Source organism: Sinohyriopsis cumingii, chromosome 10 (genome assembly GCF_028554795.1).
Source record: "Sinohyriopsis cumingii isolate HCF-2022 chromosome 10, ASM2855479v2, whole genome shotgun sequence".
Lineage (NCBI taxonomy): Eukaryota > Metazoa > Mollusca > Bivalvia > Unionida > Unionidae > Sinohyriopsis > Sinohyriopsis cumingii.
Genome location: NC_142970.1, coordinates 81,410,716 through 81,471,663, shown reverse-complemented (window position 1 = coordinate 81,471,663; position 60,948 = coordinate 81,410,716). Strand labels below are relative to the sequence as shown.

Here is a 60,948-nt window from a genome sequence, read left to right as displayed (position 1 = left end):
GTCTAACACAAGTATTTACTGGAAAGAAATATGACCAAGTTTTATCCTCCCACCTTACAGAGAATGACTGGCAAAAACTGGAACAATCACACAATAGGCGGGACATATATGCAGGGATACCTTTACTCAAAAGTTTAAGAAAGAATTATTGAACAGAATGGCAGTATCCTTGAATAGATATCCTATTTTGTTGTCATATTTATTTATTTCCATTTTTCCTTCTTTTCTTCTCGGAGATTTGAAAACATGATGTCTTTCTTTTCTATCATGGTTGAACTTTGCCCAAAGATATTGTGGCAATGCAAAATGAAATCAAATATAAACCAATGCATGCAATGCAGTTTAAGATTTTCTCTCCGCACAAATCGTCGTACAATAAAGGATTTTTAAGCCTTTCCTCTTGTACTCCCAAGATTTTTGGTGAAATGAATTTCACTTTTTCATTTTTGTTGAAGGTTCAGACTTGAAAGATTACATTCTCAACATCCGTCGGAAAAGGATTTTTTGACTTGTATATTATTTAGGAATTTTAAAAAAAATGCCAGTCTCTTTCATAAAACGACAGATGCATCATTATGAGATATATATCATTTAGTTGCGTGCAACACACACACACACATATATATCTTTATATATGTGCAAATACACACACAAATATATATCTTTATACATGTGCAAACACACACACACATATATCTTTATATATGTGCAAACACACACATATATGTCTTTATATATGTGCAAACACACACACACACACACACACACACACATATATATATATATATATATATATATATATATATATATATATATACACACATATGCAAACACACACACACATATTTTTATATATGTGCAAACACACACACATATATAGATATATCTTTATATATGTGCAAACACACACACACACACATAGATATATATATCTTTATATATGTGAACACACAAACACACGCATATATATCTTTATATATGTGCAAACACACACACACACACACACACACACACACACATATATATATATATATATATATCTTTATATGTGTGCACACACAAACACACGCATATATATCTTTATATATGTGCAAACACACACACATATATATCTTTATATATGTGCAAACACACACATATATCTTTATATATGTGCAAACACGCGCAAACACACACACACACACACATATATATATATATGTGCAAACACACACACATATATATATCTTTATATATGTAAAAACACACACACATAGATATATATATCTTTATATATGTGCAAACACACACACATATATATATATATATCATAGATATGCAAACACACACACATATATATATCTTTATATATGTGCAAACACACACACATACATATATATATCTTTATGTATGTGCACACACAAACACACACATATATATATATCTGTATATATGTGCAAACACACATATATATCTTTATATATGTGCAAACACACACACACATATATCTGTATATGTGTGCAAACACACACACATATATCTTTATATATGTGCAAACACACACACACATATATCTTTATATATGTGCAAACGCGCACACACACACACACACATATATATATATATCTTTATATATGTGCAAACACACATATATATATATATATATCTTTATATATGTGCAAACACACACATATATATATATATATATATCTTTATATATGTGCAAACACACACATATATATCTTTATATATGTGCAAACACACACGCACATAAATATATATCTTTATATGTGCACACACACACACACACACACACACACACACACACACATATATATATATATATATATATATATATATATATATATATATATATATATATATATCTTTATATATGTGCAAGCACACACATAATATATCTTTATCTATGTACAAACACACACACATATATATATATCTTTATATATGTGCAAACACACACATATATATCTTTATATTTGTGCAAACACACACATATATATCTTTATATATGTGCAAACGCACACACACACACACACATATATATATATGTGTGTGTGCAAATACACACACATATATATATCTTTATATATGTGCACACAGAAACACACATATATATCTTTATATATGTGCAAACAGACAGACAGACAGACAGACAGACACACACACACATATATATATATATATATATATATATATATATATATATATATATATATATATATATATACATATATATGTATATATAAGTGTGTGTGTGTGTGTGCAAACACACACATCTATAATCTTTATATATATGCAAACACACATAATACATCTTTATCTATGTACAAACACACGCATATATATATATATATATATATATATATATATATATATATATATATATATATATATATATATATATATGCATATATATATATATGCATATATATATATATATATATATATATATATATATATATATATATATATATATATATATATATATATATATGCATATATATATATATATATATATATATATATATATATATATATATATATATATATATATATATATATATATATATATATATCTTTATATATGTGCAAACACACACATATATATCTTTAAATATGTGCAAACACACACCCATATATATATATATATCTTTATATATGTGCAAACACACACACACACACACATATATATATATTTATTTATATATGTGCAAACACACCCCCACACCCATATATATCTTTATATATGTGCAAACACACACACACACATATCTTTATATATATGCAAACACACACACACATATCTTTATCACACATATCTTTATATATAGTTAAAGACTTGACATGCTTGTATACTATACTTACCTTGAAATGAATGCGGGCAATTTATATCAGCTCATCAATTTGTGTGTCCTCGGGAAGAGCCCCATCGACTAACCATCCTGATCTATTTTATAATGCTTGACATCTATGCGTCTACTGTCTATAGATATCATCTCAAAGAAAATGAAGGGAACATCAGCAATAATTTTGTGTGTTGCTATCGGAGGTAAGTGTTCGATTTGTGTACAAGAAACAAACTTGGACATTCCTGCATACAAAAGGCACCATGCAAGAACTCTCCCTCTTAAATGCAGTTCCATATGTAACCTTGAATTAAGCCTCCAAATGGATAAAATTTTAGCGGTCGTTTGAAGTCTTTTTAAGGATGATCACTGCATAGATAAAGTATCCAAGCAATCACAGATCAAACATAATGCCCTTAAAGGTTAGTGTGCATTTTGTTACACAACGTTTAGTGGAATATCTCCCAAACCAAGGTGATTTTAATGATAAATAATGATGAAATGTACTGTCAACAGTTATCTATAACATAACAACTAAATGAGTAATTTAAAATTCATTAAATGTGCACATGTTGTAAATCCTAGACTTCACTTTTTAAAATCACCAAGAAAATGTATGATGATGTGTGAATTTTTCAATCTGAAACAACTTCTGAGGTCAAATCAGTTTTGCCAACAAAGAGCCTGAGATTACAATTGTCGGCAGGTCGTAAACTGCCATTGATTTATCAAGTTTCGTACAATTCTTGTTCACTCCTTATATTTCCCTTGACGTCTTTTGCGATTGCGTAAGTACATTCTTTTGTCATAATTCCTGGAGAAACACCGCGTCATTTCACAAAGAAGCTCCACCAGAGTTCACAGCGTTTAGATACATGTATTTAACCAGGTAATTCATACCGATCAAGCTATGGTGATCACATTTTCGAGCTGAATAGAAAACAGTTAGTGTACAACAGCAGGAGTTTTTAAAGACATGTTTCTCTGTATCTGGAGTGTTATAACCGCTTTTGTTTCAATGATTACCTGTCTCCCCGCCGGCTAGAGTGTGCAGAATGAACCCCATACGTCCTCCTGCATGTAGTGAGTTGCAAATTGATGGAGGAAAATGGTTCATCCTGGAGTACATCTTATGATGACGTTCCTATGCTTCGGAGTTGCTAATATCCGCTTTTGTTTGCATTAATTTTGTTCAAACTGTAATGTTTGAATAATAAACAAGACATACCTTTTAGATAGGTTACCAATCTCTATTTGCTAAGTACCAACATGTAGACGTTAAGACTCATGAGCTCCAAGCACGTTTTGAACTTTGAACTTAATGAGACATAAAGAACCAGTGTTTGCTGCAGGAAAAAAAAAAATAGCAGTTACCAATGTAACCTCGCTGAGACTATCCAATGCTATTCTATCAACACTGAACTTAACATAATAAAGTTAAAGATGGATGCCTGCGTATAAAACAAACATTACCATATTTACAAAACTTGTACCAGTAATAGCTATTCTTGAGAGAACTAATTACTTTTTTTAAAAAGTGGAGAATTTTTAAATATAAGAAATTCAACCCTTTTAACATTAACTTTGTATATGCCTTTATTTTGGATGACTGAAATTACTCTGCGCTATAGTCATGATTTCGCTGATGTACCGTTTAACCTTATACATAGACATACTGTCTAATCATATCAAACCTTCCCATTAATAGCATTTAATAATGCAAGAGTTATTTATCCTCCACTGCAAATTGGATTTATACCCAAAGTGCAGGATATTAATCAATTTCTTACGATATTGATATCAAACCAGCTACGTTAAGGTGCGCACGTTCTATATATACGATGTACCTCTACTGCGATAGCTATCGCAATCGTGAGAGATGGTGGTGGTTAGCTGACAGCTGCGATTTAAAGGTTTTACAAAAAAAAATATAACTCTATGTAGCGTTTGTTTGAACTCATGAATAGAGTATACAAATTGTGGCTACTAAATTAGTTTCATGTCATCTATCGGTGGTTCATCTGTCTATATATTTTGACGGAAACATGTCAATAAAGTAATGCGAACGAAATATAAATTTTCTTGATAACAAAATCTGCTCTTTTGCACTCTCCGTCCAAATATCCGCAAAGGAATATGATAGTATGGACAGATCACTGCATGTGGTCGTTCGATCGATCGAGCGATCGAGAGAGATAGAGAAAGAGAGAGAGAGAGAGAGAGAGAGAGGAATTCCAATAACAATGAATTGGAACATTTCCACAAAACTTTCGAGGACAGAGTAAGTTTATCCAGAAAGACGAAAGAAAAAAAAAAAAACTTTTAAAGACACATAAATGATGTCTTGATTTTCTAGATCATGCAACTTCGTCGTGATTTCCTCCTTCTACATGTGAACAGAGAAACCGATCATATATCCAGGCCCAGCCCTAGGATGTGCGGGGCCCAAGGCAGCAAAAGCGATGAGCGGGGCCCCAAGCAAAAAAATGCATTGCCTGAAAGCGCGGGGCCCAAGGCGGTTGCCTTGTTCGCCTTGCCCTAAGGCCGGGACTGCATATATCAAGCCATTCTTTGAACAAAGTTCTAACCTCATCCTCCACGTCGTCGTCTTTTACTTCTGACACTCCCATGTTTGGCAATGAAATTTCGACACACAATCTAGTGTTGATGTAGAATTCACAGAATGTGTTCGTAACGTTTTGCTTCCAAGATAGAAAGCCACCACTAACTTAAATAATCCTGATTGGATTATTGAATAGAAACGCTGGGGATCATACGTGAAAATGACATGCATTGTAGAGTAAGTATAAGTTAAAAAATCGTCAATACATTTTTTATTTGCATTATGTATTAATATGTTTATGCACTTGGTTAAGAAGGAAAACAGAAACACCAAGTGTCCTTTGTGGAAAGTAAACACAAGTTTTAAAACCAATATGTTCTTTCGTAGCACCCCCTTCCTGTGGTCAAATATATTTTGATCTTACTGTAACTGGTGTTTTCTGTCATATTAGTACTGATAGACAGGGCCGACAAGAGGGTGGGGCAAGCGGGGATATATCCTCGGGGCCTAGGCCCGTAAGGGGGCCCAGTCCGAACAACAAGTCCGAGAGGACCGGGTGTTTCTTACCCCATGGCCCATGATCGCTCTCTCTCTCTCTCTCTCTCTATATATATATATATGTGTGTGTGTGTGTGTGTGTGTGTGTGTGTGTGTGTAAATCGTATGCAGTCATACGTTTCAGCCACTTGCGGCTTCTTCCTGCCCACCACCGTCAGAACGTGTCTGCTTCGTCATTTGTTGACTCTGTCGGATCTGGAATGTAATACACCATTGTCTTTATTTACGCCTCAATGCGCAGAAAGAAGTTGCCCTCAACACCCGGATGCAGTCTGCGTGGTTCATCGGTATCGTATAGCTATATGTACGCGCGTGCGTCCTTTCTTTCTTTCTGTAGCTACCATATACATATAGCTGACCATGCATACTTTCTTTTTCTGTTTAAATAACTTCTAGATGTATCTACTATTTGTGGAAAATCAGTTCGGTAAATGATATCATACAACTTAACACTTTTTATACAATATATTCTTCTGTAATGTTTTCAATCCTGATTCTTTATTTTGTTGTTTGGTCTAAGGCACTTGCCTTTACTATCAATGACACATCTCACCTCTGTCCGCCTGCGTTAGAGTCTCAGGCTCGACTAACGTGTGCATGTGATGTGAGAGAGCTTGCTAGTAACTTTCCGTAGATCAGTGGTTCTTCCAGCGGTTTTTCCGCGATCTTCTTCCATAGATTTATTGACCGCCAAATACATCCTGCAAATGCGCTGAAAAATGGCCTTAAATCAACAAAAACAAACAAATTCTATATAATATAGAGTTTATAGCATATTTAAGCAATCAATATTTATTCGACTTTAATAATACTACTAATAATAATAATAGTAATAATAATAATAAATTCTCAATAACGGTGTTGATAACGGTGAATATATTTATAATTTTATTATTATTATTATTATTATTAAGAGAGAATCATTGCCTACGATGCGTTTATGAGTACTTTGACGATAAAGGAAATCGTCTGAACGATTGCAGCAGTCCACTGCCCTTGTTATGAACATAGTTCAAGGTTCAACCCAACAGCACTATGCACTCGGTAAATATTTCCATTTCTTTTTTTTTTGTATCATCAGAAACATCGAACCAACTTACTGTATGTATTGTGACACTGTATCTCTTGTAAAGTTTGAATTTTTTTTGCTTTAAAAGTCTAAAGATGACCTTCTTACCTTTTACATGTCAACAAGCGTGCTCACCTTTACGGGAACGCACCTCCAACAATTTCTACCTCTTTCTACCGTTGCATAGTTGTACAAATTTGTGGCATTCATTTTCCGAGAAACGCCTGATGATCATGACATGCCAATATCTCAATTGAAATGTTTTTCCAAGATACTTTTGCTCGGCGTTTTAAAGCGGTATATTAGGAAACAAATGCATTAGTCATTAATAGCATAAGTAGGACACAATTTGTGGAAAAGATTTATAAGTTATCAACCATCTAACCATTTATAGGCAATCTTATAAGATACATTTTGGTAGAGGAACGGTGTGTAGATCACTGGGACTGAACTTTTTATTGGCAATCATTGTAGCAGTAATAACGGGAGGATCAGTAATTCAACTGATAATTATTCACTTTTAGTCTTTCTATCAGTAGCAATTATCTCATCATTATAGTAGTAGAACGATGATAGTGGTATTGGTGGTGATAGTAGCAGTAGAAACATTAGTATTCCCACAAGTTAAAGTGTGGTTGTGATAGAAGATTAATAGTAGTAATATTAGTGGCAATTTTCGTTTTTGTTTATATTGCAAATTTATCAAAGTTTATATGGTAATCTTTTAACTTTCTTTTCAGATGCCACTAAAAATTCGGCGATATTTTCACGATGGTGATGTGATGAAACTTGTTAAAACATAATTTTATTTTGAATAAAATAAAGGACAAAATCAAGCACACGCACATATATTTCATTTTTAATATTGTACATAGCTAACATATTAACAAAATGAATCCTCTATTTTATCTGACCCTTCAGTCAAGTTTGCGAAACTGACTTAAACTCTATGTTTAACAAATGTCGATAAGGCCGATAAACTGAACCAAACGCAATCCTTTACCGAAGTCACTGAAGGTTTATATATAGGTCATAGTAGCCGTCTCTCATTCAGCTTGTATTGTGTTAAAAATCCATATTTCTCAATAAAACAATGTGACTAACAATGTTAAAGAAATTAAAAATAAACAAAAGTCAACAAAGCATGAAATACAGGGCACAGTGACACACTTTCTGCTTCAAATTTATTTTAAGGGTACTTAAACGCGTCATATGCTACAACTTGTCGATGAATTCGGAGGTTTATAGCTTGGGCTGGCGTTGGCGGATATGGAACCCGTGACCTTTGCATTACGAGTTCGCCGCTTTAGCAGATGAGCTATGTAGGCTTTATTTCATCTCTCTATTAAAAATACCTAACAACAGCGAAGGCCCTGATATGCAAGCTAGTATGTATGTATGTATGTATGTATGTACGTACCTACGGGGCCCCGAGTGGATGAGTGGTCTAAAGTGCTCACCGTTACGGATCACTGCCATCTCACCTCTGTCTGCGTGAGTTCGAGTCTCAGGCTCGGCTAACGTGGGTACGTGAGAAAGTCTGCCAGTAGCTTCTCGTGGGTCGGTGGTTCTTCCCGGGGTTTTCCAGGTTTCTTCCTCCACCAATTATACTGGCCGCCATGTATAGCCTATCTTGTGCTGTATGTATGTATGTATGTATGTATGTATGTATGTATGTATGTATGTATGTATGTATGTAATGTATGTATGTATGACAAGGTGACGGGGGACTCAAGCGCTCGCTTTTACAGATCACTGCTATCTCACCTCATCGCGTGGGTTCGGTCAATATGAGTATGTGACAGAGTTGTCAATAGATTTCCGTGGGTCTATGGTTCTTACCGGGGTTTTCCGACTTTCTTTCTCCATTAGTTATACTGGCTGCCATGCACAGCCACCGTATCATGCGCTGAGAAACGGTGTTAAACCCAAAACAAAAAGCAACAACATGCATGAGTATGGGATATGAACGGCGTTTGGGGGTGGCAAGTTGGGCGACTGCCCCAGGCCCCGCTCTTGAGGGGGCCCTGCGCTTCATGCCTAAGGTCATCCTTATGAGTTTGTCAAGCTATATTCTCCGGTAAATTGGAAACTCTGATACAAGTCGCACGTAATGCACGCAGAATACACTTTCAATTAAGCAAATTATCGTTTTTAATTCGTGTCTTCATGTCATGTGAAAAATGACAATAATAATCAGCTTATTAGGCCAAAGGCATTGTTGTCATGATATTATTTCGATTAAAAAACCCCGTTGTTCACAAACAGGGATTTTTTTAAAATGAAAAATGAAAAAACTAAATTTGTGCGCCAAATCACGAAAGTTGATCTAGTCTAGACACAATCAGTGTTTACAGTAGCATACCAATCGAGATACCGATACTCTGGCCCCGCGCGGTCATGGTCGGCCCTAGGCCCCGCGTACTTCTAACGCCGCCTCTGGTATGGGATATTTGTGATAACTATGTTAATAGATGCAGAAAACATTGGTTGATATCAACCATACAATGTACTGCAATGTTTCACAAAAGATGCAGTAATTCACATTACATGTAATAGTGATGTACTGAAACGATCAATATTCAATTTTGATAGTAAGATGGTTGTAAGAATGCGGTCTCAAGCAAGAATACATTACTACTGTGTGTTTGTGAATGTCAGCATTAGTGTTCACCTAAATTTGATTTACAGCTGGAGGATCTCACAATATTTTCAAAGTTATATTACAATCAATTAATAAGGCCAATGTATAATATATGGAAAATGAAAATTATATTTACCGCATCCCATGGTGATTCAGTGTATGCAGTAGCTCGATCAGAATCAACCATAGAAACAAATTGCATTTGTCATAAATCTGTCATCATTAATGGTTTCGAAAGGATGTACGTACAGTTGCAAATAGCTGTAAAAGATAATGTCTGCTTTTGAAGCTTGTTAGAAGACTGCAAAGTTTTATCGGATATGAATAATTCTCGAGATGGTTGGATGTTGTTTTGTATAAACGAAAAAGAATAGTATTTGAAACATCTCCAATATGTAAGTACTATTCCTACACATATATGAATTAGCTGTGAGAACAAATAAAGATGGTCAGTAAAAGTACAAAGAATGGAAAAATGGTTCTTTGAATACTCTATGTAAATATTACACAAATAAGCGAAAAAAATTTATTTTCTTCATAAGGAGCTATGTAAATCATGTGGGTTGCTAGTGGCAACCAAATGTGGTGTCATACAAGGATTTAACAGGCAGAACTATGTATATAACTATATTGCGATATAGCAATCTTTGAGACTATTTTCATCATGCTCAATTGAACTGACCAATGCCAGGTTTCAAAATGTACAAGGCAGTGTCCCTTGTCATCTTTATCCAATTCAGATTGATGCATCGTAACCATTTCATCGCATAATAACTTTGTGTATGTCTAGATGAAAATATCAAAGATGTCATGCATGATGGAGTATGTTACTGGCAAAAAGGAACCGAAACGACGATGAACTAAATCTTCTCACTGATAAACAAGATCGATGTGATGTGATGTGATTTGGATTTTTAACGTAGCTTTAACAATTGTTCAGTCATATCTACGATGTCTGCAATGTGGCAGTTTATAGTGACATCTAGCACTGGGGCATCATACCGCAGACATGTAGCATGATGTCCCACCAAGTCACATTATCCTGACACCAGGCCGACCAGTCCTAACACTAACCTCTTAATGCTGAGCGCCAAGCGAGACTGATGTTAGTACCATTTTTGTAAGTCTTTGGTATGACTCAGTCGGGGGTAGAACCCACGACCTCCCGCATCCGAGGCGGATGCTCTAACCACTAGGCCACCGGAGCGGTCAAACAAGATCGAATTCAATCGTTGGGTATTTTTACGATCAAATTGTCTTCTGACAGTTGTTGCTGTTGTTTGAGGTTTAATGCCATTTCTCAGTTCAAGATAGGGTCCATATGGCGGCCAGTATTACTGGTAAGAAATACCGATGCACGTGAAGCTGCTGGCAAGCTTTCCGCAACTCACATTGACCGAGTCCGAGACTAGAACCTACGCGAACAGAGGTCACTTGATGAAGATCGGTAAGGGTGAACGCTTTAGACCACTCAGACATGTGTTGCCACATATTTTGATAGGTTTAATACTCTAGATGATGAAGATGAGCCAACTGACTTGATTGCAAAATAGCGACAACCTAACAAACATTGCATAAATAAAATGTGGCTTGGGTGCACATATTGGAAAGAAAAAAACAGTCGTCTGTTTGCACTGCCAAGAAGTTAATACGAGTCGGATGAAGATATTATGAAAAAGTTCCAGTACTGTATATCAAAATCGAAATAAAATCAGTCTACCGTACTCCCGGTCAGTGTCAGTTTCTTATAGACTGATATGGTTATGAATGAGGGCAAAGTGGTTGAATATAGCAACAATTTAAAGAGGTTCAATTACCTGTTTACGCTGGGATTAACACACCTGACATCTTTTCGATTATCATAAAGACTGATTAATAACCTGAGATAAGAAATTGAAGAACGACAAAGTCAGCAAAAAGTATGTTAAAGGCACGGGAGATGATGATAATGTTGATGATGATCTTCTGCGATGCTCGACTTACATCGTTGATATAACTACTGTCAGGATGGAGGTACCTGTTCATATCACTTGTTTTAAAGCGATGTGATAACGGGACTGTCAGATGAGTGACGATGATTTTCTTTATGGAGTAGCGCCTGACAAATAAGTCCATCATATTTTGTACGTTTCTCATTGTACATTGTACACAGCTCTGCGTTGTTTACAATGTTGTTGAGATGCTAATGGCTAACCCACAAACCCGGAAACGTAAATTCAAAAATATATAGCACGAAACGAACAGAAAATTGACCAGCTCTCTTAGCGAAAACCTAATGACACGGCCAACATTTCCAGGCAATGCTGCTGTTCATTTTTGTAACTGACTAAAATACTTATTGGTAGTACTTCCGTTATAGATTTTCCTTTTTGCAAACGAACGAGTCATGATGGCCTATCCAAAAAGTACCGCATCAACGGATCATCTTCCACCGCTCATTAATAACCTGACGTAATCATAATTATTCATGTGGCTTTAAGAGCTAGTTTTACTTCTTTCTTTTGAAACAGTTGTTTCAGCTTTCGGCCTGAAGTTAATTTGTCTTTAACCTGAGAATTAATTTTGTCCGTATTTTTCTAAAATGTATCTTTATATACAGAATCTAATTTTTCATTCATGACTTCATATTATTTCATTTATGAAATTTTCTATAATTTGTCATTTGCACAACCTTTTAATTAACAATCATCTTTTTTTTAACTGAACAATCTTTTTAATGACGGTGGAAGTTCGATCCCACTGTCTTGGTAATCATTTAGTAGCTTTTCTTTTTCAGTATCTTTGTTGTATGTCTATATCAGAACGTAACAGAATATAATTTTATTGAATATTGACGTTTGCAAAATTCACATAGTATAATATATGATTCATATATAATACACTCTTACATAAATTACTGATTAAATGAATGAACAATGGGAATAAAAAGTTGTGTGCACATAAATCCTGAGAGAGAGAGAGAGAGAGAGAGAGAGAGGGTGGGGGTGGGGTGGGGGTGAGAACTACACATAGGGAGTACTATATATTGGTGTCCTTTATACAACAGTAGATTCAAGTCGAGACATAGACTTGGGTAAGGGTTTATTTATGTTTATTTATTCATTGTCTTTGTTTTGCCCAACCTAATCGTCCCGACCACCTTTACCTGCTATCATGCTGATTTCATTGAGAATTTAAATGTATTGCAATGTTAATTTACTTAACACAACTTTATGTTCTAGAATCAGTTTTTGTTGTAATTCGTTAATTCAAAAATTATATATATATATATATATATATATATATATATATATATATATATATATATATATATATATATATATATATATATGTATATTGAGAGAGAGAATGAGACAGCGTATGCAATGTCTCAAGGGAAGTTTATATCAAAGTTCACATTGTGGCAAAACTATGTTGATTTCATTACAATTTGCACATTCATTTTATCCACACAAGATAACCTTGCTAAATGTGTACCGATCGTTGGTCGTTATTCAGGTCAATGTCATCCAGAACAAGATCATATAACAGTGGCAAAACAAGTCGTGTCTTATCGGGGTTGCCACTGTTTTGAACGTCCAAGATAACTCGTAGGTCAGCTAGAGTTGTGAGGTTCAGTGCCAACGTACCCTCCCCACTAACTCTGTGAGTGCCTCGTCTAGATATTTAATTCAATGTCACGTATCATGGGTTAGAATAGGCGTTGTTCCCAATTTTTCATTACTTAAGATTCCTCTCTGTGTGTATATGTGCGTTTTTGAAAAGTTTTTAGAAATCATATATTAGGATCAGACAACAGATATATCATTACATTACGCATGTACTCCCACACAAAGACACTTAAACCGTCTGCATCTAGCCCTGTTATTCACAAAAGCTTATCAACAATACAGGTTGAACATATCTAATATACTTTTATAATCTCTACTAAAGTAAAAGGAACAACAGCGATAATGTTTGTGTTGTCAGAGGAGGTAAGTGTGAGAGTTGCATTTGTGTACATTAAATGGTAGGCGGATATCTCCGTATAAATATTACTACTTATAACAGAGATTAACAAATCAGTTTTCTTAACAACAGTCCCATAATTAATCTCTGCACAAATGGAACTTGTCCAAAATGGACAAAAGTGCATGCTTCCCTTAGTGTCCTTAAGGGATGATTGCTTCTGAAATCTTAGAGAACTATTGAGAAACTGGTATTTGTACATAGATTAGTGAAATATATCCATTATCACGGGCAAGATTTTTAACTTTTGTGCATTTTCTTGTGCAACTCTGAATGCATTATCCAGCCAGAAGTTAACGTCACAAAAATAGAAAAGTAAGCAAAAATAATACCCTGTAACCAACTGTGAAAAAAAACCCAGCTACGATTTAGGAATCAAATCCAAGAATAATCAAAGAATTACAGATTAGAAGTCCTAGCAATACAATGTTCTAATGAATCTAAGTTCGTGTCCGGGAGGCGATAACGTATACTGTAGTCAAAATTTAACTCCATCTGTTCATAACAGAAAAAAACACCACTTTGACGTCGAAGTGTTTAAAGGCCCAACTGACAAAAGTCTCTATAGAAAAGGGTTATACACTACTTAAAGACGCAAAACAGATTTCCTTTTGAGGGTCACGTGATCACTTCCTATAAGCTATTCACATGTCTGATGTCACGTACTACCAGTACAACATCGATTTCCCCCTATAAATCCCACAGGAATAAAAGAAAAGCAAAAAACAAAAAGAAGAAAAAAAGAAGTTGTTCACTGATTCTGAATCAACGCCAGGAAGTAGGTCAGTTTTAAGATACAAAGTTCTAATATTAGGTGTGTACGAAAAAAACAGTAAGGTCAAACTAATTTCTGCAAAATGTCAAATTCTAGTAGACAAAATTACATTACAATAACATGTAATGGAATTAAAAAAGTATACCTAACAAACAAACAATTAAATTAAATCAAATATAAATTAAATCAAATATGCATAACACATGTTATAGTGATTAATAAAATGTGTACGCATCTGTATTATGCATTTAATGATGAGAGAGTGAAATATATCAGGGTGAGAAAATTGATGCTGCCACAGGCATGATATCACTTTTATTCGCCCGCTTTTGGAATTACCTTCCCGGTATATGTTCATGTGTATTTGAATCAGGCAAGTATTTTCCATGTTCGTGCAATTGACAGTTTTCCATATTTAGGCTTATTGCAGTTCTCTCTCTCTCTCTCTCTCTCTCTCTCTCTCTCTCTCTCTCTTATCTCTATACAATTGACAGTTTTCCATATTTAGGCTTATTGCAGTTCTCTCTCTCTTTCTCTCTCTCTTCCTCTCTCTCTCTCTCTCTCTCTCTCTCTCTCTCTCTCTCTCTCTCTGCATCAGTGTGAGGTGCTATTACAATATTTCAAGACTGTATGTTTATGTGAACACTTTTACAGTGTGATCCAAAATGAGCTTAAAAATGAACTCCAAAATAAGACAAAATGTATGTTTCAAGTACTAACTAGTTTAAAATAGTTTTCTAGATGAATCCTGCAGCCTGTTACTGACTATTTTTACATGACATATTTCTATCGGCTATTCTGTTACGCATACCTACTACCTTGAGGAAAGACGTCCTGGTTAAATATAATAGTAAAATCTTTTCTTTTTTTAAAGCTATTTTAACTTGTATCACACTCATAATCATGTCTGAAAGCGAAGGAGAAATCTGAAATATATTAGTGTTCTAAACGAAACTAAACGACAATTGAAATCTGCTAGCTGCGTCTCTTGCCGAACAGGACTTCGAGCTTGCAAAGTTCAGACAGTCCACGTTTAAATGCAGTAATAAACAAATGAAAAATATCCGTATGAGAATCTAACTATCACTGCAACCTTTCCTTTAAAAATGTTACTCTCGAATGTCTGTATCATACGGCCTATATGGTATGACTATACAGTACTCCCACCCCAACTGTATGCTCTGTGATAATACTTGCAAGGAATTTATTAATGAACTGAATAATCTTTCGTTTCCGTTTGAAAACAGTAATTAATTTGAAGAAAACAAAATTTACAATTTGAACCAATTTATGTAAGAGCTATATTTTCAAACTCTCCCTTTAGCACGTTGTAACATTTATCAACTTAAATTTTCAGGATATTAATGCAGTTATTAATCGCATTGGTACAAAATGGTGAAGGGCATCCATGCAAAGCGACTACTTTTGCCTGCAAAAGTTGATAATATTAAAAACAACTACCCGTTTATTAGTCGATAGAAGGACATATATACATATATCATATGTGTAGTAGAAATATTTGGCACTGCCACTTGTGACAGTACCGCTCGTTGGCAATACCATGCTTCCACTATTCGCATTAAATATTTGATTATATCTCTTCAAAAAACATAGATGTCTTCTATTTATTTTTTCCTCAGTTCTTGGAAGAAAGAGGTAGCAATCATGTTCATTTACATTGTTTCCTGCATATTTCGAGGCGGTCTGTTTGTGCGATTGTGATTATTAACAAAGCGTTAAAAAATTCCAGTCATATCGCTACGATGTCTGTCTGCAACGTGACAGTTTATAGTAATGTCCAGAACCGGGGCAGCATGCCGCAGGCATGTACCATCTTGTCCCACCCAGCTACATTATGCTGACACTAGGCTGACCAGCTGTTTGTACCATTTGTTTTTAAAATTTGGTATGACTCAGCCTGGTTCGAACCCTCGATCTTGCGCACCCAAGGCGGAAGCTCTAACCACTTAGACCACCTAAGCGGTCTGAGGCGTTATGCTACACGCAGTTAACTATTAACGTCGTATATATGACTTCATGGTGTAATGATCACGTCGTTCCAAGCTGCGTATTAAGTTTAATTGTCCAGCAATGGGACTTTCTCTAAAACAGGTTTTACTATATTTGAAGAGTTCTGAACGTTTTATTTCTAAACCCACGCACCCACCCACCTCATAATGCCGGCTATCGAATTTAGCAGAGATGCACAGTTAAGATTTCATTGTTTAAGTTTATCTTTATTTCATGAACTATTTCGTGACTATAATGGTACAATTATTTCCACATGAGCAAGCACTGCTTAATAGAAAAAGAGGTGAATTGAACTGAGTGTTCATGGCTATGGTGTTCGTACAACTAGTGACGGATTAAGACCTTCCAGGGCTCTAAGCACTGAAAATATTATGGTGCCCCCTCCCGCTCCTACAAAATGTGAAAATAAAAAAATAAAAACAACAACCTCATATTAATAGCTAAAGACGTGGGAAAATACCTGTGTTGCCATCATTAAAAATCAAAATACTCGTACATGCAGATCTAAATGTTCATGTGTAATGTATTCAATGCCATCGTCTGCAGTTAATTATTTTTCCCCTGGTGCCCCCGTTGGGCTGGTGCCCTAAGCACGTGCTTAGTGTACTTAATGGGTAGTAAGGCACTGCTTACAACTGCATATAGATCAATAGCTCAGTGTTTAGGAGCACTGTTTACCAATGACCACTTGCGATCATCCCCATTCTCGAATTTTGTCCAAAAAATAAACTTTACTTTTTCCCGATCACTAAGTTTCTAAGTTTTGTATGACTTGGTCAAAATATGACACGCCTCTTTATGCTGACGCATAGTCTTGAAAAGCAGCAGGGAGGGCGAATCCTACAACTTTTATAGGGTTCCAAATGCCGAAATAATCCCTTTAAAAAACCGCGAGGAAGCTTCGTTGTAAACACAATTGTCGCCGTCGTTGCTGCGTTTTGTTGTCGTTGCCCTCCCTGCTGCTTTCTGTGTCCTTTTTCGAAAACCAATTTATCCAAAAATCGTATCTAACCCGACTCGATACCGTGTTCGAGGATCATGTAAATTGATTGTTACAAATCCGTGCGTTCTTGACTGAGCCTGACTAAATAAATTTCTAAACTTAATTATGTCCATATCACCGCTGCACCAAGTCTGATGTATATTTCGTAACGTGTGTGTATCAACTCCGTTAAACACAGCAAGAATATTACAGTTATCCCTGATCACTTTAGGAATTTGGGTATATCGTTGGGTTACATAAATCACATCAGTGTTTTTGTGCCTGCCTCTGGAAAATATTCTGGCAGGATTTGATTGTTTATCCAACATCACATCATCATACACGACTAAATTGTTAATAAATCCATCAATATCATCAATACTTGGCGCTTCATTAATGTCAGTTATAAATTCAACAACATTATCGCCGTTTTCATTTAATGATTTTGCACTTTCATTAAAATCTTTTAACACTTCGTAGCATCGTTGATCGTCTACACTTGGTGCTACTAAATACAACTTGTCCCACTTCATCCACTTCATTATTAAATTAAGTAACAACTGTGTCTTACCACTCCCAGATGGGCCAATTATAATCATACAAACAGAATTTGGTAGCGCTGCGTGATGCTTAACTGGTTCTCGTTTCCTTGTGGCAGAAAAGTCAGTGATGTCCATTAGAATAATATAATATAAATATGGATTTATATTGTGTGAATTGTAGAGCACGTACCCCAACAAGTGATCTAACAACCATTACAACAAAAAATAACAGATCTGCGGTTTCCGGCAAGTGTGAGCGATGCGGTACAAAAAAGTTTAAATTTATTCCCGGCGACAAGTCAAAACCAATGCCAGCGCCAAAACCAAAGCCAAAACCAAAGCCAGTGCCAAAACCAAAGCCAAAACCAAAGCCAAAACCAAAGTCGGCGCCAAAACCATAGTCGGCGCCAAAACCAAAGTAGGCGCCAAGTTAAAAAAAGGAGGTGATATTGCCGCCAAGTTAGGAAAATTACCATGGGCTCCGTAGGCAAAATACCCAGGAGAAAAACATCTCTCAGGATATAATTACTGTGGTCCTGGAACCCGACTTGATATCAGACTTGATGACCAAGATCGACCAAAACCCGGAGAAGAACCAATAAATGCTATCGATAAAGCGTGTCCTGCGCATGATGTGGCTTATAAAAGTAAAAATCTACAAGATAGGCATCTCGCGGATGTGAAATTAATTCACGCGCTAAATTCTATTGCTGATAAATCTCTCAAAGAAAGGTTAGCCAGTTGGTTAATAAAGTCCGCGATGAAAGGTAAATTAGCGCTAGGTGCTGGTAATTAATTATAATGGAGTCGATTTATTATTCCCCAAGAGGATATTGGAAAGGTAGCGCAGCAATTAGTAAACTTGCCAGTGCAGCAAAAGTCACACGTGATACTGCTAAGAATTGGTTATCCAAACAGGCAATATGGCAAATTTATCTTTCGCGTCCTAGAAAAATTAATTTTGCACATTTTAATGTTAGTGTGTCAAATGAAGTTCACCAGCCTGATATATTATTTCTACCACATGATACCGTTCGTCGCAAAACATACAAGTACGCGCTAACTGTAGTTGATGTTGCAAGTAAATACAAAGATGCAGAACCGTTAACGACTAAAACAGCATCTTAGGTTGCTTCTGCTTTTGAACGAATGTATCAACGAGGTGGTCTGCGATGGCCAAATCTGTTACAAGTTGATCCTGGCAGAGAATTTCAGGGTGAAGTATCATCGCTGATGAAGCAACATAATGTCACCATTAGACGAGGGCATACTGAGATTCACCGTGATCAGGCAATTGTTGAGCGATTTAATCGAACACTTGCTGAGCGGTTATTTGGATATCAGTACGCGAAGGAATTTATCCAAGACAAGAGATCTTGTGAATGGGTTGCAAGATTACCAAGCGTGATAACTGCATTAAATAATGAAATAACTTGAACAACCAACATGAAACCTATTAACGCAATTACCAAACAAACGTACCCGTACGACGTGATTTTCCAGCGCAACCAATACTGGGTAATGTCACTGTGAGATATTTATATGAACCAGGTGAACTTGAAGGTGGTAAAAAAAAGAGCGACTTATCCTATCTGGAGCATCACCACACACAAGATATCTAACATAACTAGATCTACTGGTAGACCAGCAATCTACAGGCTGGATTCAACTGCTCCTCAACGTGGATTCACACGTGAACAATTACAAGTAATTCCCGAGGACACACAATTACCGCCCAGATCACTTAACTAGCTAGCACCCCTACGTCGATTACACTCAAGACATGTCAGCATCACATTTTGTCGTGTATGACCGCGACTGTTATCTTTTCTATCTACGGTGAATTGTCTTGGACTCGAATACTACCACAACATTATACAATTACAGCTCGCACAGTGATTATTCTGTTGTTGTTTCAGTGTCATGATAAATTCAACATCGAGGTCGAAATCGCGATTATTTTTTTTTGTCACTCTGTTTGTAACCGGCTAATTTTTTTCTTATTATATCACTGTTGTTTTCATTATTAATTTCATCAGCCATTGACTCTTCCAAGACAATTCTTCGCAATTGAGATATTCTTCTGACTCAAGACACCGACAAGTAAACTAAGTCTGACCACTCGATTCGATCATCAACAATCCAAACAACTGTATCAGAAATAGTTAGTCCTTGCGTCCACGGGGATTTGTTCATTTTTAGTGCATCTTCAACAACATTGACATCAAATGTGACAATATCATTTGATACTAAATTCTGACTCTCTGTTTTCCCAGGAATATCAGCATCTATATTCTGTAACCGCGTATCAGCTGGTCTATAACACAATGGCACTGGCAACGTTGGAAATTTTTCTCGTTGCAGTAAAAACAATTTCATCTGAAGTGTGTCTCTGACTATCTTTCTACTTGCCACTATCAAATCGTTTGGTCTCCACGTTTTCCAAAAGTCGCTCATTGAAGTCTCTGAAATTATTTCGCGCATAATTTCACATTGAATTTTATTCGGTTGTAATCTGATTAATGTTTTAAATTCCTTCAACGTTGCATCAAGATATCTATAATCATCAGACACTTCTTCATAATAATCTACAAAATCTTTTAACCACAAATGCGGAGACGGACCAACAAATGGAGGTGGCTGACCGTGATCGCCGCACATTATTACAGTTGTATTTTTTGTTAGCAGCCAATCTAGAAATGTTTTTAATATATCTAACGACACTGTTTCTATTTCATCCCAAATAATATTCCACGGAATATATTTTGTTCCCATTCGATCTGGAGTCCATACACCACCGCTGTATTTGAAAAAGCTGTGATAAGTACAAGAATTAACTCCTCGTTGTTTCATCTCCCTGGCAAGTCTGTGTGTAGGTGTTAGCACAATCATATCTGAATCGAAAATCTTGGATTTTCCACGAGATAATTCAATCGCTCGAGTTGTCTTACCAGAGCCCCGGGTCCGTTCAAATAAACGGTTTTGTGTCTGGTGATTGGATCATTCACAGACGGTGCAGAAGAAATTTTCAGTAATTCTGATTTGCAATAATTATCCTTAATTTCAACATCAGCGGATTCACAATAACAATGTAACATTTCTTTTTTTATTCTCCACGAACTCCATGAGTCATCGTTGCTTACAGCCAGTGATTCTGAATATCTTTTATCGATATAAAATGAATCCGTTGCAACTCTAACTGCAGTGTCGGGAATTCGATTTATCATCGATAGCAAGTTTATAGAAACATAAGCCAGCATCGAAGATCTTAAATGTGTGTATTGAGGTGATTCTTTATTAATATAACTTACAACTGTGCCCAACCGTGTTCCTCGGACAAGAAAGCGTACTCCCGATTACAAAATATGTTTCTCGCAGCGGCATCAGCAATTATAAAACTTAATTCAGCATCATCCACAATCAATTGTGAGTGATGTCGTTTATGATCATATGCACCACCTTCAGTAAATTTACCAATTATTCTTCTCCCCAGATCGTTTGCTGTTTTTTTTACTATTATCAAGTTTAATCTTAAGAATATTAGGAGCTTCACCGACGATAACATCCATGGTCTAATGGGGACACTCTCGTGCATATTCTTCAATGACTTCATCGAGACTGATACGCTCCGGTGTTGGTAACCAAACCGAAGTCTGCGGTCGATATGATATAATTGCTTCACTGACCGTCAACGATACCAGTATTCGAATGTCAAGCATATATCGCAACAACACTATTGGTGTCCAACGTTTCTCTGAGAAATGTCTGCCAAACCAAACATAACAAATTGGATGAAGCTTTTCAGCTAGCGCAAACGATGTTACACAAGCAAATCCTGTCAAGTCAAAATCGGGTAAAGGACCGTTTATAGCAACTCGCGTCATCTAGTTCGTGGGATGTCCAAATCTTCTAAAATATCCACTACACTCACCCATCCCAAGAAAGCTTCCCGGATAACACGCAACCATGTCCACGGAAATGATATCCTTGTGGTCATACTTGGTATTCTACAAACCGCCGTGTCCATACTCGACACAACTCAATTGTATATCTTCAAGAAACTCACTTCGGGTTGGCTTCCATGAATTTCTTTCTCTGGCGGCGTGAGCGGCAACACTCGGAACTGTAAAACAATTAGTTAATAACTGCTCAGTGTTTTCTGAATATCTCTCTGCGAGTTTTTACATTTGTTGTTGCAGAGATTCCGTCCGGTATAATTCACCGTTAGATCTTACAAATTGATCATACTCGCCATCTTCGAAACTTTAAAACAACCACACCGACACAGGGTCGTTTTTGCTTATTTGATAAATAAAATCAAATATATTTCCCGAATAATATTTCGCAACACGATCCCGCGGAAATATCGTAACTGCGTTAGTCCAAGCGTCAGCGTTATGATCAATGATATTTATTGGAGCTCAGTTCCGATTATATTTCGATTTGTATAATACTTCCTCTGTTATAGTTGTTACGTTTATGGGAAATCTTAATGCTTTTTCTAGCTCGGCAACATCGTTTATTGACGCTCCTGTATCCTTGACTTTTTCAGCCCACGCTGCTATCTTGGAACGTCTTAGATCTGTTAGACCGTTTCCGCGCATCGCATTTTTGAAATGTTCCATTACTCGCTCGGCTACACAATTCAGCTTTGAGAATCTCATTGGGGCAAGTTTATTGATTTTTGGTGTTTTTATCGGATACATTCCATAAATTACCGCGGTCACAGGATACGCTCGAGTGTAATATGGTTTATCAATTCCAGTCAACATTCCTGGTTTGGAATCTTTACTTAACAGAACGGCTTTTTCATTAGCAAGGACAGGGTCATTTTTATCACGGATAATCCACGTATCGGAACATCTTGCACAATAAACTTTATTCCGAAAAAATATTTCTGATTATCAAGGAGATAATCGATAATTGTTTTCGCTCGTGCATCATTGATTGTAACATCAATGACAGAGTCAACATTGACTTCGTCAATGTCGCGTATAATTTTAAATGTAGACCATACGTGAGATGCACCGTCGTTACGAAATTCTTTTTGGCATTCCTGATAATATCAAACAGATCAGTCAGGGCTCGTCTCCGCGAGTCAGGAGTTAGTCTGTCAAGATCGAATCTAGAAGCTTTCCAGGGCTTGATTGCAGATAATCTTTCAAGCTCCTCCATATTATATTTAAGACAAACATTTAAATCAGAAATATTATATATAATGAATCAGTGCAAGTGGCTTAAAGTTGGATCTGTTACTCCTTGTAATAAATCCTGCAAAAAAGAATTCTACGGGGAACATTCCCAAAGCGTCCGAAGGGGGAGTTTAGGACCAATACCCTGCCTGCGATGTGGTGTTGGGGTCAGGGGTAAAACACAGTTATGTGCAAGTTTCGGGGGAAAGAGATACCGTGAACTTAAAAGATATTATAACAAAAGAAATAACAATGTTGCGCTAAAATGTGAGCGCGATTATTTAACTAAGTTTTCAGACAAATTATAAATTAGACAAATACATTATTATATAAATGAGCCAAGAATTTGTCCCACATCCTATCATTCAGAATTACGAAGCGAATCGTGTGGGAATAGTCAGACACTGTACGTTAAAATAACCAGTTGGTGTTGTTAGTAATACTGGTTATTTAAGATTCAACACTGGGAATAAAACCTATCAAAATCATCGCTTCGTGTTTGAGGTATTTAACGGAGTGATGAAAGAGGTCTTGTAATTAATCACATTGATGTACAAAAACTTAATAATAAATTATCTAATCTACAATCTATCACGCAGAGTGAGAATTCTGCACGAGGAGTACCGACAAATTTATGAGCGTTACAAGGAGAGCTGTCAGATCTCTCAACATAAATACCGGTGAAGAGAGAATTTTTCGGTCAATGGCCGCGGCTGGCAAGTATTTCAGTATTCAGCCGATGTCAGTCCAACCTGTTGCAGAAAATATAATCACACAAGATTGATAGCTGGATCATATTTTCTTATGTAGATGCAGATAACTCTACAGCGACTGTGTAAAAGTCAATGATACAATTATTTCCCCCTGAGCAACAGGTAAACAATTTTCCGTGTACAGGTAACACGGAAGTAAAACATCTCCAATTACTTCCCGTTGGTTTTATCAAGGATTTTATCAAAGACTATCACACGGGCCGGTGTACAATAAATAATATTATTTTTTCACAGATAAAATCCTTGTTTTACTGAATTCGTTTGGTTTTCTGGTTCATCTGTATTTTTTCTGGGATTATATTTAAGAAAACAGGTACAAAAAACCGAGTAAGCTATTTTTGAACTTCCAAGTATCAGTCAGTTTATGTACTATAGCGTCCGAATGATGTACGTGGTTTCGAAACCCAACAAAGTTGCACAACTTTCCGCGTTATCACCCTGACGGGGTGACATTTTACACCTCGCAGGATTGATTTTGGGGGAGGGTGTGCAACTTTCTTGAGCGTAGAATATAACCCCGTATCTGTCTGTGCTGTCCTTAGTTAAAAAATACATGTTGTACTGTCCTTAGTTAAAAAATAGATGTTGTGCCGTCCTTAGTTAAAAAATACATGTTGTGCTGTCCTTAGTATAAGTTATAGTTAAAAGATACATGTTGTGCCGTCCCTGTAAACTTGCTAAAATGCGATGGCACCTTAGAAGCTTACAGAACTATATGTTGTGCTGTCCCTGTAAACTTGCTAAGATGCGAAGGCACTTTAGAAGCTTACAAAACTATACGTTGTACTGTCCTACTGTAAACTTGCTAAGATGCGATTGCACCTTAGAAGCTTACAAATGTGTATATATCTGTATTCCTCTGAACCCGCTAGCATATCATTTGGGTAAGCTAGAGGTTCAACATGGGGAATGTTTCGTCTTTCGCAAACACGCCCTCTTGGCTTTCTAGACTGTTATTTGACAGGTTAGGGGCACACACTGGGGTTGTGTTTCCGCTCCTGAGTTTGGTAGGATGTCATAAGACACCCTAGAGACTCAAGGAGATGTGGTGTGCATTTTTTTCTTTTAAATATATATATATATATATATATATATATATATATATATATATATATATATATATATATATATATATATATATATATATATATATATATATATATATATATGAATTACGAAAATATCAATGATGTGATTGTTGCTAATAAAAAATTAGAAGAGCGCGGATTTAATATATCCGATAAACTAAATCCTGAAACAATCATGTCTGATTTTGAATCACTACATGAAGCTAAATTCGCAGGGCGCTATATTCTGCCTGCTCAGTACCGATTTATAAATAGGATCCAGACAAATTTATATAAATCGCTGGATACAGTAGAAGAAGCACAAATAAATGAATTTGTTTCGTTGTCTCGTGCAATTGAAAAATTAGGTTGGAATTAGCTCAAGAATATGAAACAAGGAAGGTGATAAATACTCGTGTAAGACAGCTAAAAAATTGTATGTCCCTTGACGAAGTCAAGGATGACGAAGTCGAGGAAGCAAATACCTAGAAATGAAGTCAAGTACTTGGAAATGAAATTGAAAGTAAAAAAAAGTGATATATTTTTTTTACCTGTATCAGTCCGAGTTAGATAATATTGCCCTTAGTCGATTGGACTTAATGCAAGAGTGCGCATAATTGAGAATTTGAACTCGGTCACAAACAATTGAAATAATATGGTCGCGTCTGAGACTATCTAACTGTTGCTGTGTTAGTAAGAAATCTTCGTCTCCGTATTTGTCAATAATAAATTTAACGTGTTAATTTCTTCTTGGGCAAATGCAGCCCTAACTGCTTGCTCTAGCGCTTGTTTGTCATACACGAAAACATTTATGTAGTGGTACATATAGATTTATGAATCTAAGATCTAAATACGCGTACATACTCTAAAATTTGAGGTACACGGCAATGCGCGATCACAATATGATCTTTTTTTAGTCTTTGTAGTTGCGTATCAGTCAGTATAAAATCTTCAGTGCCGTATTCATCAACAATTATTTTTTCCGGGATAACTTTTCCGGTACTGACAGCTTCATCAAGAAGTTCTTTATTATGTATGAAACATTTTACGCGGTGGTACATTATATAATAATCGACTGATTAATTGTCAGTCAATTTTACTGCAGATTTACTTTTTACTGAATTCGCATGATTTTTACTAGTAAACACCCTATCAAATTAGCAAATCGGACGATTTCTGTGATTTTTACTAGTAATTAACCTATCAAAATTGAGAAATTGGTCGATGTGCACAAAATATATATATAAAAATATTTTTACTGTTCTGCGAAGACCGAAAATCCTTGAAAATCGTAGATTTTTAAGACTGAAAATCGTTTCACGATTGAATGTCTTTAAGACTGAAAATCGTTTCACGATTTCACAAGTAAATTAATATGTAGTGTTTCACCTCGAAAATCAAGGTGACCACTCTGGTCTGTTAGTTTAAAATTTATTCTGGTCAGCCACGGATTGTGACATCGCAGATAGACTGGATTGATCGGCTCTTGCACAATAAGAAATCCAGGTGGTACATCTTTCGGAGTAAATGAATAAAGAACAAGTCCTTGCTGGACTTGATTTGATACTGTCGTATCTGTGCTGCAACTGCCATCGATTACATCACACACAAGATTGACCGCGACCACTTCAGTTATATTTACGATGCCCGGAGATACATGTCGGCCTTCTCCGGTTAGGCTATTGTTGTATCTGAGAATAGTTGGCTCCGGTAGTGATCTTATGTATTGTGCGAGTATGCCATCAAAGAACTCTTTGATGATGTCGTTGACTGATTTTCTTAACTCGGTTGCATTATACCCGGGAAATTTAAAATTCGGCAGCGTGGCTTCCGTCAGCGAGTATGCAATTAGAAATTTTTGTTTATAGGGATTTGTTATTTTATCAGTGTAATCAATTGTTACCTGAATTACTCGCTGGTTAATATATTCCATGTCGGATACAAGCTGATTTAATATTTCAATCCGCGTAACGATTTCACTGCGTGAACTTGTTATATCAAAAAGATGTTCTTGGAATCTCTGCCGTAGTCGCTCTAGTTGTGTTTTATGTTCTTGATTAATGATTTTAAAATATTCAATAATTTGAAATAGGTCAAAAGTAATAGATTTAGTTTCTTCTCTAGGAATTCGTTCATAAATAAAAAACCACCGAATATAATCCTTATTGTAGAAGCCAAACTCACTACCCAACTTTGCATTTTTTATATCGTGTAGACGCTGTTTATACGACGGGTCAATTTCGTGGTATGACTTATTGTCAGTGACATAGTCAGACTTTTTAGGTTCTGGTGGTATTGGTGGCGTCGGTGGTGGATTTTGAGGCCATCCTAACACTGTTCTGATCGAACTCTGATATATGTCCACGGTGTAGTCTGGGGTGCTTATTTCGATGGCAGAAGACAGCGTTGGCTCATGAACAGTTATTGTTATCTTAGATTCCTTTGTTGTGATATTTTTTATTCGACGTTGTAATTCTTCATTGATTTCTTCGATTTGATAAGACCCGGTTGGTAACCCAATGACGTTCCAGTCTGGTGTGCCATCGGGTTTATTTTTATGTGCAAACACAAACGAATTATTTGCTGGTAATCCACCGAACGATTTTGATCTGATATTGGGCCAGCTGTGATATACTCGTAATTGTGCTAACGCGATCTCGTTTACTGGAATCGCAGTTGGAAAATTAATACTGAACTCTGGTTTAGTCGAGATTACTGTTATTGAAGAAGTTCGTTTTGGGCTTGTATTTTCGACTATATCAAGCAGAGCTTGATGAATTAATTCCGATATTGTTGTTATTTATCTTTTGTTGCTTCAAATGACCGGTGTAGTCTTCATACATCTTTGCCATTTGCGCGAATTTGGAATCTGATATTACTGTATCGTCGAGACTTGATGATATCAACGACGACAATTTCGAGTAGGTGTTCGTGGCCGCCTAGTTTAACTTTTCATACTCGTGCAATTTTGTTAGCGCGCATGAGGATATTTTTTTCGCGATAATATTAGCAACTCCTGCAATTGTCGTTGATGTTGAAACTGTAATTGTGACCGCGATTGCAGTTGTCACTGGTGTTAGTGCTGATATACACTATTGTGTCTAGGATAATTATTCGCCGCTTGTATTTTTTTACTTTTATTGTGCATTCATTAATGTTATTTTTTAACTCTGATTGCCATTCGCGTACTTGATCATATCTATATTGCTGAGCATCCGTTGATGCCGCCATTAATGCCATTTTATTATTTTACGCAGTAACCAATTGATGGGTTTCAGCTACGAATTCCAAACACCACCAGTAAGATGTTGCGTTTAATTTCTTGTCGGCGGATTCCAGTATAAATGTTTCTTCGGTTCCCTTGTTTAATATGATAGTTACAACCCCGGAATACATGTCGGTGGAATGTCTCCAGGGATACGTTGTGAAAATTTCAAATTTAGCGGCACTGAACACAGACAGCCTATACACTCCAGTGACTGTTGCTGTATATTTGATAGTATTATTTTGTTTAGACCATGTTGCAAATCCTGATGGTACTGTGTATACTATGTTGGTAATATGCCCGGCAGTTATCCAGATGGAATTTAATCAAACTGGTTTTGTTAACGATCTCAGGAATCCCACTTACGATATCTTGCTGTGTTTGTTTGATCGTGTCAATGTTAGTTTTGATATCAGAAAGCTTCATATCGATGACGGGAGGAGTTCCAAAGAACTTATCTGTGGTCTCATCGGTTTTTCTAAAGTTTCTACGGAGATTTGTAAACGCGTTTATATGAACATCATACTCGGCTTGCAACGTGGATAATTTACCGTCAACGGTGTCAACATAATTTTTTGTCGCGGAATCTTCCGGGGATGTTGGATCTCTTAACACAGTTATTTTGTTACCGTTCATGCTGAGTTCACCTGTCATTGTACCACCGGTCTTTTTTACGCGTTCCCCTGCAGCTTTCTGCGTATCATCTCGAAGCGCCGCAATTGATATCAGCGAATCTCTGATTTTTCCGCTATCAGTGAATACAGGGATGTTACCCGGAGTAGATCCAATAACCCTACGAATTATTTCATGCCATTTGATATCGCTGGTTTTTAGTTTTCCATGTCGGTCCTGAAAAATAACAACCTCAACTGGGTCTATTCATGTCAGACTTAAAAGATTATCGATTTCATCTTTGGTCGCATATTTTGATAAATCTATATCGGTGCGCTTCACTTTTCTGTTGAGAAGAGATCTTCCGTAAATATCAACCATTTTTTTATAGGAAACTGTTTAAATCGACCCGCGGTATACTCATGCACGACCTTGTGAGCTGGTTTGGTTGACGCTGATATCGCATCGAGAACATTTAATACTTCACTACCACATATCGGAGGATCGGTCAGTATTTGTGTTGGTAGCGTTGAGTACCAAACTTTTGACAGGGGGATGTGTTTTGTATATTTTAGAAATTCAACTGGCGGTGCTAACCCATACGAATCAAAATAGATAATTCCACGTGGATCGATCGCGTAAGCAACCCAGTGAGTTCCTGGACCATCGCTGTTATCAAGATTAATAATTCCAGTTTCTGGATTATTCGGTTGTTGTGGTAACTGATCTCTCATAAAGACGCCTCTGAAATTTTTTATATTTAATTGTTTAACAGCATCGAGTAAATGAAAATTTGACATCGGTGAAAACACTTTGTTTCAAAACACTTTGTGTTTTTAGAACCGTTTTGGGTACCATAAGGGCGGAGTTCCTGGAAGTCTTAACCCGCGTCCTTTTTTTGTATCCTTTTCCAGTTGCTTTCTTTAATGCCGTTCCAGCAGCGGTTCCAACAGCTCCTAACGCGGCTGCTTTTGCGACTGCGGGAGCATCAGCAGCTATCAGTGCTGGTATCGCGGCAAGAACAGGAAATATACCACCGGTTTTAATCATGTCCTTGACAGCTTTTGGAGCGAAATCAAGTCGAACTCCAGCTTTTGCTTGTTTTGCTTTATTGAAATGATTAAGTTGTGTTTTAGTCAGCGATAACTTGTTTGGACCACCATTAGCGATTTGATCATTTTTTAGTGTTATCGTTACACCACATGCGTTCGCGTTTTTCGATTGTAATTTCTTAGCCTGACCAGAAGTCAGCGTGACATTAACGTGACTGTATGACATTTTATTTAATACGAGATTGATCTAGTTGTTACATGTTTTCCACTGGTGCATCAACGAATCTCATTCGGCCGCCAGCACCTTCAAGTAACATTGTTCTATCAGAAAGTATAACAGCGATTGCTCTGCAATTAGCTATAGCTCCTCTTGTCACATTAGCCCGAAAGTGTATATCAACGACAGACTGTCTAGTTAAATCAAGATGCTCTAGTGAGAAGTAATAGATTGGATAATAATTTATAAAATCCAATTGTGATACTTGCAAACCAGTATCAATATTTAGATCACGCGCTAGATATTTCGTCAAGCGTTGATATGCACGTGCAACATGATTATTACCAAAATCTAACAGTATGTTCTCAGATGGATCTTGATGCCCGTTTATTCTTAAAGAAATTTCTGAGACACCGAGTTTGTCAAATAGCATATGACTATGTGTTTGTGAGTTTACTCGTGCAGCATCCTGAAGAGCAATAAAAATATGTCGCGGCGCGGAAACTCCCTGCTGTGATGCTATATGCCATGTGAATAAACCATTATTATTACTCTGAATACTATCTGTGGTTGTTGTAAGCCACGATAACAATAATTTACCACCTTGATTCATAAAAGAAAGTAACCGCTGTTCTTCAGTAATTGCCGGAGTCATTACCGGCATCCACAGTGATAGTTTTGTTATTAATACTTTATCAGCGTCACCAGCAGGTCGCCATGAAGCATCATTGTCATTATCTTTTCTAACCAACACAACCGTATGTTTTGCTCCGAAAACTACCTTTCTGACATCTCTGTAATATCCAAAGATATGCAACAGCGGAATCGCACAAGAAAATTTTCTACTATCCCCGCCCAACATTAGTTTACGCGTTGCAAAACCTAAATTAAATTGCGTATTAGCGCTAATAATCATGTCTTCCACGTCAATATTAGCAGGATTAGGAGCAGCACGGTTTTTTGGTTGTTGTTAGGATGATCAGAAGTGTCCTTGGCAAACATCATTGATGGACCAGCTGATCTTGTATAATCATCAGAATATCTTGCTAGACCAATTATTGTTGTAGCAACATCGACATCATTCTGAATCGATTCGATATTTTTTCCATCAATCATATATATGGCGCTACTAAACAAGGCCATAATCCCGTTATTGACAAAACCGATTGTATCCCCCGCGGCGTAGTCTGTGTTATCTAATTTTTTAATTTCACCTTCTACTTCAATAAATGCTTCAGCGGGTAAAAAAATATCTACTTGTATCCTGAACCTGTAATTCAATTCGTCCTCGTTGATTTGAGTTTCGTGCGTCATAAGAATAATACTGAAAATCACGCACTGATTCATTTTTAAGAACCGGTTCGTCTATGTCGAATGCTGTGTCGGATTCCCGTTTAAACATTTTGTTATACACGTTATCGTCTAAAACGAAGACCGCTTCCAGCCACCAAACTTGTGTTTATTTGTTCAGCCCCTTGATTTATCAGCGCAGCTAGTTTTTGATTTGCGGCTTCATTTATTACTTTACTTACATTTGCAGGCATGTCTGGGGTGGCTGGTGATTTTACCGGCGAACCTCTTTGAGGTTTGCATATTAATCATGCTAGTCTATCCTTAATTGCCAAGAATGCTTTACCGGCAGCGCTACCAACAGCGCCAGTAGCTTTATCTTTAATAACGTCAATAGCTTTCATCGATAAATGTTTTGCGATTGGTATTGCTTTAGGTGCCATCCTCGCGAATAAACCCCGAACAACATCGCCGAATCCATTTCCATAAGTCATCCTGTATACGGGTACTCGTGAGTTTACAACCCTGACCATAACTGGTCTACGATGAGAATTGTGTACGATCATTTTATTTAATTAGTTATTTATTTAACTAGTCGCTGTCCGCGAGTTCATCAATAAGTTCTCGGTATATACTAACATCTATGATACCACCTTGAAATAATCGCTGACAGATATCAGCCGCTTCATTAATTATTTCTGGCGAGTTATTCCCAGCTCGCTTTCCTCCTATGAGAACTTCGAACCGTGATACATCATTGATGACATTATCAGGACAAGTAAAATTACCCCCATAACATTTACCAGTTGATTTTGTTGTGCTAGTCGGTTGTATTTCTAATGGTGTTGACAGATCTGCGGTCACAACGGGACTTAACTCTCCTTGCGTTAACATCTTTCTTAAATTGTTCAAATTCAGCTTTGTATTTTTCCGTGACCCGACTAATATCTTTGTGTGTAGTAAACACCAACCGTTCCCACTGGACATACCTTAACGATGGTGAACCCGTCTCCAAGTAGTTTTCATGATCATTATATTCACCTACAAGATTAACCGCGTTCTCGTAATTTTTCATCTTAATATTGTTTGCCACACTCTCTTTGATTTCTGCTTTTCCAGGTTTGTATTCTGGCGGAGCTTCGGCTTCTAGCGCCGTTTCTGACGCATCTGCGAAAACTTCTTCTTCGGGCGGTATTGCCGCAGCTATATCAATTGGAAGATCTCGTAAAATCGTTTTTGTTTGTTTGGTTCTCCTCGCAATTTTTTTCAGCCTGCGCAGCGGTCTGTTTTAGCACTGGAAGAATACTTTTCTTTGTTCTGTCCTTAGGATCTCCCAATAAAGCTCTTTCAGTTACCGCCGCAGCCTGTTCAGTAGCTGTTGTTATGGGTTTAAATAATTGTTCTGCACCTGTCGCAAAATTCAACTTGTGCTTCTTGCCGCGCTTGTAATTTTTGTCTTACAGAATCTCTCGCAGGAAGAAATTTTTTTATTGCTTCTAGTCGCTCTCGAGCTAATCTAGCGGAATGTGCTTCTCCAATGTTGGCCATTATTGTTAACTTAAATTTTTAATTTATGACAACAGACGCGCAAATATTTTTTTTGGTCTGAATATAATAAACATTTAGACAAAACCATATACATATATGAACGACAAAATTATAATATCAATCAAAACACAACTTGAAAATTTACACAGTAAATACTGTCTCAATTTGATGGACCCGGAAAAACTAACTAACATGTACAAACGCGTAAAAGAGATGCGTGACAATCTTGCAGAAGAAACGCGCGTCTACTGCGAGAAAGAGACCGAATATTATCATTGGAAAGAGGGATTTGTTGTGGCGAACGTGCAAGATTTTCATAAACTCGAAAATGAACTTTATAAATTAGAAATGATAGATAAACATATAAACGATACTAACCAGGAAATAAAAATCTCAGAATGGGAAATCCTTAAAATGCTTACAACACAGTGTGAAATCATAATTGTTAGATATAATCAAATTCACGAGATTGAACCGTTATATAAGATACTCAATAAATTAAGAGAGTGTGAATTTGATACACGTTTTATGATACTCGATAAATTAAGAGAGATTTTTATCGAGAAGTTCGATGCTCCTGACCACTAGTGGAATGTGATTTTCCAATAATTTTTAATTTATGACAACAGACGCGCAAATATTTTATTTTGTACCTTAATTTTCGAAAAAGGACACAGAAAGCAGCAGGGAGGGCAACGACAACAAAACGCAGCAACGACGGCGACAATTGTGTTTACAACGAAGCGTCCTCGCGGTTTTTTAAAGGGCTTATTTCGGCATTTGGAACGCTATAAAAGTTGTAGGATTCGCCCTCCCTGCTGCTTGAACCATTGAATTAGTTCGGTAATTTGAAGTGAAATGCACGAATGGTTTTCAATTAATTGTTAACCAATGAGGAAAGAAAAGTGTTTTAACTTTTGTAGGAATAACGGGTTATATTTATTGCGATACCTTGTACCAATTCAAACAGAGTCAACTTAGAAGTAACACAATCTATTTGGTTATTAATTCATTTGTATCGGGATATTTTATAAAAAAGAAACAAACAATCAAAGTAGTAAAATTTATATTTGTTAACACTGAGTGTTTAGTTCGTTAGTATGTGTCCCTGCAAACGGTCCTGATTCATTTTGAACAATTCAACGTTGAACATAACCAATTATAAAGTCAATAAAATTATAAAGTCAATAAAATTAGAATTATACAGTGTTCACATATCACACAATGAATTGAAAATTATCCTCCTGTTGTGTCTAAAGCAGGCGATAGAGTGACATCGCGGAATAGTAAATACATGATTAAATTGGAGAACGAACGAACGAACGAACGAACGAACGAACGAACGAACGAATGAATGAATGAATGAATGAATGAATTAACATATAGATAGGTCGCCTAGGAACATACATATATATACAGATGCATATATGTATATGCACATTCAAGCATTCAAGCCTGTCTATCGACATACCTACCTCCCAAACTGCAGACATACATACCACATTGTAAGATAACTCGCACGTTCGACCCTTTCTGTCCATTAATTCATCTTTCCAGAAATCCGTTACTGGTGAGTTGGCATTGATGTCATAAAAGTACATTTGTAAGCAAATTTTAGTGAGGCTACATCTAACATTTATTGAGAATGTGACCCAAACGCAAAATCACCGAATCATGAAACAGAAGGCACAGGGACAAACATTCGATGGGATGGTACGTTTATAAGTAAAACATCTGTATACAAAGTTGTATTGCTCTCTGAATATCAGTGTAGCGGACCATGGCGTATACTAGAATATAGTGAAATTTAGTACGAATAAACAGTTGTATTTCACAATAAATAAATAAATAAATAAATAAATAAATAAACACGTCGGTAAGTTTTAATTCTAGCATTCTCCATCTTTACAGTACTCTAACATTACTAGACCACGTTGAAATAACGGAGCTCAGCAAGCCTTGTCCTTTTGACATCATCGATGAACTTTGAAGATAAACTCATGTGTCACCTAGAGTTCAAGGTCCAGTGCGGATTCCTCCAAAATTATTCCCAAAAACAGATATTTCATTCGATTTTTACCACCCATAGTTATGAGTTTTCTTTTCTTGTGGGTAGGGATGGGGTATATTTATCATTCCGAAAAATCTCTTTTAAATGTATATGTGTATAGTTTACTTTATCCAGTAGTGCCAGGAACAAACCCAGTGCAAGATAATTCCTTCAGTGCAATGATCATATACTCAGTACCAAAAATGGCCGAACGTATGAACATATAAAAACAAAAAATACTCCCTCCCCCAATAAAATGAAATGATGCAGGTTACAACAGATGCTGATGCCTCCTTATTCTGTACCTTTAATAACACATGTTATTGTCATATTTACATTACGTGTTGCTGCAGGTGGCCTCTATCAATGGTTATAATACAAACAATTTGCAACGGAAGGGTTCAGATGCGTCTACCGCTTCCAGGATCGTAATGCTTCAAAGATGGATTGTGTGTGGGGTAGCGTAGTTATTGAACATATCGGAGATGTATTTTGTTGTATATCACATTGGTAGTTAATTTAAACATGTTTCATTCTTACTTCCTTTGTATCGCCAAGGAACGAAAACATAAATTGATTTGAAAGCAGGTTGCGTTTCCCTTGCTCCTTGAGTTAGTAGAATTTTACCTGGTGATCATGTTAATCTATTGAAATGCTTTAAAATGGAATAAAACATGGAAAAAAATTATATCTTTTTTCTATAAATCTTGCATGATTTTTTTAAAAGTCCCCCCCCCCGATAAAACTGTCAAAATAAGCGATGAAATTGATTTTCACATTTTCGTTGCTAGTGATCTAATTTCAAAGTGATCATATACCAATGGTCAGATAAAAAAATACACAAAGAAATTGTATGTGACTTAAATTTCGAATAGATAGGCATCGTAAATGACATGTACCACTGACTTACGGGTAGATTTAGCCACCTTTGTATACTTCTTGCAAGAATTATATATATATATATATATATATATATATATATATATATATATATATATATATATATATATATAATTGTTAGGTGCGTAAATAAATTTTCCCCATGAAGAGCCCCCTTTACAATATCCTTATCTATGATATACGGCTTGACATATAAATACACCCAAAGCTTACAGAACGCATCTCCACTAAGATGAAGAGGACATCAGTGCTAATTTTATCTGTTGTGATAGGAGGTAAGTATATGCATCGGATGTGTGTATATATAACAAATGCATCTAAGAACTCCGTTTCATAAAATACATGTTTTACTAACGGGCTTATTTACATCATCTCCATATTTAACACACACACACGGGGCCCCGAGTGGCCGAGTGGTCTAAAGCGCTCTTCGTTACGGATCACTGCGATCTCACCTCTGTCTGCGGCGGTTCGAGTCTAAGATTCAGCCAATTGGGCAAGCTTGCCAGTAGCTTCTCGTGGGTCGGTGGTTCTTTCCGGGGTTTTCCGGGTTCATCCTCCACCATTAATACTGGCCGCCATGTATAGCCTATCGTGCTGAAAAATGGCGTTAAACCCCACAACAACAACATATATATATATATATCTTCTTTTGACATTGTACTTTTCTTTAACTTTTTGTTTTAATTACATAGCTAAGTGTTTAAGCGAACTGGTGTCATCTGCTCTTTATACTCGGGTAAAAGTCGAGCCCAACTGCAAACAATATCACCCTGATCTGCCGTCGTATCATGCAGATACGGGTCGACGTAATTTTTTATTACTACTTTTAAGAAATTACAGAGACATAGGGTTTCTGGTGGATTGTTCGACAACATACCTGAGTCTGTGCAATTCGCACATAGGCTTGACTTATAATCGGGTATATACGGTGCGATTTTTATAGATTGGTGTTTCATTCATTTTCTTAACAATTATCGTATAGTTACCTCGAAGTCAGCGACATGCTTCAAATGATTGGAGAATTCAACTTTTGAGAATGATTTGAAAACACTTACTTTTGTCCATTGTGCTGTTTTCCAAGCGGTATATTTTGAGTCTCTCCTAATTCTTATGTAAACAGCAAATCATAAACGTCGCCTGTGGGAGCTACATTTTCATAACACAACCATGCTTTGAACGATATCCTCCATGTAATTCATCGTTAGAGACGAGTGCCTTTAATTTCCAAAGATACACCTGTCAAAGAAATCTCGCTAGTCGTACGTTCAGCAAGGACAACCTACTCGATCTATAAACGGCGACATGCATGAAAACAATCTTTGAAAATCTGACAAAATTCCCGAGGATAACTTTGAACTTGAAAGAAGGCGAACCCCTCATACGTGCTTAAGTTGAAGTATGAATATTTATTCCCTATTCGCCAAAACGTGATTTAATAGTAAACATTCTTAAAACCACGTTTTCTGCATGAGAAATGCTATACTGCCCCTGACACATCTCCGCTAGCCAAGATTCCGATATGTTAAACTTATCTACACCTGGACGGATCGAGCGGATATTTATGTGCTTCAGCTGTGCTAATTTCATTGGATGCGATTGCAAATTTGAAAACGCTTCCTACATGATCGAGAAAAGGGGAACACATAACTTGAACGGACTGTTAATTATGCAATTTTTCACTGTCGGTTTCGTGTTGATACAAATACTTCTCACTCAAATACACATTTAGTGGTTTCTCTCTAGTATGTAGTCATACCTTCGATGTTAAACTCACTAAGTAAGCTTTTGAAGTCAATTGCTTCCACCAATGAACCGCTGCTATTCGCTATTGGTTAGCTGGCATTGCATACTAAGGGGATACTAATGGGGGGGGGGGGGGGGCGGCAACTCATTAATCCAATAGATGTCGCTAGGATAAAGCACTAACTAAAATATCTGCTCGATCCACGAAGGTGTAGTTAGGGTTAACATATCGGAACCTTGTCTGGCGAAGATGCCCCTGATATCAACAACAGGCATGAGGAACTGAGCACAACCCATGCCAGTAAAGTAACTCGCAGAGAGTCGGGCATATATATATATATATATATATATATATATATATATATATATATATATATATATATATATATATATATATAGATAGATAGATAGATAGATAGATAAACACACATGCCGTTTTATATTTCAGTCGTTTACGGCGTGTCTCTTTTTCAACATGGAAGCAAACCATGTGTAACTCTAGCGATGGTGGACTGTTTTGCTGATCCCTGCGCTGTAAGCAGTTGCCCGCAACACCCGGATGCAATTTGCATGTACGTATTTCCACAGGGTTTAGAGTATATATGCTCACATGATTCCGTTCTTCTCTAGCTACCATACACATGCCAAGTTTCACTACATACATACATACATACACACATACATACATACATACATACATACATATCTTTTCTTTCTTTCTAATGTACATTTCGTTCTTAGATGTGACTACCATATTCAAATGTCATAATGCATATTTATGATAAGATGTGTCAATTTTACAGATTTCGATACCTATCGGATATTTTTTGGAGGGGTGGGGGTTGGGGGGGTAGATCTTTTGTTATACCCAGAGTAATGTTAACCTATTTGCATACCCAAGTGCCAAGAACATAGAAGAGATATCATTAATTATATCGAGTTTTCTTGTATTTTAGAATAAGGGACGTCCTTTCAACTTTTTCGGGGGTGAGGGTGGTGGAGCAAAACTTGACGGTCTTGTTAAATTTCGTATATAAGCTACAGCAATTTCACATCACTCGCAAATTCAAGAGGTGGGGAGGCGTGATGTTCCTGTTTAGAATGCGTTCCGTGCATGAATGCAAAGACAGGAAACTATGTAAAGACAGGAATGCAAATGATAACGTAAAACTTATATTGAATTGTCAACAGGTCCTGAAGCATCTGCCGAAAACCGAAGATAAAACCCTCGTTCATATTTACCATACAAATGCGGTACCACACACACACACACACAGATATATATATATATTCCTTACTGATTTTTTTGAAAATAATTCTCACTTTGCGGCAGCTTTATGGAATCAATACATTTTGTAACTAATAGTTATCATCATTTAGTAGTTATTGCTTGTGATTATTATTATTATTATTATTATTAAGATCTAATTATTGCGGAGGATGTAGACATGAGTACTTCGACGCTGATGGAAATCGTCTAGACGAGTGCAGTAGTCCGCTTCTGTTTTCATGAGCATCCGAATGCTTCGTTTTATACTGTACACATGGTAAATTTTTTCATTTTTTTTATAGTATCCGAAAGAGTGTGCAAACCATTTGTTATCATTTTAGGACGCGATTCAGTAACTGAAGTCAACATGACTTTCATGTTCGTTCTTAAATTCTCAAAAACTAGACTAGTTATAGAATGTATCTTATTGCAGTACATGTATGCAATCACCCCAATCCTTTACATTTGCGAACCCAACCAGCAGCGTAATAAGGGTAAATGTCACCCGGGGCGATGACGAAGACCCAAAGGGGTTTTGGTTCCACAAGACCTCTGGCGCCCGGGGCTACTGCCACGTCCGCCCCCCCCCCCCCCCTTAGTATACTACTGACCCTAACACTTTACATTTACCACCGCACCATTCTCTAATGTTTTCTTCATTATTTTTTCTAGTTTGTATCTCGTGTTTGTAGGTGTATGGGTCTAGAATTTATCTTGGCGGTTGTATTCTGTGTTTGTTTTGAGGATGTATGTTGCTTCTTTCGCTGACGAAGAACTTTATTCTATTTATATGCTTTTATTTGTGAATATGCAAAGCCACCAGTTTCTGCATTTTTCAATAGTAATTCATAGCGGAGTGTCGTTTGTGGTGGTTCTATTAGCTGTATTAGTAGTAGGAGTAGAAGAATTATTGTTATGGCAGCAGCAACAACAGTAGTAATGGTGGTAGTAGTAGTGACGTCAGCAGCAGTAGTTGTAGTAACAGTAGTAGTGTCAGTATTGGTAGTAGCAGTTGTGTCAGTATTACTACTTGAAGAGGTTTCAGGAATAGCAGTGGTAGTGTGAGTTATAACCTAAATATTGTCGGTAGTATAACTAGTAGCGTTAGTAGTAATAGCTGTGTCAGTAAAAGCAGTAGCAGTGTTAGTAACAGCATTAATAGTGCCAGTAATAGAAATCATAACGATAGCAGTAGTGCAGTGTCAGTGATAGTGGTACCACTGTTAGTATTAGTATAAGTGCCAGTATTAGTAGCAGTAGTGACAATACTAGAAACTAGAAGTAGTAGTGTCAGTAATACAGTGTTAGTATAGCTAATAGCAGTAGTAGTGTCAGTAATGGCAGTAGTGTTGCCAACAATTGTGGCAGTAATAGACGTATTAGTAGTGTCAGTAGTATTCACTGTCAGTAATAGTATTAGTGTCAATAATAGTAGCAATATTGTCAGTAGTAATAATAGCAGTAGTGCTTGTAATATAATTAGTAGTGTAAGTAAATGAAAGTAGTTTTGACAGTAGTAGTAATATTACTGCCAATAGTAGCAACAAAAGCATCATCATCTAGTGAAGGGTTATGGCAATAGTGTTGAAAGTAGTAGTAGTAGTAGTAGTAGCAACAGTAGCTTGTTTCATATTTCTCTAATACTTTTGAAAAAATATCAAAGTATGTATAATGTTCTCTTAAATTTCCATTTCAGGTATCACAACAGATTTCAAAGTCCTTTTTCTCATTTAATGTAAACATTTTAAGAACTCGTTTAATTTCAAACAATAAAAAAGGGAAGACAAACATCGATGTATTGAAACTCTAAATTTTGGTGATGGGGACTCTCTTGATGCAACGTATTCACCAAGACACGCGTATAATATTGCGCGACACTATCTTACTCTGGCTCTGAGACTGACCTAAACGTAAAACGTAACTGAAGTCCGTGAATCGTCATATTTAGCTTTTATTAAAAATAGCGTAGATCATAATACGTCCCATAACTGTCTGGCTATAAGTGCCTGAGAGTAGTGTACTTATATATAGATTACTGGACACTAGTGAAATTTAATTCGACTGTACCTCTTTTCTCGAAACAAATAAACCTATCCATAGACAAATTATAAATTCAATACTCCGTGTGTGTGTGTGTGTGTGTGTTTAATAATGGCCATAAAAGTACCATAAATAATGGCCAAACTCCACAATGTGTTGTACTGTCTTGTGATTATGATTAGCATAGTGAGTATTTAACAAACCTCTATATCTAATACCAGTGCTACATATCTTTGAAGACTGAATTATATTCTCTGTGACCTATAGAAAGGATAGAAAGGAATGCTTTCCAAACCTCGTCGTAAACATTTTGCCTATACATATCTACATATCTCCGACTAAGCAATCCAAGAAATGTTTTTGTTTTTTTATCATTCGCCTCCTGTCTGCACCAAACATTACCAAATCCAAACATCAATACAAACTGTCTAATCTCTCGATAGATAGATAGATAGATAGATAGATAGATAGATAGATAGATAGATACAATTAAATATAGAAGATGAATCTGATTTCGGGCCAATTTCAAACAACGAAGGAATATTAAGACTATTAGTAACATTGAACATCTATGTTTGTCCGTCTGTCTCTCGTTCCCTCGGCGGATAGAACGTGTAGGTCAATGAGTAAATTAAATACAGCAGTGGAATATGATTCAGCGTCTATTTCTCAGACGAAGGAATATTTGGACTGTAGTAACAGTGTTTGTGTGTCTCTTCTGGTTTTCTGTTATCTCTGTCTGTCTGCCGATAGATAGATAGATAGACAGACAGACAGACAGACAGACCGATATATAGATAGATAGATAGACAGAGAGACAGACAGACAGACAGATAGACAGATAGATAGAATTTCCATTGTTTTCTAATTTAGACCAAGATGTTGGAAGTTTAGAAATTTAATAAATATTCGTGTTATACATATATTGAGACCCTTTGAATGAGATTCATGTCTTATTTTAGGTGTTTGATATGTGGAGATGAATCATGTCTGTCACTAAAATGCGTATGAATTTCCTTTCGACATGGTCTAGTGTAGCAATTCTTATCCCAAGCACAAGATGTCTAATTAATTTGAAACATTTATGTATTAAGGTTTCACCAGAAATATATATTTATATTTGTATGTTTATTTACATATTAGTACTCGATCGCATTTGATATAGATCCGAGTAAGAAAACGACCTGAATTCTTATACATAAGAACGTACATATGATATAAGCCACTAGTGGGTGTTGGGTTGGAAAAGCTATATTGGAGAAAGAAGTATGAAATATCGAAGCATTATACGAGTCCTAATTAGTACGAAACATTTTAAAAGGGTAATGTCTATTAATCTAGGATTAGAACGTTACTTATTGCTTATATCTTAGCAATATGTGTATTTTGAATACGGAGGACCAACAAAATACACCAGCATTACACATTACATATCCGCGCTCAGTAGTGGACACTAAGAGATCGGTCAAACCACGTTTACTCACATTCTAAAGTGGTGGAAATATTAAGCAATAAACTAGTTATCATGTACGGTCTCCTTAACCTCACTGTATCGCCAGACTCTGAGAAAGATTTACGGACTGCCTGATTTATAATCTTCTAAAATTGTACTTACATGCTGTAAATCTCGTTCAACCCATGCAAAACAAGAAGACAAATATTAGCATGACAACTTGAATTTATTTGAAACGTTTTGGGATGCGAATTTCACTTTATGCCAAATGTCTTGAGGTTCATAGTGTCCCATCCTTAATTATTAGGTCATTTAATATAAATATGCTTCGCACGTGCATGAATATGGAGTCGGTATGTACTAGTTTATGTACAGTCACATTCTAGACTTAAAGCCCCCTAGGGCTGATGGCAGATCGCCTCTTGATGAAGGTGTGTCGAATATATATCTCCTCGTTGATGTTCATAACATTATCACCTGTTGTATCAAAGAGCACTACTGACAGTGAAGACTCATTTTCATCCCTGTAAAGAGAAAAAATGTAAACTAGTCGGGGGACATTGGAAAATGAAAACTAAATTGTTGCTATAGCATTGGCAGGTTAGAGACTTTCTTTTGAATTAATATATTTCCAATACACATCGCCCAAACTGTTGGTTATTTGGCACAAACACCCAGATTTACCGCATTTTAGGAAATAGCTGTTCAAATCAAATATGATAATTAGTGCCATATGAAAACAAAAGATTTACCCACACAAAAGGCAAGGACCTAAGTCAACAAGATGGCATACCCAGGTCAACATTTGTCAGAGAATAATTTTCACAAGACCTGACCCATAGGTATATTGTAAGCCTCCAACCAAAACTGGGTGAAGATACGAATTCCATAAAAATAAATATTTTAAAACGTCGTGATACCATAGGGCATATCAAGATTTCACATGATATTACATTAAATACATCTCAATAAAACTGTGGAGAACATTCAAATTCCAACGAAGAAATAAACGATTGGTAGATCCTTATGTGTTTGCAAATACATCTGATATCCCATGTATCCTTAATATATTTAACAGATAAATCTGACACGTACCAATTGACCGGAACAGCTATGCAGGATTTTCCAAGTGTCAAGTCGCACAAACTGGAAATGGCGGTCGTGGTATCAGCTATATCTTGAAGTCCATGCAGAGATACTCGTATGGCCTGTAACATAAAAATTTAAAACTACAGTGTCAACAGTGTCATTTAATTGGTTACTAAATAAGTTACAGTGTCACAATTGCTGTTTAATATTTTTGTAATAAGTACATATAATTATGCAGGATATACTTTCTGCCAAACACTACAACTACATTTTAATTCTAAACTTAATATATAAAATTTAGGCCTTGTATCAAAATTCTTTCTATTGCACTGAAAAGCTTACTGACACGGTTTATAATCCGAAAATACAAGTTTGTGGGACAAGATACACGGAGGAAATAGTTATAATTTTATAATAAAATGTTAATGCTATGCTAATTAAGCAAGATCAAGTTCGGATTATCTACGAAATAGATGGGGATTGGGTGTGTGTTTATCTTCTAAGTTTATATTTTACAAGTTTGATGTATAATAGAAAGAAGAAACAAATCTTTCATTTCCTGCATACATACCGCCACTCGATAAAATATCAAATACAGCTAATGGATACAACATCAACTTTATCGTAAGAACCATATATAATTTATACAGGTAGGAAAAGAAAGTAACATCTGCATTTCCAATTCATAGCATCAAGTATTTGAAGAAGAAAAAACAGAACGTCCGAGAGTTATAGTTAGTGTTTCTGAAAGTGCAGTGTTAGCTATGGTCCGATATATTGAACTAAATTAGATGGTTACTCAATACACATACTGTCCCTTTTCTGTAATGTGACAAAGTATAATGCTTTCAACTCATATTATTAAGTCATAGTCACGGATTCCATTTTATATCTAGTATAGGTATGGTGAGGAAACCCTGCTTATGGTTCCTACCTGGTAAGGGAGTTTCCTGTTTACTTCCGGTTGAAGCGGCCTGAGATCATCCGGGGTCAGAGTAGCGGTATCTCCATGATCAGGGAAGACACAGTTCACCTGTAAATTAAATAAAATATCACCATGCTTATAGCTGTTGTTTTCGAAGGATGGAGACAAAAAAAAATAAAAAAATAAAAAAATAAATAAATAAATAAAAAAAACGCCGACAGATGTCTCTACACAACACGAATATGATACATGATACAAATCGGGAACAAACTCTACATAGAACAGATGACATTGCATTAATAATTTGTCAGAAAAAGAAATTTAAAGAGGTTCAAATACAGTTTAGTGAAAATTGCTCATCAATATTCAACGTCAAAAACATAAATTCGTGCTGAAAATCAACACAAATCAAAACTGACATTCACCCATTAACATATGACAAAAGCAGAATTCACTAACACATTCTCACCTGTCGAACTGAGACTCACACCTTTATTTTGTCTTGTATAGACACAAATTACAGGCGATGATTCCGATCGCACACCACACAAAACCCTCCACCGTTGCTTTTAAAATTAGTGGAATCTTTCTAAAACCATTAGCATTATTTAAACCAATACTTGAACACATACTTCAACAAATAGCCCATTCCATAACCATCTATAATACATTCTCACATGATAATCAGTGCATGCATACCTTTCCATCCTCTATGGATACAATCTTGGCCCGATTGAACCGCCCCTCATAATAAGCCACACACATCATCCCAGATGTAATGGGTTGTAATTTGTTTTTCGTGAACTCCTGCTGCAGTAAGTCTTCAAACCGACAAAGCTGGCCCTGGATATGAAGAAAAATTTAAAAATATTAACAGTTGAACTCAGAAATGTGTGTATATTAATAACGGTTGGCTGGAGTATGACTAATGCTCCTCTAATAAACTTGATATATCCTCAAGTACCGTGATTTGTATGCTTTGTATAGTGTCCTTATTTCATCAGATCTTTGAATAAATAATAAGCACCTTGCGCAATGTTATTAAGACCAAAAGATGCAAACGCAACTCCATACACCAGGAGCAGGTATTTCCCACATCTTAAATGTATATATTGCACCAAGTTTTGAATGGTTGCAACACTAAACCATGCATTCTAATTTCAAATTGATGATAAGCTTTGAAATAAAAAAAAACAAATTGGAATTCTGAATATTGATGCTTGTCATCATAATTGGTGCTACTTCAAGCATTTAGAGATGTTTAGTTAATGATTCTTTGAGCGACAAATTATGAAATTATTCTCCTATGCTGGTTTGAGATGAGCCAATACTAAACATATGTCCGGGTAATGGTTTCTAAGACAGATATATATAGTATATGTAATCAGTAAATATATAGTAAAGCAAACAACTAAATATAGCGTATATCAAACAACTAAATAAACAAACATTAGTGCAAATTCAGAATTTTTCAAGAGATTTAAATTTTATTGCTTTTGTTGTTGCTACAAAGCACAGATTTAAATAGCCAACAAAAATGTATGTATCTTTACGACGCCATAAATCCATATACTTTTAAATGCCTTTTAATAATAATAATAATAATAATAATAATAATATCACTACTACTACTACTACTAATTATTATTATTATTATTATTATTATTATTATTATCATTTGCTTAATGGTACGATCGAGTCTGTCTCTCGACATAAATGTATGCTTTAAGGAAAGTAAAACTTAAAAAAAAAAAAAAAAGATATACAAAGTATTGCAGGGTGTCCTTGTGAGATAAACTTACACTGTATGCATCTCCCAGAAACCGCAAGGTCACAGAATTTGTACTGCCATTTACCCAAATGATGTACACTTCCCAGAAATCTGCTGGTAGAGTTAATGGTTCTGAAAAACAAATGGTGATTATGATAAACGCATATAATTTTGAAATAGATTTCGTATAGATGCTTACACCATTACTTTATTCTTAATTGGTGATCCTTTTTTATGAAAAGAGAGTCCTCGAGAAAACCAAGCATAATTGTAAGCTGACATTAGATTAGAAAAAGGCACTACAATGAAGTGTAAACGGAACGTGTATTGTGATAGAAAATTATCAAAGATGTTAACACGTGTCATTATTCGGTGGCCTTTCTATTATAATAATACTTCGCAAGTCAGTCCCTTTACGTCTTTTCTTTCTCTAAACATTATTTACTTAAATTACCAACCACACCTCTCTACACTGGTCATCTTCTTTCTCTAAACATTATTTACTTAAATTACCAACCACACCTCTCTACACTGGTCATCTTCTTTCTCTAAACATTATTTACTTAAATTACCAACCACACCTCTCTACACTGGTCATCTTCTTTCTCTAAACATTATTTACTTAAATTACCAACCACACCTCTCTACACTGGTCATCTTCTTTCTCTAAACATTATTTACTTAAATTACCAACCACACCTCTCTACACTGGTCATCTTCTTTCTCTAAACATTATTTACTTAAATTACCAACCACACCTCTCTACACTGGTCATCTCCATATAACAGCCAAAATTTGTTACCCGACATCTTGGGGTTTAGGGAAGTAATATTTACGTGGTATATCAGTTTGCTCCCGATTAAGAAGAAACTAGTCTACACCAACCTGGGTCAGAAGTATCCATATCTTCCTCTCTGTCTGCACAAGCTGCATCAACGGCATGCATGCTCCATTCACTAAGATTCTACAAAAAGAAAGAATAATTTTAAAGTTATGAATGTTTTCAAAGAACAGAAAATTTCCAACCAAACTTCCGCTCTTGCATGACTGTGAAATCAATCATACACAAGAAGCTGATCTAAATGCGAACTTCTCTAAGGTCAGTGAAGTGTGAAATGTATGTTCTCACCTTGTTGTTGTTGTTGTTCTAGGGTTTAACGCCATTTTTCAGCACAAGATAGGCTATACATGGCGGCCAGTATAACTGGTGGAGGAAGAACCCTGGAAAACCCAGGGAAGAACCACCGACCCACGAGAGGCTACTGGCAGGCTTTCCCACGTATCCACGCTAGCCGAGCCTTGGACTCGAACCCTCGAACCCTCGCAGACAGGGTTGAGATGGCAGTGATCCGGAACGTTGAGCGCTTTAGACCACTTGGCCACTCATGGCCCCTGTTCTCACCTAGGTGCATCAACTTTAAGTTCAAATGCTATTGAAAGGGACCAAAATGAATATTTTAAATGTGGTCTGAAATGACGAGTGTTGTCATAACAGAAGTACTAATATAGGCAGGGGTTTTAAATGAATGATTACTGAGCTAAGCGAAGCTATGTAATGTAGCCCACGTTTCATTCTTGTGATAATTTTCAATGAGTAATAATAAATTTGTAATAATTTTCTGTGAGTTACAACTGTGAGAACAGATCTGAGCACATACATTTACGATTTACAAATTTTTATAAACAGTAGATTTTTAAATTGGAGAGTTGATGCAAACAGCAGCATGGACCATTCCGATATATGCTGGAAGAACGATGCTGATATTGACAATTGCGAATTACTGAAAACGAGACAAAATACGGTTATAGCGTACAACATTTCCTTGCATTTTTCAACAATACATTCAATCACATCGTCCTACCTGGTAGACAGGTAGGTGGGTTGGGGTGTGTCTGTGCTGTAATAACAAGGTTTACTTGATAAACTTTGTTTAGAAATTGCAAGAATCAACACTTACGTTGATTTTTCGGAGAGAGTCATCCATAGTAGATTTCGCTCGTCTGTACAGATGTTTCCCTCGAGGATTCGTGAGATGAGGTGGTAATTCTGAAAATGATTAAATCCCTGTTTAATGCATGCATTCGAATTTTAAAAGTTATATCATTATAAAAGATCGTATTATTATTATTATTATTAACCAGCTGTACGTTGACAATTCCAATATATACATATATGGAACAGTAATATAATTAATCCAACTGAGCCCATTTGTGTGGGTATAGTTTAATGTATCTTTCATAATGTTATTCATGTCCACATGCGATCTCGTTACTTTTTTTTAATTGACGAATACGAGTAACGCGACTTACAAATAGACGAACATGGACATAAATGTTTCCCTTGGAAAGTGTAGCAACACGCGCATTTTGAGACGAAACAGGAAATACATTCATTATCTGTTTCCGAATCTACCATAAGTTTAGGTTATTTTAAAAAGTAATATTTACTACATGCTCCTCATTTGATTATAATTAAAAATTGCCTTTCTCTGTAAACGTACATGTGTGATTATAAATTTCTATAGCTGTGTGATATGAAAATTTTTCACATAGGTATTCCGTACAGAATACACCACATAAGACCTTTGTTTCAAAGACACTGAATATATACTAAGAACATTATTATGTATCACAATGTTACTTTTGAAATATTTTATGTCAGAGTAGGTCATATTATTTGTTAATAACATTAAAAAATACGGTAATTCATATGTACATTGTCTAAATCATTCTAGCCGAGAAAAGATCGCAGGATTTAAAAGTAAATAAAAACAAATATATATGTAACTCAATTCCTTAATCTATGAATAATGCATATAATCATCCGGTTTCAGTATTAAAATAAATATGCTAAAATTAATTTATACATTCATTACCAGTGTCAAGAGTAGAATCCAAAGAGCTGTCTTCCGTGTTACTTGGTTAGCTGGCGTACCCAAGAATCCCGTTTCATTGATAGTTGCTTAGTTAGAGAGCCTATTTTTATACAGGCAATATTTGAAAATCTTCTAGTTTTGAACTTACCAATCCAAGACGGTGTTACGGTCCAGTGATCATTACATCATAAGTGGGCTTACCCCGGCTTTGCTAGGTGAGCTACCTTCAGCTTATTTCCGCTATAATTGCTACGTGACGCTGATCGGTGATCTGAATTCTTAACAAAAGAAGGATTATATTTACCCCCTTGAATAGCTTCAGCTCTTTTGTTCGATTTATTGACTAAGTCCAATAATTGTGTCTGAACGTTTTCAATCCTTTGTTCAGAAAAAGAGATCGAATAATGTAACACCGTTATAACCCAAAACAACGTGTCATTTGCTAAAACGTTTTTATTGCGCCAACTGAAAATTCGCAGTTTTTTCTCATTATTTTAAACGTTAACATCACATATCTAAAATACCTTAAGATAAAATACACACGAACATTACAACATGATTGATTTTAGCATCATAAGTTTGAGAAAGTTTTCAGATAAATGATCTATACTAAATTCTAATAATATCAATCATGTAAATAATTCAGTTTGGACTAATATAATGATTCACATGTAGGACCATAAGTCTAAGACTTAAAATGTTGTATTTTCCACAGGTAAAACTGCTCATATATATATATATATATATATATATATATATATATATATATATATATATATATATATATATATATATGAATGCACGCAGGCACGTACACATGAACGCACGTACGTATGTAAATATGTATGTACGTACATGTATGTATGTATGTATATATGTATGTATGTACGTATATGTATATATGTATGCATCTATGTATGTATGTATGTATGCATGCATGCATGGATGCATGTATGTATGTATGTATGTATGTATGTACGTACATGTATGTATGTATGTATGTATGTATGTATGTATGAATGGGGGCCCCGAGTGACCGAGTGGTCTAAAGCGCTCTTCGTTACGGATCACTGCCATCTCACCTCTGTCTGCGGCGGTTCGAGTCTAAGATTCAGCCAATGTGGGCATGTGAGAAAGCTTGCCAGTAGCTTCTCTTGGGTCTGTGGTTCTTTCCGGGGTTTTCCGGGTTCTTCCTCCACCATTAATACTGGCCGCCATGTATAGCCTACCGTGCTGAAAAATGGCGTTAAACCCCACAACAACAACAACAACAAGTATGTATGTATGTATGTATGTATGTATCTATGTATCTATGTACATGTATATATGTATGCATGTATGTATGTAAGTACATGTATGTATGTTTGTATGTATGTATGCATGAATATATGTACATGTATGTATGTATGTATGTATGTATGTATGTATGTACGTACATGTATGTATGTATGTACGGACATGTATGTATGTATGTATGTATGTACGTACATGTATGTATGTACGTACATGTATGTATGTATGTATGTATGTATGTGGAGGAGCATGAAAACATAGATCTATCATTACAATCACGGGAAAAAAGTCACACATAAATATAGGACAGAGTGTCACAGTTTGAATTATCATAGTAATGGAGGGCATGTAGGACAAAGTGTCCCATGATATAAAGTGAAACTTTTAAAAAATGTTTAGTTAAGACATGGCAAAAATGTATTAAATCATTATATCCTATAATCCTTAATTATTAATAGTAATGATCACAATGAATTGATGACTGCATGGGAAAAGGGAAATTTTGTTTAGTAAAGAAGTCTCACGTGCAAATCGTTAAACAAACACATAACCCTGAGATCTTTGAAATTTATATAATGCTTGTGTTTGTCAGGAAAAGATAGCCTTGATCAGAATAAATAAACTTTTGACCCCAATCTCTAAACTCTTTTTTAAATAAGCTTGGTACTAAGATGAAGGCTTTACTTTGCACGGCTTCAAATACGGGCGTTTGAGAAATAAACGCCATATAATTTTGATTGAAATAAAACTAAAACTCCAAGTATGTACCCAAGAACTTATTACAAAATACAAGGCATAAATACAGTACCATAATGCAGATGAGAACTACAGAATGTGTGTGATCATCATATGTTCGGCTGTAAGACCATTCCAAAGTTTCTTTGTTTTTGTTCCCTTGAATATTCAGCTAATTAGAAAAATAAAGTAGTGCATAAAGAATCATCAGACATTAGGAGTAGTTACAATTAAAACGATATGATTTTTTTTTCCTTAGTACTATACAGACACCTATTTGGTTACAAACTGCTATGAAATATCTTCAAAATAGTATTTTAGAAAATCATATGACGGATACATTGTTTGTAAATATCCCCTGCTACTCAGAGGTGTATGGGTCAGGAATTTATCTTGGCGGTTGTATTCTGTGTTTGTTTTGAGGATGTATGTTGATTCGTCCACCGACGAAGAGTTTGTTTCTACTTGTACCCCATTTGTTTGTGAATAGGCCAAGCTACCAGTCTACAGTAACCTTGACCATTTCAGCAATATGCAGCAGTAATTCATAGCGGACGGAGTTAGTGTTTTGTGCTGGTGTTATTGGCTGGATTATTAGTAAAACGATTAGAGTTATGGTATAAGCGGTAGCAGTAGTAGTAGTTTTAGTAACTGTAGCGTCAATACTATTAATAGCACTTATAGCAGTCGTAGAGACAGTCGTGGTAGTAGTAGTTGTGTCAGCGGTAGTAGTAGAAGAGGTTACAGTAGTAACAGTGATAACTATTGACGTTACTACTTATACTATGTAAATAGTATAATTAGTAGCGTCAATAGTTGAACTAGTAGTGTATGTAGTAACATATGTGTCAGGAATAGCAATAACAGTGTCAGGAATAGCAGTAACAGTGTCAAGAATAGCAGTAACAGTGTCAGTAATAACAGTAATAGTGTCAGTAATAACAGCAACAGTATAAGTAATACCAGTAGTACTGACAGCATTAGTGGAAGTGTCAGCTTTAGAAGCAGTACTGGCGATAGTGAAATAAGTACTGTCTGTAGTAGTAACAACAGAGACATTAATAAAGTGTTATCATCAGTAACAGCACTGTAGTGCCAGTAATAGCAGTGCTATTGTCAGTCGTAGTAGTATTATCAGTGGCAGTACTGTATTAACAATAGTGTCAGTTTTAGAAGCAGTAATGGCATTAATGGAATCAATAGTTTCAGTAGTAGATGCAGCATAGACATAAATAAAGTGTTAGTTTCAGTAATACCAATGTAGTGTCAGTAATAGCAGTGGTTGTGTCCGCACTAATAGTCAATAGTAGTAGCAGTGCCAGTAATAGTAGTAGTGCGAATAATATTAGCAATATTATCAGTAGTAATAGTAGTAGCTGTGTCTGTAAGAAAATCGGTAGTGTCAGTGATGCTACATATATCTTTAAATATATATATATATATATATATATATATATATATATATATATATATATATATATATATATATATATATATATGCAGTGTATCCCCCAGGTGTGTAAAATTGAGTGTAAAAAACCCTTGGTGTCAGAACTGGGGTGAAATAAAAATGTGGGGGTCAAAAATGTACTGAAAACTTTTTATCTGACTCGTACTTTTTCAGCATGAAATAGGATATTGCAACTTGCACAACATACTCTCTCTCTAAACATGCAAATAATTCAACATGCACAATTAACAAACAAATGCATTGTCCATTCAAAGAATAATTTTATAATAAAGCATATTCTCCTTTTAAATTCGTACTTTTAACAGTCTCCTTATAATCAATATGAAGCAATATTATAGCCCAACACAGTACATACAAGCCATTACAAAAAGCCAAATAAATCTTTTTAAGAAAATGGCAGTCAAATTACTGCCTTTCAAAAAATGTGTACTATCATTGGTTTCATTTTACTTCGTCCTAGAACATAATTATCCAAATATCAGGGAGGATACTGATTCATCTTCTTTCTAATAAGTTACACTTGAACTTTAAGATCTATCTTTAATTGCAGCAAAGTTAAAAACCAAGAAAATCTGCGATGACCCGCCGACTTTGTAATCCAAAAAACGCATTTGTCTCTGCAGGTTTGCTGGTTTCTTTGTTGTGAAAGAATGTCTTGGGTTATTATGTGTTCTCCAGATATCTTGTGGCGAATGAGGGCAGAAGTTTTAAAATTCTAAAACCCTGCTAAGAAAGGATTATCCACTTTTACAGTCTTCGCAATCAAGCGATCATAAGTCACACCAGTAATCCTAATGTATGAATACCGTATTCCAGTCAAGGGCCTTATTTTCTCCATTTTTTTATTAAAATTAGATCCACAGTTACTCTTGTGTTTTCTGCTTCTTTCAGTTTCTTCGCTAATTATGTTTAGTGCACGACGTTTTAATCTGGAGATCACTTTATAGTGCAATATGCGCTGAGATTAAACATCTAGATGACAGCTTGCGAGATTGGGGAAGATACTCCGTCCTAATATAGCCTATGCTAGTCTGGTTCATTGTTTCGTATGTTCCCTTCGTTCCACTCCGCTATACGAATAGAGGAGCGCAAGGCAACTAACGAACAAATCGGGGAACCAGTCAATGCATATGCTCGAAGTATATACGATGCCGTCCATCCATCGTCCAATGCAGTGGGTATTAAATAAATCCTGATCACATTATGAAAATCCTTTGCGTCAAAACAAAAAACAAAAAACGCACGGAACAAATTGTGTGCGTCAATTTTCTCCGGCACAAATGTGCGTAAAGGGAAACACTGAATATATATATATATATATATATATATATATATATATATATATATATATATATATATATATATATTCCTTACTGATCTTTTTAATATAATCCTCACTTTCCAGCAGCTTTATGGAATCAATACATTTCGTAACTACTAGTGACCATCATCAAGTAGTTGTTGCTTGTGCTTATTATTATTTATTATTAAAATTATTATTATTATTATTATTATTATTAAGATCTAAGTATTGCGGAGGATGTAGACAGGAGTACTTCGACGCTGATGGAAATCGTCTAGACGAGTGCAGTAGTCTGCTCCTGTTTTCATGAGCTTGCGAATGCTTCGTATTACATGCAGTTCTACTCTACACATGGTAAATATTTTCATTTTTATTATAGTATCAGAAAGAGTGCAAACAGTTTTTTTATATCATTTTAGGACGTGATTCAGTAACTGCAGTCAACATGACTTTCATTTTCTTTCTTAAATTCTCAAAAGCTAGACTATTTATAGGATTTATTTTATCGCATTACATGTATGCAGTCAGCCCAACCCCTTACATTTGCAGACCCCAAAAAGTAGCGTACTAAGGGCAAATGTCACCCGGGGCGATGACGAAGGTCCGTAGCGGAATGTCGTTTGTGGTGATTCTATTAGCTGTATTAGTAGTAGGAGTAATAGTAGAATAATTATAGTTATGGTAGCAGCAACAGCAGTAGTAATAGTGTTAGTAGTAGTGACGTCAGTAGTAGTAGTAGTAGTAACAGTAGTAGTGTCAGTATTGGTAGTAGCAGTTGTGTCAGTAGTAGCACTTGAAGAGGTTTCAGGAATAGCAGTGGTAATGTGAGTAATAACCTAAATATTGTCGGTAGTAAAACTAGTAGCGTTAGTAGTAATAGCTGTGTCAGTAAAAGCAGTAGCAGTGTTAGTAATAGCATTAATAGTGCCAGTAATAGAAGTCATAACGATAGCAGTAGTGCAGTGTCAGTGATAGTGGTAGTACTGTTAGTATTAGTATAAGTGCCAGTATTAGTAGCAGTAGTGACAATACTAAAAACTAGAAGTAGTAGTGTCAGTAATACAGTGTTAGTATAGCTAATAGCAGTAGTAGTGTCAGTAATGGCAGTAGTGTTGCCAACAATTGTGGCAGTAATAGACGTATTAGTAGTGGCAGTAGTATTCACTGTCAGTAATAGTACTAGTGTCAATAATAGTAGCAATATAGTCAGTAGTAACAGTAGTAGTAGTGTCTGTAATATAATTAGTAGTGTACGTAATTGAAGTAGTTTTGACAGCAGTAGTAGTATTACTGCCAGTAGTAGCAACAAAAGCATCATCATCAAGTGAAGGGTTGTGAAAGTAATGGTGCCAATAGGCCAATAGTAGTATTATTAGTAGCATTAGTTCTATTCCTATTTCTCTAGCACTGTCAAAAAAAAAATATGTATAATGTTCTCTTAGTTTTCCATTTTCAGGCCTCACCAACAGATTTCAAGATCCCTTTTCAAATTTAATGTAAACATTTTAACGATTCGTTAAATTTCAAACAGTAAAAAAGGCAAGAAAAACATCGATGTATTGAAACTCTAAATTTTGGTGATGGGGACTTTCTCTTGATGCGCTGTATTCACCAAGACACGCGTATAATATTGCGTGACACTATTTTACTCTGGCTCTGAGACTGACCTAAACGTAAAACTTAACTGAAGTCCGTCAATCGTCATCTTTAGCTTTTATTAAAATAGCGTTGAGCATAATACGTCCCATAACTCTCTGGCTATAAGTGCCTGAGAGTAGTGTAATTATATATAGATTACTGGACACTAGTGAAATTTAATTCGACTGTACCTCTTTTCTCGAAACAAATAAACCTATCCATAGAAAAAATATAAATCCAGCACTCCGTGCGTGTGTGTGTGTGTGTGTGTGTGTGTAATTTTCAAATTGTAGACCAGTCATTCTTAGACATTTTGTGAAGCTGCTTTGCTTTGGGAGGAGTGGAGCTAGCTTAAAATAATTTAAATGGTAGAAGTACCATAAATAATGGCCAAACTCCACAATGTGTTGTACTGTCTTGTGATTATGATTAGCATAGTGAGTATTTAACATACATCTATATCTAATACCAATGCTACATATCTTTGAAGACTGAATTATATTCTCTGCGACCTATAGAAAGGATAGAAAGGAATGGTTTCCAAACCTCGTCGTAAACCTTTTGCCTATACATATCTACATATCTCCGACTAAGTAATACAAGAAATGTTTTATTTTTTTTATCATTCGCCTCCTGTCTGCACCAAATATTACCAAATCCAAACAACAATAAACTGTCTAATCTCTCGATAGATAGATAGATAGATAGTATTGGTCACTGAGCAAATGCAACTAGATATAGCATTGGAATCTAATTTAGCGTCCATTTCAAACAACGAAGGAATATTAAGACTATTAGTAACATTGAACATCTATGTTTGTCCGTCTGTATCTCGTCCCCTCGGCGGATAGAACGTGTAGGTCAATGAGTAAATTAAATACAGCAGTGGAATATGATTCAGCGTCTATTTCTCAGACGAAGGAATATTTGGACTGTAGTAACAGTGTTTGTGTGTCTCGTCTGGTTTTCTGTTATCTCTGTCTGTCTGCCGATAGATAGATAGATAGATAGATAGATAGATAGATAGATAGACAGACAGACAGACAGATAGACAGATAGATATAATTTCCATTGTTTTCTAATTTAGACCAAGATGTTGGAAGTTTAGAAATTTAATAAATATTCGTGTTATACATATATTGAGACCCTTTGAATGAGATTCATGTCTTATTTTAGGTGTTTGATATGTGGAGATGAATCATGTCTGTCACCAAAATGCGTATGAATTTCCTTTCGACATGGTCTAGTGTAGAAATTCTTATCCCAAGCACAAGATGTCTAATTAATTTGAAACATTTATGTATTAAGGTTTCACCAGAAATATATATTTATATTTGTATGTTTATTTACATATTAGTAATCGATTGCATTTGATATAGATCCGAGTAAGAAAACGACCTCAATTTTTATACATAAGAACGTACATATGATATACGCCTGTTGGTGTTGGGTTTGGAAAAGCTATATTGGAGAAAGAAGTATGAAATATCAAAGCATTATACGAGTCCTAATTAGTACGAAACATTTTAAAAGGGTAATGTCTATTAATCTAGGATTGGAACGTTACTCATTGCTTCTATCTTAGCAATGTGTGTTTTGAATACGGAGGACCAACAAAATACACCAGCATTACACATTACATATCCGCGCTCAGTAGTGGACGCTAAAAGAGATCGGTCAAACCACGTTTACTCACATTCTAAAGTGGTGGAAATATTAAGCAATAAACTAGTTTTCATGTACGGTCTCCCTAACATCACTGTATCGCCAGACTCTGAGAAAGATTTGCGCACTGCCTGATTTATAATCCACTAATATTGTATGTACATGCAGAAAATCTCGTTCAACCCATGTAAAACAAGAAGGCAAATATTAGCATGTCAAATTTATTTGAAACGTATTGGGATGCGAATTTCACTTTATGCCAAATGTCTTGACGTTCATAGTGTCCCATCCTTAATTATTAAGTCATTTAATATAAATATGCTTAGCACGTGCATGAATATGGAGTTGGTATGTAATAGTTTATGCACAGTCACATTCTAGACTTAAAGCCCCCTAGGGCTGATGGTAGATCGCCTCTTGATGAAGGTGTGTCGAATATATATCTCCTCGTTGATGTTCATAACATTATCACCTGTTGTATCAAAGAGCACTACTGACAGTGAAGATTCATTTTCATCCCTGTAAAGAGAAAAAGGAAGTAAACCAGAAATGGGACATCGATAATGAAAACTAATTTGTTGCTATAGCATTGGCAGGTTAGAGACTTTCTTTTGAATTAATATATTTCCAATACACATCGCCCAAACTGTTGGTTATTTGGCACAAACAACCAGATTTATCGCATTTTAGGAAATAGCTGTTCAAATCAAATATAATAATTAGTACCATATGAAAACAAAAGATTTATCCACACAAAAGGCAAGGACCTAAGTCAACAAGATGGCATACCCAGATCAACATTTGTCAGAGAATAATTTTCACAAGACCTGACCCATAGGTAAATTTTAAGCCTCCAACCAAAACTGGGTGAAGATACGAATTCCCTAAAAATAAATATTTTAAAACGTCGTGATACCATAGGGCATATCAAGATTTCACATGACATTACATTAAATACATCTCAATAAAACTGTGGAGAACATTCAAATTCCAACGAAGAAATAAACGATTGGTAGGTCATTATGTGTTTGCAAATACAGCTGATACCCCATACATCCTTAATACATTTAACAGGTAAATCTGACACGTACCAATTGACTGGAACAGCAATGCAGGATTTTCCAAGTGTCAAATCACATAAAGCGGAAATGGCGGTCGTGGTATCCGCTATATCTTGAAGTCCATGCAGAGATACTTGTATGGCCTGTAACATACAAATTTAAAACTACAGTGTCAACAGTGTTATTTAATTGGTTACTAAATAAGTTTATATTTTACAACAAGTTTGATGTATAATAGTAAGAAGAAACAAATCTTTCTTTTCCTGCGTACATACCGCCACAGAAAATATCAGATAACGCCAATCGATACAACATCAACTTTATCGTAGGAACCATATATAATTTATACAGGTAGGAAAAGATAGTATCATCTGCATTTCCAATTCATGGTATCAAGCATTTGAAGAAGAAAAAAAATAATTTCCGAGAGTTATAGTTAGTGTTTCTGAAACTGCAATGTTAGTTATGGTCCGATATATTGAACTAAATTAGATGGTTACTCAATACACATACTGTCCCTTTTCTGTAATGTGACAAAGTATAATGCTTTCAACTCATATTATTAAGTTATAGTCATGGATTCCATTTTATATCTAGGATAGGTATGGTAAGGAAATCCTGCTTATGATTCCTACCTGGTAGGGGAGTTTCCTGTTTACTTCCGGGTCAAGCGGCCTGAGATCATCTGGGGTCAGAGTAGCTGTATCTCCATGATCAGGGAAGACACAGTTCACCTGTAAATTAAATAAAATATCACCATGCTTATAGCTTTTGTTTTCGAAGGATGGAGACAAAAAAATGAAAAATGAAAAATAAGCAAATAAATAAATAAATAAATAAAAGCCGAAATATATCTCTACACAACACAAATATGATACATGATACAAATCGGGAACAAACTCTACATAGAACAGATGACATTACATTAATAATTTGTCAGAAAAAGACATTTAAAGAGGTTCAAATAGTTTAGTGAAAATTGCTTATCAATATTCAACGTCAAAAACATAAATTCGTGCTGAAAATCAACACAAATCAAAACTGACATTCACCCATTATCATATGACAAAAGCAGAAATCACTGACACATTCTCACCTGTCGAACTGAGACCCACACATTTATATTGTCTTGTATAGGCACACATTACAGCCGATGATTCCGATCGCACACCACACTAAACCCTCCACCGTTGCTTTTAAAATTAGTGGAATCTTTCTAAAACCATTAGCATTATTTACACCAATACTTGAACACATACTAGAACACAAATCCCATTCCATAACCCTCTATAATACATTCTCACATGATAATCAATGCATGCATACCTTTCCATCCTCTATGGATACAATCTTGGCCCGATTGAACCGCCCCTCAAAATAAGCCACACACATCATCCCAGATGTAATGGGTTGTAATTTGTTTTTCGTGAACTCCTGCTGCAGTAAGTCTTCAAACTGACAAAGCTGGTCCTGAATATGAAGAAACATTTAAAAATATTAACAGTTGAACTCAGAAATTTGTGTATATTAATAATGGTTGGCTGGAGTATGGTTAATGCTCCTATAATAAACTTGATATATCCTCATATATCGTGATTTGTGTACTTTGCATAGTATCCTTAGATCCTCAAACCCATGCATTATTAATAAGTACCCTGCGCCATGTTATTAAGACCAAAAGATGCAAACGCAACTCCATACGCCAGGAGCAGGTATTTCCCACATGTTAAATGTATATATTGCGCCAAGTTTTGAATGGCTGCAACACTAAACCATGCATTCTAATTTCAAATTGATGATCAGCTTTGAAATAATAAAAAAAATTGAAATTCTGCATATTGATACTTGTCGTCATAACTGGTGCTACTTCAAGCATTTAGAGATGTTTAGTTAATGATTCTTTGAGCGACTAATTATGAAATTATTCTCCTATGCTGGTTTGAGATGAGCCAATACTAAACAAATGTCCGGGTAATGGTTTCTAAGACAAATATATGGTATATGTAATCAGTAGATATATAGTAAATCAAACAACTAAATATAGCGTAATCAAACAACTAAATAAAAAAACATTAGTGCAAATTCAAAAATTTTCATGAGATTTAAATTTTATTGCTTTTGTTATTGCTACAAAGCACATATTTAAATACCCAAGAAAAAAGTATGCATCTTTACTACGCCATATCTAATCCATATACTTTTATATGCCTTTTAATAATAATAATAATAATAATAATAATACCACTACTACTACTACTAATTATTATTATTATTATTATTATTATTATTATTATTATTTGCTTAATGGTATGATCGAGTCTCTTTCTCGACATAAACGTATGTATTAAGGAAAGTAAAACGTACAAAAGAAAGGTAAATATAGAAAGTATTGCAGGGTGTCCTTGTGAGATAAACTTACACCGTATGCATCTCCCAGAAACCGCAAGGTCACGGAATTTGTACTGCCATTTACCCAAATGATGTATACTTCCCAGAAATCTGCTGGTAGAGTTAATGGTTCTGAAAAACAATATATACACACACATAAATGGTGATCATGATAAATGTATATAATTTTGAAATAGATTTCGTATAGATGCTTACACCTTTACTTTATTCTTAATTGGT

At 35.7% G+C, this 60,948-nt stretch overlaps 1 long non-coding RNA gene across 2 annotated transcripts; it reads left to right on the top strand.

Moving 5' to 3' along the window:
• The first annotated feature begins 2,937 nt into the window (after positions 1 to 2,937).
• Positions 2,938 to 40,790, top strand: LOC149790469 (uncharacterized). Of its 2 annotated transcripts, none has more exons than XR_016423612.1 (4): positions 2,938 to 3,049; positions 38,179 to 38,302; positions 39,153 to 39,277; positions 40,697 to 40,790. It is a non-coding gene; the product is annotated as an uncharacterized LOC149790469 (long non-coding RNA). The 2 variants fall into 2 exon arrangements; XR_016423613.1 differs by lacking the exon at positions 2,938 to 3,049 and adding an exon at positions 36,124 to 36,259.
• The last annotated feature ends 20,158 nt before the right edge of the window (positions 40,791 to 60,948 follow it).